This window comes from Rhinolophus sinicus, linkage group LG04 (assembly GCF_036562045.2).
Source record: "Rhinolophus sinicus isolate RSC01 linkage group LG04, ASM3656204v1, whole genome shotgun sequence".
Taxonomy (NCBI): domain Eukaryota; kingdom Metazoa; phylum Chordata; class Mammalia; order Chiroptera; family Rhinolophidae; genus Rhinolophus; species Rhinolophus sinicus.
Window position 1 is genome coordinate 88,159,852 of NC_133754.1, and position 72,089 is coordinate 88,231,940.

The window sequence follows — 72,089 nt, forward strand, 5'->3', positions numbered from 1 at the left end:
TTGATACATAACCAGTGGGTACCCAGTAAAACAACTGTGGAATTGAACTAAATTGTAGTTCTCTTATTTTGGAATTTCATTCCAAATAAAATTATGAAGCCTTTCCTTAAAAGTCTTGCTTGGGAAGAGATTAAATTATTTTCAATTTCTCTGTCTTGCAGCCAACAAAAGAAGCGGGGTGTAAACTGCGGGGGGGGGGGGGGGGTTAGAGAAACTGACCAGGCTACTGAGGTTGGCAAAGGAAGAGGCAGCAGGGGAGAAACTACCTTTGTCAGAACTACAAATCACTTGATACCAAGATATTCAAGCTTGCAGAGAGGACAAATCAGTGATAATGCAATCCTCAGAAAATCTGTTCCAACTCATTGGGATCCCTGGTTACTGGATGAGTGAAATCAGGCAGAATGGAGCTACCAAAAACAGAGTTTGGCAAAAGATAAGCAGAGCTTGGGATCTCAAAGAAATGGACTGGGATTCAGTCTGTGGTACTAAATGAATGAATCAAAAAACAAAAAGAAACAACAACAGCAAAAAATCTACATAGGTATCTAATCAAAGCCTGTTTGAAGGAGTAGCCAGATATACAAGGAAAACTAAGAGACTGTGATGTGATAAAGACCAAGAAAAAAGTTACAAGAGTAAGTGTTAGTTACAACTCTGTCTAATACAACAGAGATCATGGAAATTGAGGCTAAGGAAGAGACCATTAGATCTAACAACACGATGGCCATTGGTGACTTTGGCAAAGCTAGTTTGAGTACAATGTTGGAAACAGAAGCTGAATTGCAGGGGATTGAAAAGTGAATACAAGTAAGCATTCTTAGAAAATTGTAACACAGGTTTGTACCAAATTCATAACAAAATCCTAGAGCTAAACCTATTGCCTTTCTTACAAAAAACCTAAAGGCTTTAATTTCTGAAATTATGGAGATAGATATTACCTCAAATTCTGACCTGATAAAAATGATAGTCTTAATTTTTAAGTGCACTACAGAGTGCAGAATACGGGGAATCCAGAGTGGTCAAAACAGAATAAAAGTGTAAACTTTGAGAAATAAAGAAATGCCAAGAACCACTTTCACCCTGAGAGTATTTTCTAAACCCCAGGGAACTTTGTTGATGTTTTGATGACTTCATAGAATGAGGGAAATTGGCGTTAAAGCCTAGATTCCATCCAAAATGGAAAGTCTAACAGATGACCCCTTGTTGTGTAAAACAACCACCCCAAGATTTAGTGGCCTAAAATAACAATGTATTATTACACTCTATGGGTTGACAGTGCTCAGCTATGATGTTATCACTTGGGGAGTCTCCTGGGTTATAGCCAGATCAAGGTTTTAGTCATTTGAAGGCTTAGCTGTCCACCCAGAAGGGTTCACTCACATGGCTCACAGTTAATGCTCGCTGTTGGCGGGGAGCTCAGCTGGGGCTGTTAACCAAAATATCTGTACACTATCTCTCCAGGTATCTTGGTCTTCTCACAGAATGAAAGTTGAGTTCCAAGAGGAAGCATCTCAAGAGCAATGTTCCAAGAGATTCAAGCAGAAGCCACAAGGCTTGTTATGACTTAGTCTTGGAAGTCCCAGAAGGTCACCTCTGCTGTATCCTAGTAGCCAAACAAGTCATTAAGCCCAACCCAGATTCAAGAGGAGGGGAATTAGATTCCACATTTTAATATGATGAACAGCAAGCACTTACAGGTAGAGAAGGAGTCGATGGTGACTATTTTGGGGGAAGATCTTCTATATCCCTGAATAAAACTTGAATACTATAATCTGCATTCTCAGTCTAAGGACATATGAGAAACAAACTTATCATACAGAGGGGAATGGGAATGGACCTTGCTTGTTCAGACATCTCCCTTAGGTGAAGACGGAAAAATATCTCTCCTGAAAATTTTGAATCACAAGCTGATTATTGGGGAAGTTATGGCCAGAATTTTCACTATCTACGTGGTGTAAAAAAAAAAAAAAAATCAAATAGTGACTTAAATTTAATGTGGACCTAGGATTGTCTTGTATCCAAGAACCTGGAAGAAATAAATGTAAAACCTCTCTGGAGGAAAGTCAACATAAGCCTCAAAAAAAAAAGAAAAAAGAAAGAAAGAAAGAAAAGAAAGAAAGAAAGAAAGAAAGAAAGAAAGAAAGAAAGAAAGAAAGAAAGAAAGAAAGAAAAGGAAAGGAAAGGAAAGGAAAGGAAAGATCCCATTGATAAAGTTCCAAAGAACAGGGGTGCATAATCAAAAATCACAAAACATATCAAGTCACTATGGGTAAGGGGCAACATAAATGATACACAGCAGAATCAGACCATCAAAAACTTCACAATGAAATTATTAGCCACAGAGTATAAAATAAGTATATTTCAAGAAATAGAAGGCTGAAGAGATTAAGAAGAGCAATAAACTATAAATTATAACCATGCCACTTAGAAAAAATACATTTCTAGAACTGAAAAGTAGAAATAATTGAAATGAATAATGTAAAACATGGGTTTAGCAATGGATTAGGCACAGCTGAATCCAAATCAGAGTAATTAAAACAAATATCTCCCTCAATATATTATAGTAATATTTCAGAACACACTAAAAAAAGACAAAGATCTTAAGACTAACCAGATCTTAAGTCTCACAGCATAGTGCAATGCAGTAGCTGCTATTATAAGGTAGTAAAGTGGCATGTGTGGTTGGTAAGAACATAAGCTCTGCAATTGCCTGATTGGGTTTCAATACTCGTTCTGTCACTTGCAATTACATTTTGGCAAGTTACTTCACCTTACTATGACTCAGTTTCCTCATCTATAAAACACGAGTAACAACATATTTGTTCAGTTTCTTGTATTACATGAAAAATGCACACACATTTCCTAAAAGAACGGGTAGCATTAATAAATACTAGCTATTATTATAAAGGAACTGGCAAGGGGTTTATCATCCACAATAACAAAAAGCAGAAGGTAGTCAACCTAGCTATCAACCTAGAATTTTTTATTTATTAATATATTTACCTACATCTTTGTTCACTATTACTTCTTGCATTTCAGACTGTCCATTTGTTACCATTTTTCTTTTACCGAAAGTATAACCTTTAGAATATCCTTTTGTGAAAGTTTATTGGTAGTTAACTCCCTCAAGTTAAATAACATATGAAGTCACAGTGAAATATGAAAACCACAACGAAAGTCTCTTGAAACATACCAGGGTTCAACAGGTTAAAAGTCTGACTATCACAAATGCTTCTAAGGAGGTAGACGCATGGGAGTTCTCAGATGTTGCTGTCAGGGGTGTGAATTAGTAAAACCAGTTTGGAAGAGAGTTGGTATTACCTAGAAATGTTAATCAGGAACACATTCCAAAGCGTATAATCTGGAGAAGCTTTTACATGTGTGCATTGAAAGACGTGTATGAAAATATTCATAGGAGCATTGTTACTAATAGCCAAAATCTGACAATTATCTAAGTCTCCATTAACAGAAGTATAGATAATTAAATTGTGTTACACTCATATTAGCAGCAGTATCATGATTGACTCTGAAAAAGATAAAGCTGAATAGAAAAAATATTAATAGTTACTATATTATTCCATTTATAAAAAGTGAAAAAACATGCAAAAACTAAAGAATATTTTGATTATTTATATGGATATATTTATGTGCTAAAGAATTATTAACACAAAATTCACAATAATGATGCCCTCTAGGATCAGTGGTACATAAATGAGTACGGAAATGCTAATAATATTCTATTTCTCAGACTAGGGAGTAAGAACAGAGGTAACAATTTTATTACTAGTCTTTAATTCTCACATTTTTGTTTGTATGAAAGATCTTGGGAATAAAGAAAGCATCATGTTTAATTTTAAGAAAATTAATTTACCTTAGACTTAAAGCACGCATCTCACAAGGCTAACAGGAAATTCAGTTTTGGTCATTACAAGGGTTCTCCAATTTGAGAATTATAAAACTGTTTTCCCTAACTTAAGGGTATGCAAAAATCCCAAGGTCCTGCATGAGCCAGCACATCAAGGAAGCTCCTTTGCTCATCAACCACTGTCCACACTGGCCCACTGACCCAGGCTGCATGTTCCTTTTATGTCCAGCATGCCCTGGTATGTCTACTCCACACTTGGAATACAGGAACATTGGGGACAAGGGAGCAGGGGAGAAGCTGGAGGTCCCCAGGCCTAGAATTCAGACTCCTCATCATATCACACAGCTAACCCTTCTGAGACCTTTCCAACTCCCCAAGTAATTTAGTCTTTGTTATCAAGCTGTGTGTTTCTTTGATCTCTTTGTGGATTTTTATGACAGTGCCATACTCTTTTTTACTTATCAGAGCTTTGTAATATATATTAACTTTTAAATAAGTACTCTCTCATTATATTTTTCCTTGTGGCTTTTATTAGCTGTTAAGTAGCTGCCTCTATCTACTTTGGGATGAAATGTCCTCAGAGAAAGAGTCTCCCATCACCATATCCTCTAGATTGCCCCCTCCCTGGCCCCATTCTCCCCTGATAGGGTCTCTATTTTCAAGCTCCTTTCCAAGAAGAAAAATGTATTTTCTATTGGAAGCCATCTCCCTTGCTGATCTTCCTTCCTAAACTGTTTTTGGCCAGTTTGACATCATCTCTACTTCAAAATAAAATGCAAATTAGCCTAATTAAATTTAAAACAGAGAATTGGTCATTTAAAGTAGTTACAAAAATATGGTGGCATTTGCTTCTTAGGTTCCCCCTGAAAAAGCACAGTTCCAGTATCATAATTCTACTAAAGATTACACAACAAAAATCCTTTCTCCCAGTTGAACAATTTACGCATTTGCTTGAGGGGATATCTAATATCTCAAACAAAAAGAACTGTATCTAAAACTCCAGGGCACTCTTGACTTTCATTTTGTTAAATAAAGGGTCCCATTTTGTTTTCTTCCTCAAGGACAATATTCTTCACCAAGTGAGAAAATGAGATGTTTCACTCTCAGTAGAAAAAGGAAAAGTCTTAGACTTCCCATCAAGATGATGATGTTGGTAAATGCTATGCCAGCCTCCTCCCATGACCACATCAAAATTACAACTAAATTACAGAACAGCCATCATTGAGAATTGCCTGAATTCTAACTGAACATAAGTCCTATAACAAGGACATACAAGGAAGGCAATTCGAGACTGGTAGGAGGGACAGAGATGGAGATCAGGCAGGTCTCACACTTATGATGTGGTGGTTAAGAAAAGAGAGGATATCTTGGCTGTGGAGGACCCCCCACAGCCAGGGTTCTGAAGTGAGAAGCAAGGGATCTCAGCACCACACCAGGCTCCCTAGCCCAAGCTTACAATGCTGGGAGAAGAACTCCCCATAACTTCTGGTTGTGAAAACCAGCGAAGATTGTGGCTGAGTGAATGGAAGGCTCCTGAAGGCCCAGTCATTCCTCTTAAAGGTCCCATGCACGGACTTCTCTCTGATCTCCAGCACTGAGGCAGCAGGGACATAGGGGAGGAACTGAATTGTCTGGCATCAGGACGAGGGCTTAAGGGGCAACTTCTCAGACAGAAGTGCTGCCAGAAGCCATTGTGTCTTTATTGAGCCCTCCTCCCACCCAGTAGCCTGTCTGAGTCTTCATCAACCTTGCTGACACTGTTTGTCCCACACTGGTGATTCCCTGATACCCCAAAGTACCCAACTTGTAGGCCCACCCAAGCTGTTTCCAGTGGCTTTTCAACTGTCTTGGCTCATGCTACAGATTTTTCTAAAATCTCTTTTAAAGCCTCACAAATCCCAAACAAGTAGCATCTGGCCTTAGTGGGGCCCCATACATCTTGCTAAGTGGCCTGAAGCCTAGCACTAGTGACAGCCAGCCTTGGTTCACAGGTTAGCTGCTCCCAGGCACCTCCAAGCCCAGCACAAGCAGCAACCATCTGCAGATCACTTTCTAGCTCCTACCAGGTGACCCCTGGCAAAGCATAGGCAGCAGCTGACCTTGGACTTTACCAGAGACCCTCCCAAGAGGCACCAGAAACAACACACCTGGGGGCCAGCTTCAGATCACACCAGAGCACTACCCAACCACCTCCACAACTACTACACACCCAAAGGGCAGACTCAATAGGCATCAGAGCCCTACTAAAGTGAATCCTGCTCTGTCTGGTAAGTGTCTGCACAACAGCTCCTCCACTGTAGTCATGGCCAATCTTCATAGCCAATCAGCCTTAATTCCTCCCATTGAAATGCCAACAGCAACCAAGGCTCAACTATAAGAGGAAGGCACACACAACCCACACAAGGGACACACCTAGAGTGCCCAGCTCAGGTGACTAAGGAGACTGCACCACTGAGCCTAACAACACACCTACTACATAAGACCACTCTACCAAGACCAGGAGACATAACAGCTTTACCTAATACATAGTAACAAACACAGGGAGGTAGCCACAATGAGGAGACAAAGAAACACATCCAAATGAAAGAACAGAATAGAACTTCAGAAAATGAACTAAATGAAATGAAGGCAATCAAGCTACCAGATGCAGAGTGCTAAACACTTGTTATAAGGATGCTTAATGAACTTAGGGGCAGAGTTGATGAACTCAGTGAGAACTTTAACAAGGAGGTAGGAAATATAAAAACTGATATAGAAAACTTTAAAAAGGACCAGTCAAAAGTGAAGAATACAATAACTGAAAGAAAGAATACGCGAGAAGGAATCAATAGTAGAGTAAGTGAAAGAAAAGACTGAATCAATGATTTGGAAGATGAGATAGTAGAAAACACCCAATCAGAACAGCTAAAATAAATAAGAACCCCCCAAAATTATGAGAGTTTAAAAGGCCTCTGGGACAACATTAAGCATACCAGCATTTGCTTCACAGGGGTACCAAAAGGAGAAAAGAGAGCAAAAAGAGAGCAAATAGAATTGAAAGTCTATTTGCAAAAATAATGATGGAAAACTTCCTTAACCTGGTGAAAGAAATAGACATACAAGTCCAGGAAGAGCCGACTTTGGGACAACATGGATGGACCTAAAGTGTATTATGTTAAGTGAAACAAGAGAAAGAAAAATACCATATGATTTCACTTATATGTGGGATCTAAAAAACAAAATGAACAAACAAACAAACAAACAAAGCAGAAACAAACTCATAGATACAAAGAACATTTTGATGGTTGTCAGATGGGAAGGGGATGAGGGGGTGAAAAGGGGAAAGGGATTAAGATGTGCAAATTGCCAGTTATAAAAACAGTTATGGGATATAAAGTACAGCTTAGGGAATATAGTCAATAATATTGTAATAACTATATATGGTGTTGGATGGGTACTAGAATTATCAGGGTGATCACTTCATAAGTTATATAAATGTCTAATCACTATAGTGTATACATGAAACTAATGTAAAACTGTATGTCAACTGTAATTGAAAAATAAAAAATTATCTTTAAAAAAAATAAATAAAAAGGAAAAGTCATGGAAAAAGGAAAAATAAGTTCTCTCTCTCTCTCTCTCTCTCTCTTACACACACACACACCATAGACTTACAGACACTAATAACTCGCAACCCCTGTATTACTGCTCATTCCAAGAACCTTAGTTGCTCTCAGTTATTCCCAGCTTTATCTGGGATAGCTTACCCTTGGAGAGTTAAGATTTTTAGTTGCCATGTAAAAATCCCTATAACTCTACAATATAAATTTATATTTTAGCTGTCATCCTTCTTCCTTAAGTGTATCGTTCTTTCCACCCTCCTCAATTTCTGAGCCTGCTGCTAAGGAACAAGCCACGCCTGACATGGATGCCTAGCTGGCTGGCAGCTCTCTTTTCACCTCATTACAATGCAGAGTGTGGCTTCTGCAAGCCCCATTTCACTCCTCTCCCAGCTGAGATTTCAGTGGTTTAACTCCAATCCCAACTCTAGGTGTCGTCTGTGATCATCCTCACTCAATAAGAGCAATCCCTTCTTCCTTGGTTTAGTTCAGGAGCCATTGTGTAATCTGATGTTTGATCTGTTTGATCAAAAGGAAGCCTATGACTTTTGTTAGTTGACTTGTGCAGGGCTATCCTGTTTCTTCTCCTGGATACAAGAAGCATGTAGCCTCATGCTGCTTGCAGTCAGCCTGTTCCCATGAGGGGATTATGCCATGGAACCAAGCCAATACTTAGAGGGAGAGGCTCATAGGAAAGGGCGTCTCACAGAACATTGATTGAATAGAGCCTGAAGTCCAACTTCCTTTTGTATGTTCCAGTTATGTGAGATGATGATTGTTTAAGCCACTTGGAGTTGGTATTTTCTGTTACTTGCAACTAAAATATACCTTGACATACTAAATCACCTCTGACCCAGGAAGTGATGCTCCTTAGCCCAAGAGGCTATATAGGCATCCCTCAGGGTCCCAAATCCAAGTCTAGTCCTTTTCTGCCATTCTTTCTCCCGTCAGCATTCAATTTCCAATTCTGGTGGCTTTCTTTTTGTCATTTTTTAAAAAAACAGAGAATTTGAACTTTAAAATTTAATTTTAACTTATTTTTTAATTATATTTCAGCAACATATATTCACAAGTTAGGCAGTTAAATTGTTCTTAAAAGGAAAAGAGAAATCCTCACCCTATCTTTTCACCCTCAACTTCTCTCCAGAGGCAATCTCTGTCAGTTTTTTTCACTCTTTCTTCTGGACTTTAGCTCCTATTGCTAAACAACATTTTTATTCATTGTACTCTAGTTACATATTTTCTGTGATGGAAAATGGGGACCCAGATTTTTTACACCCCTCCTCCCCCACATACAAATCATCTCGCTTCATTTCTTGAAAAAAGAAAAATTATATAGTCTTTTGATATTTATGTTATTCTCTAGGTAAATATTATTCACAGCTAAACCATGTAGTGTACTATATCCTTTCTTAAACAAGTTTCTTTTTCCCTAGTATTTAATAATTGCTTTGTCTTTTCCCTTGCTTATTTTTCTATGTATTTTCACTAGTTCATCCTAAGCTGTCCAAGAAAAATATAAATCCCTCTAGTGTGGGCAAATCAATTAGTTTCTTGTTTTTCTGCTACATACTAAGCTCCTGGGAATTTTTTTCACCTTTTCCTGTGTTGGATTCCTTGTTTCCTAGATGTCATGTTTTCCTCTATCTTGGTTTAATCTATTATTTTGGAGGAGCACATCCTTCAGTAGGTTTCTGATAAAAATTGCAAGGGTGATAAAAATATTGAGACCTTTCATACTGAAGATGTTTTTATTCACCATTTCATTTATTTGTTGGTGCTTTCCTTATCTGGATGTTTTCCTCCAATGTGTAGTAGTCATTGACTGCTCATAATTAAGACTGAGTAGAAGAGATTAGTTGTAGTGTGGGCTTTCCTGTCAGGTAGATAATAGGGCAGGACCTGACTTTTATGTTGGGGAACCCCGAACAGTCTATTTCTGTTGGTATTTTTTCTTGGTTTAGCAATTTTTCCATAGGAGGATTCTCCAGGTTCCCCTCTTTACAGGATATAGTCTGTCACCATTCTGGCAGATCAATAAGGGGAAGGCTCTAGGGCTCTTGTTTACCATGAGGAATTTCACTTAATCCCTCTCAACCTGCAGAATATCACCTGCCTCCCACCCCTCACTCTGCCTGGGGTCAACAAATCCAAAGAGAAAAACGTTGGTCTTCAGTGCTCTCATTAGAGTGAGGAGGGGTAGGTACCTGGTGGGAAGAGAACTCTTGTTCTGACTTTCAACCAATATTCATGGAGGTTTGCAGGAGACACAGTTGAGGTTGTATCCAACCAACCCTTCTTCAGAGAGGTTCTTCAAACTCTCATGAACTCTGTGAACTTAACAGGTTTCCTAATTTCTTTGAGCTTCAGGTTCTTCATCTGTAAAATGGAAACACCAGGCTTTGGTGTGAGGGTTAAATGGGGTCAATGAGCGTGAAGTGCCTGGCACAGTCTGCCCAGCATGAAGAGGGCACTCAATTCTTGGCAATACAATGGTCTTGGTGGTAGTCTCCTTAGCCTTCTTTCAATGAACAGAGAGGAACCCTTCCTACTATCCAGTGCTTTCCTACAGTCTCTCAAAAGGAAAGCCACCCTTACTTATGTTCTGCCAAAATGTTAATAGAATTTCAGGGGTATAAAAGCCTTTTCAACTTGTCGTCTACCCTACTCTCTTTCTGAGAGCCCACCCAATCCCTTAGAGACACCACCTCTATTCTGGCTCCCATCTCAATGGATTAACGTGCAAGATTGAGAACTGCATTGAAGTCCGTCTAAACCCAAATCTCCAGAGTAAAATTGAGCCCCTTTCTCCCCTATTGTACACATAATCCTTTCAGTCCCCTATGGCAATGCCCCAGGTCATCCTCCTACTCTTCCTGTCCTCCTTAACCCCCTGGCAAGAAAGAGGCAAAAGGTTCCTTCTTGCCTTCCGTGTGCTAGAGCCCCTTTCCCAGTGCAAAATTAAATTCCTCCTTCCCCCTCCTCACCTACTCTTTCTTGCTCTAGTCCTTCTCCCTGTTCTTCTCTCACTGCTCTCATTTGGGATCTTGACCACACTTTGTTAGAGGACAGCCTTTCTCTTTATCATTAAGGTCTTTTCCCTGAATTCTTAGAATGCTTTTCTTATTTGCTCTGGGGCCTCCAGCAGCTTTGCTAATTGGCTATAGCTCAGGGGATTGAAGAGGAACAGAAGAAACTGGGGAAGTTGGGGTTATCTTAAAGTTAAGAATTTAGAATGCTATTGGGCCAGAGTAGCACCTATTCTATTCAGCATGAAAAGTAGCACCTATTCTGTTCAGCACTTTTCCCCAGTCTGATGCTTCAGGTTGCAAGACTCTAGTATGGAATTTTCCTGCTATGTTCCTGATTTAGACTTAATCATTGAAAATACATCTAATGAAATTTTTGAAGCAGATCTTATTAGCAAAATGTCATGGTCAAGTAAATGTTGGGACTAGACCTTTTTTGGGAATGGTGTAAATACATGGTCTTTTGGAGACTATGTGTGAATGACCGTAGACACAAGAATACAAGAACAGGCCTCACCTAATAATCCCTTACATTCTCGTTTCCTTTTTCAGTCACACACAGGCAGGAAAGCTGCACTCTGTCTTCTGTGGATTACCTTTTCTGAATGCAGACCTTAGTCTGTCCTTAAAATTCTCCCCAGCAAAGTAATAAAGCAAAGGGTTGAGGCAGCTGTTAGATGCTGCCAAGGCCAATGTGATGATCACAGCTTTATGCAGCGAGTCTCTGCATATACCCGCTTTCCACACAACCAGGTGGAAGGTTCTCAGTATGTGATAGGGCAGGAAGCACAGGAGGAAGATGATCAAGGTAATGATGATAGTAGTCAGTGCCTTCTTGTGAGCAACCCGCAGCCCCGATTCTGGGACCTCCACCTTTAACAGCGTGCGAATGATCAGCAGGTAACAGATGTTGAGCGTACAGAATGGCAGCAGGAAGCCTACCACCAAGGCGATGTGGTTCATGGTCTTCAGTTTAACAAGTTTATTGAATTTCAGATCTAAGCATGATGTGACATTACCCTCTTGCTCAGAACCATTGTTCAGAAGTGTTATTGAGGAAGCCATGATAAAGGTCCATATGATCCCACACAGAATCCAGGCAGTTCTGATGCTGGTGACATGGAGGAGCCGGAAAGGGTGAACAGTTGCCAGAAAGCGCATAACGCTCAGCACAGTCAGGAAATAAATGCTGCTGTACATGTTGACATATATGGAATAAGACATAATCCTGCAGGCTATGTCCCCAAATATCCAATTGGAGCCTCTCAGGTAATAGTCAGCCCTGAAGGGCAGTGTGGTTGTGAATAAGAGATCCGAAATGGCCAGGTTCAGCATGAAAACATTCACAGATGTGGACTTCTTATGAGGTTGCAGAAAAACATATATGGAAAAGCCATTTCCCAAGGCTCCACAGACAAATATTATCAGGTATACAATAGGATAAAAATCCCTCTTGAAGTTTTCAATTGTGCAGTTCCTATGGCTATTGTTATTGCTGAAGTTGCCGTTGGGTTCCATTTCTGATGTGAAGATGGATGGAGGCAAGGACAAAAGTTTTCTCTCCATGCTGGATTAAAAAGAAATAGACACAAAGAGTTACTTCCTGCTCATTGCTTACATCATTCCAGGGTTTAATGGAAAAGGAGAAATACTAGCTTTTCTTTGAAACTTGCATCAAAAAATATCAGCTAAGTCTTTACTACGTGCTGTATTACATTTCATGATAAATTTCTAGAAGGCAGAATAAACATTAATGTATTTGATTGAAGCTGAAGCCTCAAACGTAGGGGGCTTTTGGCCTAGTGCTCATGTTGAAACGAGTGCCCTGTAACACTGCAGTCTAAATCTACTGGACAGCAGATTTCTGATCAAAATCTATGAAGGCAGAAGGAAGTGGCACAACATTTTTCAAGTGCTGAAAGAAAAGATGAACCGAGAGTCCTATATCTAACAAAAATATCCTTCAACTATGAAGGAATAATCAAGGTATTCTCAGATAACAGAAAACTAAGAGAATTTATTGCCAAAAAATCTACTTTAGAAATTCTCTAAACAGAAAGGAATCAATAAGTAAAGGATCCTTGGAACATCATAAAAGAAGAAAGAACACAAAGAAAAATATGGGTAAATGTAATAGACTTTTCTTCTCTTTTTGAGTCTAAGTAATGTTTGATGGTTGAAACAAAAACTATAACACTGTCTGATGTGGTTCTAAATGGATGTAGAGGAATTTTTAAAGATAATTATATAAATTGGGGAGGGTAAAGGGACATAAAGGTAGTAAGGTTTCCACACTTCACTTGAACTAGTAAAACAATGATGCCAATAGACTGTGGTAACGTGGGTATAATGTACCTAAAGTAGTTACTAAAAAGCTATACAAAGAGATACACTCAAAACCACTGAAGATAAATCAAAATAGAATTCTGAAAAATATTCAGATAACCAAAAGAAAGGCAGGAAAAAGTAGATAATACAAACAGAAAAATAAAAGAAACTGTAAGACTTGTCCCTAATAAATAAATAAATAATTACATTAAATATATAAACAGTATAAACATACCAATTAAAAGACAGATTGGCAAACTAGAATACATATATTCACATGACTTACTTATATGTTGTCTATAAGACACTCACTTCAAATAACAATATTGGCAGTTTGAAAGTAAAAGAATAAAAAACACAAACATTAATCAAAGGAAATCAGGAGTGGCTATTAATATCAGATAAAGTAAACATCAGAACAAAGTAAATTACCAGAGACATGGGGGTATTATATAATAATAAAAGACTTTATTCACAAATCCATCAAGATGGCACAGTAGGTAAATGCTGTGCTTATCTCATCTCACCACCATATCAAAATTATAACAAAACTACAGAACAACCATCATTGAGAATTGCCTGAACTGAAGCCCTACAACTAAGGACATCAGAAGAAGCCACCTTGAGACTGGTAGGAGGGGCAGAGATGTGGAATGGGCTGGTCCCACACACGTGGGTGACCATTAAAAATCGGGATGAATATCTTGGCTGCAGAAGTCCCCTCCCCCTTGAGGAGCAAGGAGTCCTAGCCCCACACCAGACTCCCCAGCCCAGGATTCCAGGAGAGAAGTCCCCACAACTTCTGGCTATGAAAACTAGTGGAGATTGTGGCTGAGTGAAACAGAGGGCAGTTGAAGTTCTAAGCACTCCTCTTAAAGGGCACATGGACTTACTCACTGATGGACTCACTCACCCAGCATTGGGGCAGCAGCTCAAAAGTCACCAGGGACATACACAGAAGAACTGAATTGTCTGGCTAGAGGGGCAGCTTTCTCCTGGGTGGAGGAGCTGGCAGAAACCATTGTTTCTTCGTTGAGCCCTCCCCCTCATTCATGCAACTCATATCTGAGTCTCCATCAACCTAGCTAACTGTTCATTCGCCCTCATACCCAGGGACCTTGCTCAATCCGACTTCCAGGCCTGCCCAAGCTGCTTCTAGTGGCTTTTCTGTATAAACAGCTGTTTATACAGCTGTTTGTCTTGGTTCATGCTGTGAACTGTCCTAAAAATATCTTGAAGTTTCACAAAACCCAAACAAGCAGAATCTGGCTTCAGCATGTACCAAACATGTGGGTGAACAGCCATAATCCCAGCAGTAGTGAGGCATCCCAAAGCCCAGAGCAAGTGGAGGCCATCTGAAGATTGCTTTGTAACTCATGCCAGGTGGCCCCAGGCAGGGCACTGACTGCAGCTGAACTTGGCCTGCAGTGAGACCCCCCCCCCCCCCCGCAGAAAGACTATGGGCTGGCACACCCAGTCGCCAGCTTTGTACCCAGACAAATCATCACCCAGCAGCCTCTGGGGATGACACACCCAAAGGCCATGTTTGGCAGGCACTAGAGCCCTGCTAAAGCAAATCCTGCTCCACAGGATCAGCCCCTGCACCCTAGCTCCTCCACTATAATCACAACAAGTCTTCACAACCAATCAGCCCAAGAATCAATCCTTCGCATTAATGTGCAAACAGCAACCAAGGCTCAATTACAACAGGAGGGCACACACAACCCACACAAGGGATACACCTGGAGTACCTGGTTTAGGTGACCAGGAAGACTTCACCACTGAGCCCCACAGCACACCTACTACATAAGACCACTACACTAAGACTGGGAAGCATAGCAGCCCTACCTAATACATAGAAACAAACACAGGGAGGCAGCCAAAATGGGGAGCCAAAGAAACATATCCCAAATGAAAGAACATAACAAAGCTCCTATGTTCTAGGAAAAGAACTATGCAAAATGGAGACAGCAATCTACCAAATGCAGAGTTCAAAACACTGGTTATAAGGATGCTCAGTGATGTCAGGGAGAACTTCAACAAAGAGATAGGAATTATAAAAATGGAGATAGAAAACATAAAAAAAAAGGAAGTCAGGAATAAAGACTACAATAACTGAAATGAAGAATATATTAAAGGGAATCAAGAGTGGATTAGGTGAAGCAGAGGATCGAGTCACTTGTTTAGAAGATAAAGTAGCAGAAAACACCCAATTAGAACACTAAAAAGAAAAAGAATCCAAAAAAAAAAAAAAATGAAGATAGTTTAAGGGGCCTCTGGGACAACATCAAGCATACCAACCTTCGCATTATAAGGGTACCAGAAGGAAAAGAGAAAGAGCAAGAAATTGAAAACCTATTTGAAGAAATAATGATGGAAAACTTCCCTAACCTGGTGAAAGAAATCGATATATAAGCTCAGGAAGTGCAGAGTCCCAAACAAGGTGAACCCAAAGAGGCCCACACCAAGACACATTATAATTAAAATGCCAAAGGTTAAAGGTAAAGAAAGACTCTTAAAAGCAGCAAGAGAAAAGCAGTTATTTACCTATAAGGGAGCTCCCATAAGACTGTCAGGTTGATTTATCAACAGAAACTTTGCAGGCCCGAAGGGATTGGCACAAAATATTCAAATTGATGAAAAGTAAGTACATACAACCAAGATTACTCTACTCAGAGAAGCTATCATTTAGAATCCAAGGACAAATAAAGAGCTTCCCAGACAAGAAAAAGCTAAAGGGGTTCATTACCACTGAACCAGGATTACAAGGAATCTTAGAGGGACTACTTTAAAAGAAAAATGACAAAAAGACCAAAAATATGAATAATAAAATGGCAATAACTACACATCTACCAACAATTACTTTCAATGTAAATAAATTAAATGCTCCAATCAAAAGATAGGGTGGCCAAATTGATAAGAAAATAAGATCCATACATATGCTGCCTACAAGAGGTTCACATTAGCTCAAAAGGCTCTCACAGACTGAAAGTAAAGGAGTAGAAAAATATATTTCATGAAAATGGAAACAAATAAAAGCTGGCGTAGCAATACTTATACCAGACAAAACAGACTTTAAAACAAGGCTATAACACGAGACAAAGAAGGACCCAGTAATCCCACTTCTGGGTATTTATCCTCAAGAAACCTAAAACGCTACTTTGAGGGGATGTGTGCATCTATATGTTCATTGCAGCATTGTTTACAGTGGCCAAGAGGTGGAGGCAAGAAGGGAATGGATTCTTGCCATCTGCAGTAGCATCAATGGACCTGGAGGGTATTTTGCTGAGTGAAGTATGTCAGACAGAGAAAGACACATGCAATGTGATTTTGCTTATATGTGGAATCTAAAGAACAAAATAAACAAACCAAACAGAAACATACTCATAGATATTGAGAACATTTTGATGGTTGCCAGATGGGAGGGAAAAAGGGGATGGGTCAAAAAGGGGAAGGGATTAAGAAGTACAAATTGGTTGTTACACAGTAGTCATGGGGATGTAGGGTATAGCATAAGGAATATAATCAGTGATATTGTAATAACTATGTATGGTGTCAAATGGGCACTAGATACATTGGGGTGATAGATGGGAAGGGGTAGGAAGGCTGGGTGAAAAAGGTGAAGGGATTAAGAAGTACAAATTGGTAGTTACAAAATAGTCATGGGGATGTAAAGTAAAGCATAGGGAATACAGTCAATAACATGGTAATAACTATGTATAGTGCCAGGTGGGTACTAGATTAGTCAGGGAGATCACTTCTTAAATTATAAAATGTCTAACCATGATGATGTACACCTGAAATTAGTATAAAATAATATTGAATGTCAATTGTAAATGAAAAATTTAAAGGGGGAGAATGTGAAGGGGAATAAGAGGTTCGTATTTCCAGGTATGACTGTAAAACAAGTAAGTCATGTGATATAATGTACAGCACAGGGAATATAGTCAATATTGTGATAGTGTGGTCCAGTATCATATGGTTGCTGGACTTATGGTGATGACTTCTTTACATATATAAATGTTGAATAACTGTTGTGCATATCTGAAATTAACATAATATTGTATGTTAGCTATATTTTAATAAAAATCTTTTAAAAAAGAGTTTATCCACCAAGAAGACATACTAATTCTAAAAGTGTATGCAACAGAGTTACAAACTATGTGAAGCAAAAACTGATAGAACTGAAAGGAGAAATAGAAAAACCCACAATTATAGCAGTTGATAATTTCAAGACCCTCTCTCAACAGGGTCAAATGGACAAAATGGACAAATGGATAAAAACTCAGCAAGGATATAGAAAAAACTCAAAAACATCATAAACTAACAGGACCCAATTGACAGTTATAGGACATATCATCCAACAACAGCAGGATACACATTCTTTTTAAGTGTCCACAGAACATGTACCCAAATAAATCATATCTTGAACCTTAAAACAAATCTTGACAGATTTAAAAGAATTGAAATCAGAGTGTGCTCTATATCTATAATGGAGTCAAAGTAGAAATCAACAACAGAAAGGTAACAGAAAAGTCTCCAAACACTTTGAAACTAAAAACACACTTCTAAGTAATTCATGGCTCAAAGAGGAAGTTTCAAGGGAAACCAAATAATATATTGAACTGAATGAAAATGAAAATACAACATATCAAAGGGATATAGCGAAAGGGATGTAGCAAAAGCAGTGCTGATAGGGAACTGTATAACACTAATTATATACATTACAAAAGAAAAACTCTTAAATCAATCATCTAAGTTCCCATATCAAGAAGCTAAAAAAACACAAACAAACAAAAAAGAACAAGTGAAATAAACCCAAAACAAGAAAAAGGAAGGAAATAATACAGATAAGAGCAGAAATCAAGGAAATTGTAAACAGAAAAAAAAAAAAGGAGAAAAATCAATGAAACTTAGAACTAGTTCTCCAAAAAAAATCAATACAATTGACAAGCTAGAGCAAGATGGACAAAAGAAAAGACAGAGCAGACACAAATTACTGTTACCAGGAATGAAACAAGACATCATTATGGACACTGCAGACATCAAAAGGATAATAAGGGGATACTATGAATACTTCACAAACATAAACTTGACAACTGCAATGAAATGGATTAAAATTACAAACTATCCCAACTCACCAAGTATGAAACAGATAATCTGAACTATTAAGAAAAATAATTTATTTTTCAAATTTTTATTAAATGTATTGGGATGATATTGGTTATATAGGTGTCAAGTATATAAAATTATATAGGTGTCAAGTATATAATTCTATAATACATCATCTATATATTTCATTGTGTGTTCACCACCCACAGTCAGTTCTCCTTCTATCACCAAAACTCAATAAAGAAATCTCCAGATCCAGGTGGTTTCACTGGAGAATTCTACCAAATATTTAAATAAGAATTAACACCAATTCCATACAATATCATCCAGAATACACAAAAGGAGAATACACATCCCATTTATTTTGTGCAGTATTAACCTGATATCAAAACCAAAGATAATATAAAACAAACAAACAAATCCTCAAAAGAATACAGACCAATATTACTTATGAAAATAGATGTAAAATCTCTTAGCAAAGTATTAGCAAGTAGAATTTAGCAATATACAAAAAGAATTTTACACCATTACCAAGTAGGATTTATTCCATGAATTCAAGGCTGGTTCAATATTTTTAAAACAGTCAATGTAATTCATGTAAACAGGTGAAGGAAAAAAATCACATGATCATATGAATCGATGCAAACAAAACATTTGCCAAAATCCAATAGCTATGCATGATCAAAACTCTCAGAAACAGAGGAACAGAGGGCAGTTCCTCAACATGATAAAGATTATCTCAAAAAATCTATAGCTACCATACTTAATTGTGAAAAACGGAATGCCTTCTCCCTAAAATTGGGAACAATACAAGAATGTCCACTCTCACTGCTCTTATTCAACATAGTGCTATAAGTTTTAGCCAGTGAAATAAGGCAAGAAAGGAAATAAACATTATACAGATTAAAAGGAAAAAAGTAAAACACTTCCCACTTGCAGATGATTTGATTGTTTATATAAACACTCACAATTAATCTACACAAAAAATTGTAGAAGTAACAAGTGAATTCAGCAATGCTACAGGATGTAAGATAAACATACAAAAATCAATTTTGTTTGTAAATACTAGTAATGAACATATGGACACACTAAAACTAAAAATACAGTTTCATTTGCAATCATTCAAAAGTAAAATGAGACACTTATGTGTAAATCTAACAACACATTACAAGATTTGTATGCTGAAAACTACAAAATGCTGATGAAAAAAATCAAACTTCTAAATAAATGGAGATACATACCATGTCCGTGAATTTGAAGGTCAACAGAATAAAGATGTCAATCCCCCTCAATATGATACACAGGATTAAAGCAATTCCTAATAAAACCCTTTTAAGACTTTTTTGTATCTATAGACAAAATTTTTCTAAACTTTATGTAGAAAGGCCAAAGAACTAGAACATTTAAAAAAAGGAGAACATGGGGAAAAAAATCCATCTACCCAATTTCAAGACTTATTTTACAGCTAAAGTTATGAAGATTGTGTGGTAATAAAAGGATAGACACAAATCAATGGAACAAAATAGAGAACCTAGAAACAGATTCACACAAATATGCCTAACTAATTTCAACAAAGGTGCAGAAGTGATTCAACAGAGAAAAGAAAAACTGGAAACAAGTCAGATGTCCTTCAATGATTAAATAGCTGTGGTAAAAAATGCATACCATGGATACGCACTACTCAGCAATGGAAAGGAATGAAAAGGAGTGAACTATCGATACCTGCAATAACTTGGAAAAATCTCCCAGGAATTATGCTATGCGAAAATAAAAAGCCAATCTCAAAAGATTATATAAAGTAGAATACCATTTATATAAAATCTTTAAAATGACAAAATTATAGAAATGAACACAGATTAGTAGTTACCAGGAATTAAGGTCATGGGGATGGGAGGGAAGGGGATATGGCTATAAAAGAGCAATTTGAGGAATCCTTGTGATAGAAATGTTCTGTGTCATAACTATATCAATATCAGTAACTGGTTGTGACATTATCCTATAGCTTTGCAAGAGGTTACTACTGGGAAAAGAGTACAAACAAGTGATTTCTCTATTATTTTTTATAACTATGAGAAGTTATAATTATCTCAAAATGAAAATTTTAATTAAGAAAAAGTTAAATGTGGTTTGATCAGGATACCCTAAGACGACTGCAGAATTCCATCTGGAAAGAACTGCTCAGTAGTTCTTGTGTTTACAGCCTGTTTGTTGTTGTTGTGAAAGATCCCCTTCCCCCCACACAGCATTCTTCTCTAACCTCTGCACACTGTATGCCTGGAGAGGTCATCCCAAGGAAAATGGAAGAAGGCTCTCAGGAGCCTTTTTGGAATTAATAATAAAGCCACCTTGTTCACTATCAGGTGTGTTTCTGGTGGGCTTTGGCTGAAGGACACTGACAACTTGGAGTTTCACTGAGACTCCTGGGAAGTCCTTCCTGCCTTGAACAAGTACCTCATCTCAGTAATAGTGTGCACATCTGTGACCCCTGCTCGTGGCTGGAAATAAGTTCACACTGCATTGAGCTCTGATATTTTGTTGAGAACCTTCAGCAGTATGTATTTTGTTTTCCAAGGAATAAATCTTCTGAGACATTTTAGTTACTGATCAGATTTGTAAATCTGGTAAATTGTAATAATTGTTTTCTAGCCTTCTAACACCGTTCTATAGCCTGTCTATGGGCTTGAGTATTGTTTGTCTACCAGAGGAAAAGTCTATAAGGAAAAAACAAGCAAAGGTCCCAGCAGTCCATCTTCTAGCTGCCCCCAGGGCTGAGTTCAGAAGGCGTGGCATTCCTTGGACATAGTTTGTCCTTTGGATAAACTTTGTCAGGTCATTTCAAAACTTAAGACTTCCTCTGTCTTAACTTTGTGACCCTGAGAACTGTTTTCTTTAGTTTTTTAAGCACTAATTGGAGACAACTGACCATTACCCAAATTCCAGAGACAGAAATTCATAAAAATACCATCCTTTCATTACTGCAGTTCTCATGGAGCCTATTCAACCTAGAATTGCACCTCTTCCGGGCCCAAGAACTGTTTCCTTCAGCTTTTCTCCCTGTTAACACAAACATGTGTGCTTATCTCTACAACTGGCACAATTTCACCAGGGACAATTTGGAATTGCAATAGCCACTTTGGGGAACTTTGACATAAGACTGTTTACTTGAGAGGCACTTTAGAAACAATAAGAGAAACTTCAAGAGAAGATTGTATGTCTAAAAGAGATTCTTTTGTTTAATGTTGGCAATAACTCCCTCCTTTGCTTCCATACTTTGGGGATTAATAAGTGCTGGCTTTTTAATCAGAGTTACTGATAAAATTGTGAAGAACTTAAACTAATTTTAATGTCGCTCTTTTTTGTGTGTGTATTTCAAAATCTATTTTCTATATATAAACTTTATTTCCTTTCTTTTCAGAGGGAACATAATTATCTTTTTTCAGTGTTAATGTCATATTCATATGAAGCAGACTCCCTTCTCATTTTTTTTCAATTCCTCTTCCTCTCTTTTCCCGTTAACAAATTAATGATTACCTGATCAAAAAGTCATTCACTTTTTATGTGCACATTCAAGAAATATATAGTCCAGAAAAACAGTCAAAATGTCCAAATAAAGTAAGGAAAAGTTATTAAAATATGTTTCAGTTTGTGAACACTAAAACTATATTTACATAATGGGTTTTATTATTACGGTTGTGAGAAAAGAAGGGCATTATCTTCAAGTTAAAAGAAGATAATGTTTTTGGCATGATTTAGTTTTTAAAAATATGTTAGTTTTATATATAAAACTAGTGTTAACACAATATTTTGGTTTGTACAGGCCAGGGTTAATATTTTTTTTATTAAACTGAATTTTCTACATTGTTTTTATGAGATAAGCAAGATCCCACTATTTCCATACTTTGTTTAAAATTTAAAATTATACATATAAAATTGTATTCAACTGAAATGAGTGATAATAATGTATGTCTTTTTAAAAGTTTAATTTTATAAAATTCTTACATTGCTGTAAATCATAAGGATTTAATGTATTAACCAAAATTATAATTTCCTGATCCTTAACTAACTTTGAGACTTTTGACAGGTGGTTAATTAATAAATCTTTGGATGCCTAAACAATTTCTAAATAAGAAACATACAAAATACTGGTTACCTTATTTGTCAGAATGGCAACAGATGAACAAAATATGCAAATTGTTTTAATTGAATGAAATAAATGCTAGTAGACAGGAAAAAATCTAAATAATTCTTTATTTTATCTCCTCTAACATTTTTTATAGCTCAAGAAAAGGAAAATTACTTTGATTGAAGACAATAATTAAAATAAATGGTTAAAATAGAGAAATACAAATCTGTATATAAGACAGTGAATATGATTTTCTATTTGTTTATTAGGAAAGCTGAAACAGTATATTCAGAGGGTAAATTTAATATGATATACACAATATTTTATTTAGCAGATTGAATTTTAAAGCTATAATTAAACACTTTAAATTTATTATTTATATATTTGCATATTTTGAATGCCTAAATAGATACATATTAATGTAAAGTGCATATTAATAAATCTTTTACTGTGAATTGTTACATGAATAATGTACAAAAGAGTGAAATTAGAATTTGGGTCTTCTTAATATAAAATAATTAGGTTCTTTTATGCTCACATTAGTAAAGATTTCTTTTTTGTCAATAAAATATTCAGCTAACTTGTTTCTGATATACTTTTAAATCATTTAAAAAAGATTCCTTACTTTAAAAAAATTAAGTTCCTAAGTATAACAATATAAGTATTGTTAATTGCTGAGCATTTTTACAATGTTACCTATAATTATTTCTTGACTCTAGATACTTAAAACTTATATCTTGTCTCCTCAAATAACTATTCTTGATTCTTCCTTTCTTAAATCCAGATCCCAAATTCAGAATGAAGCTATTAATATGTCTTTTGTTCCTAAACTACCTTTGGGTTACTACAATGGCCAATAGGTAACAAAAGTTTTGTTCCTTCATCCTATGAAAGGAAGGACAATAGGAATAATTAGATTTCTAAAAATATTTTGAATTTTTATTAATTTAAAACCATTATGAGAATGGGTTTGTTTATCAAACTTAGTAATCAAAACTGATAAATTACAAAAAGGATGATTTTGCTAAGTTAATTATACTTAAGTAAAACATGCTAATATAAATATCTTTCAAGGATTACATACTTTCTAAGTTAAAAGCAGCATGCTCATGTTTAAATACAAAGATTGCTATAATAAACGAGTATCAAAAGAGTTATTTTCAGGATTGTAAATTCACAAACCCTTTTTCCTTTTCTGCCATGACAAGTCTGAACAAGCACTAGGGGTTCAATTACATGGGACCCATCAGAGACCGTTTATTTCAGTCTTTCATTACATGCAGGAGCCACTCATAACCATCTTGTTTAAGAGCTGTAATAGCTGCAGCAAGGCTTGTAGAAGCCTTAAATCAACTTAGTCAACTTAGTTCTAGGGTCTCCACTAAACTTAATAGTTTCTCTGCTGCACAGATGATTTTCATTGACAGAAATAACTCAGGACTTTTCAGCTAATTACCTAACCTATGCAATTTTGCTGGTTTCCCTTCAGACATCACCATTCATTGCTGTAACACTCTAAACTGAGCTACCCTTCTTCCCTTCTCTGTAGAAAAACACACTCATGATACCTTGCATGGACCTTCTAGATTCTCCCTTGGATAGCCTTAATTTAATTTTGTTTGTTGGTTGGTTCATACTTAAAAAGAAAAACTGAAAATTGTCAAGCAGGCTATGCTATCACCGACTTGAATTTACCCTTGAATTTAGCCTGAAATAAATTCAGATGGCTAAATGAATTACCTTTACCCAGACTTGCCAGTTGTCAAAATGATAAAAGGGCAAGCATTCACACTGACATATGGCATGTAATTTTGGATTCATCCATGAATTCAAAATGCTTCAGAAACTGCAATTTCCTGTCACTACAAGAACCCCTACAAAATGGATGATGAATGATAGAACCTTGAGATGCTTTACTATTACCTAAAGAGAGAGCCATATTATAAGTAGAGTTTAGCTAGGCTGCTTCATGACATTACCTACAATAGCAGGGATCAACTGGCAATGATATTAAACCAACAGTGGTGGGGTAACTTTAAGATTGTTGCTAAAGGATGTCTCGATGCTTGCCCTACCCTCCATCAACACAATGCTAGCGAGACTGCAGGTAGGACATGGACCACAGCCTTAAGGCTCCTTTGAACATCTCTAAAAGGTCTATGAATGTGTTCTGGTTATTGCTGATCCTCAGAGTATGTTAAAAGCTTTTCCTTGCTAAAGAGCGCTGGCCGTAGTAGTAGGGGAAAAAAATCACTTCATTTTGTAATCCCAACTTGTCTCTCCAGTAAAAAAGACACGCATTTCACTGATACAGTCAATAAAGAACTGTAAGCATTTCCCTTTTATTTAGAAACATCTCTGTCCTTATCCACAAACAAGAAAGTAACAAGAACTGATGGAATCTACAACACTCAAGCATCTAATATCTCAAGTATTTCTATTGATGGCAGGTAATAAGAGCAATCTCCTCTAGGACCCACAAATTATCTCCTTCTGAGTAAATAACAGGTTGTCTTATGCATGTGGGAATTATTTCCAATTTTTGATCCTACCTTATTGCAATCTAATGTGATATCTGCAGGAGAGTTGCATTTCCAAAATATCCTCCAAAATGGCCTCGGTGTGATGTGAAACCTAGATATTTGATATTCTGGAAAAGACATCAGAGAATAACTTCTCTTGAACCTTGATGGAAAGGACCTCATTGGTACTTTTAACAACTGGCACAGCATTAAGACTCCAATCTTTTAATCTTTGGATTCATGTTTCCCAACTAAAAAGACATACTACTTCCTGTCAACTACTGGAAGTTCATGCCTTTGAAAGACCTCAAACTGAAGATTTTTAGAAATTCTCCGGAAGCTGTTGATTTACAGATGTGCACAGCTTCTGCCCAAAACAGCAGAGAAAACTACTGACTGCAGAGGCAGACAGCTTTCCCACACGACAGTACAAAATTAATTTTCTGGTTCTTTAGCACCCTTTTTCTTTCCCTTCACTACTCATCTTGTCCATCACTGTACTTTCACTCCCTCTATTAAGTAAAATGATCTCCCTTCTCTTTATCCTGTGACCCATTATGGTCTTCTGCCACTTAAGAAAAAAATATATCTTTTGTGGTTTTCTCAGACCATAGCTACTGTTCTGAAGTCAACTGATTGCTGACAAAATTTAATAACTAAAAAAAAGAAGAAAAACCACTTCAAACGGTAAATTTTCTTCTACATATCCTTTCTGATATTTAAGTTTCCCTTGTATAATTAATCCCAAATTTCAGTCTTTTAAAAATTTTACAGTGATCCCCCATCAGCAAAATACTTCTGCTGAGGTCTTCACCAGAAGACCTAAGCCGTTAGGAGAGGGAATAAAGGTGGGGCCTGTCTTAGATTAAAAATAGTTTCTTTGTTTTCTTCAGAAGCATTCCAGCCTGATTTGCAGGACATGTTTGACTCCCCCAAGGAATCTGTCCACCTCAAGTGGCCCCCCCACTCATGCAACCCCTACAGAGGCTCAAATAAAGAGAAGGCCTGTTGTGATCAATTATTCTTAAATTCCCAATACCAACACAGTCCTTGCCTCACTTGGATACTTCTTATTTATTTGGGCACCATTTTTACACCCACCTGCCACACGCTAACTTAGCCTGTATATTCAGGATAATTGTTAGAGAATTTCAAAGGTTTGAATTATCACTCCCTCCAGCGAATCCTGTTTTCCTAAAAAGAAGACACAGAAACCTTTGAAAAAGGTAAGCACAGGCTAACTGAGAGAACTCTTGGGAAGAATAACTAACTCCCATGCATGCAGACTGTCATGCAGGAGACCCTGCTCGCTCCGCCATTTGTCGTGCGGGGGCGGCCTGCGGGGTCTCTGGTCCTGCTCCCCACATAAGAACGCAGGATATGGTGAGGCCAAAAAGAAACACCCACAGAGCCATAGGTAGGGGAGTCATACCACTATGGTCTCACTGGAGGCTCACACAACACGCAACCTGCCGTCCGCTTCTCTGCCTGCCAACCGATGGACTCACTAACCAACGCAGCCACAGCAGTTATATCAGTGGCCAATTGGCTAACTGGTTACAGCTGATGGCCAACTAGCCACAGCTGATGGCCATCTACTACCCGAGCCAGCACCTTTCCACGTGAGGCTGAGATCCTGGAAACTGCTCTCTGGGACTCTGTCCCCACACAGACTGTGCAAGCAACTACTACCAGAGCTGAGAAAGCAATGAGAAAGGACTATCCAAAACTTGTCTCCGACCCTGGCAAAAATCACAAAGTATACAACTTCTCTGGAAGCTGACAATATTCTCTCCATGATCAAACTCTAGCCAGGCTCCTGTGAGCCCTCTTCCCAACTAGGTTTCCACCTGGGCCTAATAAAACACTAACATAGTTCTTAATGGCTCAAGTCCACATCTCTAGGATGACCCTAACCTCCCCTTTTTAATATAGCCTGAGATAACTCAAGGCTGTCAAAAGAATTTACTCTTTGTTTGAACCAACACCTGAAGAAAGGGCCCCTGTCTTCCAGCCTCTGTAAGAAGGTAGGAGGCTAACCCTCTGTAAGTGCCAGTTAGCAAACCCAGATGCATTTCATACAGACCAAGCTTCCCTTCCAACTTTTTGGAATTTTCTACTGAGCACCTTTTCATCCCCTCTTTCTCCCTTGAAAATGTCCTGTTACCTCCATAAAAATTGAAGTTGAGTTCAGTTCATGTTGGATTCTTTTCTCTATTGCAATAGTATATTATTGATTAAAGTCTGTCCTTCTCACTTTAACTAGTGTCTGGCTTTATCTATGATAAAGCCCAGATTTAAATGTAAATTTATTAGGCACAGTTGTCATGCATAATGACATAATCCTTAATTTCTTCTTAGCTAGCCAAACAGAAATATATGCTGAAGTAAGCACTTCTTATAGAACCTGTACGAATACTACAGAACAGCTCGCAACCGGGGTGGGGGTGGGGGAAACTTCCTTGATGTCTAGAAAGAAACAGGTAAATTTTGGGGGACATCTTTTCATTGTTTGGGTGTGATAGTCTAGGTACCTGTTTTTCAGAGTCTGTTATGAGAACTAATAATCATTTTTGATCCTGGAAATTCCTGCTTCCTTGAATCTCACCCCAAAATTACTTAACACAAGCACAAATCCTCTAATAATTCCTAATATCTTCGTTCTGAGATATCCCAGTTTCCCAAGGTGTGCATCCTCCCTTGGTACAACAAATCAATAAACCCAACTTTGTTCAAATACAGGCATGTTTCTAACGGATGTGGACTAGAAGACACTGTGAGAATCCACACAATAATCTAAAGAATAAAAGGGGTATGGTGAAACATTAGTTACATTAACCTACCCAAAGAGATGGTTCATAAATATATTTCTGATGCAGTATGGATGCTTTTCAATTCTCCTTCAGAGATCTATGTGAAGATGTAACTCAGAAAACATGGTTGGCTTGTAAACGATGTCAAAAAAAGAAAAGAAAAGCTTTCTTTCTTTAATTCAGCGTTTCCCAAAGTGTCTTCCATAGAATGAGTTCCATAAGATGTCCTCTGTAAAAGAAAAGACTTCCATGTTCAAATCAGCCTGAGACACAGGAAGTTCTATTATCCCTCCCTTGGAGATTTATAATGCACGTTAAAGGCTCCATTAGGGATTCTGCAGGGAAAAAGAAAGGCTGATTTATACATAGGATGCCTCCCTTTTTTGACCCTAAAAACTTCTTTTGCACATTAACACATTCTACTATCCCACAGGATTAATGTTCTACACAACCTTACTTGGGAAATGCTGATGTCATTATATAATCCATTGGGAAGATGATTTTGATAGAGGAGAAAGAAAACCCCTACTTAATGGGTCAGATCAACAAGCAAGTGTTCAAGTGTTTGGAGTCAGGGAGTTCTAAGCACTTACTTTTGGGTGAATTTGCATTTTTGAGCACCCATTACTTCATTAGTGAAATGGAGACTGTATTAATTTCCTAGGCCTGCCTTAGAGAGTACTACAATTTGAGTGGCTTAAAACAACAGAAATTTATTCTCTCACAGTTCTGGAGGCTAGAAGTCTGAAATCAAGGTGTTAGAAGGGGCATGCTTCCTTCAAAGGCCCTAGGGAAGAATTTTCTTCTTGCCTCTTCTAACTTCTGGTGGTTACCAGCAATCTTCGTATTCCTTGGCTTGTGGAGGCATCACTCTAGTCTTGACTCTATCACATGGTGTTTTCCTTCTGTGTCTTCACATTGTCTTCCCAATATGTATTCAGTGTCACAGTGTCTTCTCTTCTTAAAAGAATACCAGTTATTCAGCTTAGGGCTCATCTTAATCCAGTGTGACCTCCTCTTAACTAATTACATCTGCCAAGATGCTATTTCCAAATAAGGTCACATTCACCTTATTAGTTACCTGGGGTTAGGACTTGGATGTATCTTTTTGGGGAACATAATTCAACCCACAACAGGGACATACAACACCTATGCACTGAGTTGTACGGATTAAATGAGAGAGAGAGAGAGAGAGTATGTGTGTGTTTCACAAGAGTACGTGGTACTGGGTAAGGGTCCCCTAGCTGCTTCACTCTCACGAATGAATGTAGGGATGCTCTAGCTTCAGCATCCATCATTCCACTGTCCATGGGGATGAGTTGATGACAATTCTCTCATTCATATGAAGTGTACAAAGTAGATTCCTCTTTGTATTTGTTGGAAAGCATACTCTGCAGAAGCATACTCTCAGGTTATTCTGATGTGTTTATGATGAAAATCTCTCAAGAGAACTCCACTCCTTGGTCTGAGTCTATCCCTACCAGGGAACCTTCTGATAACTCATCTTCTTAATCTCTGGAAGAGTGGACTGTGGATTGTGAACTGGAAGATTCCAACAAAGGGAAAGTAGAATCCCCCATTATAAAAGTACATATCAGAATTCTGGGTTGAAAATTCATCCCGTGTGAGTTTGGTTTGTGTAAATTGATTTCTTGAGGCCTATGAGCTGACTGACAAGATGAAATACCTCCTGTGCAGAACTGAGGGCCACATCCTATTTCTGAGATGGCCCCAGGACTTAGTGCTGACTATAAGGATCTGTCTTTTTGATCTGTCTCAACAGTAAATCTGAGGTTTCTAGCTTGGGTTATAGGAAGCATGGTGAGGCCATTAGTTGGGATGAAGAGCACAGAACTCAGAAGACAGCTCAAGGCTGCAGATACAGTTCAGGGAGATGGTCACGAAGAGATTGGAAGCCTGTAGGCCTGACTTGGGAAAGGGAAGATAGCAAAATAAGAGGCTTGGAGATAATGTTTTAACCAGTTTGATAGAGAGCTAAAGTTTCTATTCGTTGGCCAAGCGAGGACAGAAGGATCAAACCCCAAATCAGGAAGTATAGTGTTGAAGAGCTGGACATCAGACAGACAGCATGCACAAACCAGGTCCATGAAGCAAACATGGAGTTAGATCAGATGTCACGATTACGGGTCAGCTCTGGATGGGAAGAACACTGGAATCAGGGTTAACACCCAGAGCCTAGGGGATAGGAGACAAGGCAAGGAAACTAAGACTGGTATGTGACCAGCCAGAGGAATTTTCATGGAAGTGTTCCATTACAAACTGGTTTTTTGTAAAGGACAGAGACCTGTCCCTATGGCCATATAGAAACTCTTTAGTTTGAAAGATCCTGACTTTGGAGCCAGGATTCTGATAGCATCTTAAGGAAAACCTATATCTAAGAGGACAGGGAAGGGTCTGAGTTAGTACAAATAGACTTGAAAGCAATCAAGTCCTTAAACTTTTTGACCGTGATGAGTACCAATCCTCCCATCTCAAGACCAACAGGGCTTGTGAATTACAACGAGAAGGGCAGCCTAGGATGTGGCAAGCCTTCAGGGACACTGCCAGCTACAGATGCTGGGGCAAAGTCCCTTATCATAGGCAGAGCATGGACTCTAGCAGACAAGAAGCCAGCAAAGAGAGAAGGTAACAGGTGGTCCATCAGGGAGTTGAGGAGTGTGAGGAGGAACAAAAATAGACCCTAACAACAGGGACTCCTTGAGCAACTGGGGAGGAAGGCAGACCTCATCGGGGAGGTCAGTCTGCAGGAAACAAGACCCTTTGCTGCCAAGCCACAGTGCAAGAAGAGGACTTTGGACCTGAGAGGAGGCCTGGCCAGTTCAAGCAGGCCCTGCCTCCTAGAGGGCCCAAGTGCTGGAAAAATCCTTGGACACAGAGACTCAGACCCGGGGTGCCAAGATATGGGTCCATTTACCCCAGTGAGGCAAGGATTGAACCTCAGGAATAAGATATGTGTCCAATTTTAGAATCAAGGCACAAGATCAGGGTCAAATCAACCCCAAAGGTAACACTACGTCCCAGAGTTACTTCAGTTCCTCTACCTGAGACTGGGATTGGTTCTGGGCCCCATAAGGGGCTGCAGGGTAGTGGGAAGGGTTGATGACTATCAAACAGGTTGCAAGGAGAGGCTGGGGCTTTGATTCCAAACAACACCTCCAAGACCATCTTAATCCCTGGAAAGCTAAAGAAAGAAAACATACAAACACCCTCTCTGGAAGCCTCATTTAGCTAATAGCCACAGACTAAAAGCAGGACCAGCTCAGATACAAAATTCCATTTAGCTCAATATTTTCTCTTGAGAACCTTTAAAACATTTGGATTGTTCCTTCCTGCTAATATAAAATACATTTGACTACACCCCATTGTAATCTTTCACTAAACTGTAAAAAAAAAAAAAAAAAAAAGAAAAGAAAAGAAAAGAAAAGACAGAAAGAAAAGAAAAAGAAAAAAATTCCCTGCTGGATGTGGCTGTAAAAACCAGCCAGACCAATTAAATATGTGAAAGGAAGGTGAGAAATATATGAACAGGTAAATTCAAGGGAAATTGGGAAATCAATTGACAGCATAATTTCCACTGCTTTAGAGGGAGAGTGTGCATGGCTTTTTGTACGGAAAGGGGGCTTGGAACAATTAAGGCTTCGTCTCCTACAGCTTTACTGGTAATAAAGTAACAAATAAATAATGAGAAGTAGCAGCAGATGTAGATTCCATATTTCATTTAGGAAGAACACCAAAGAGAGGGAATAGCTCACATTGTTGCTTACACGATTTTCATGGTCATAGCAAAGCTTCAACTGTCCCACACCTCACAGAAGTTATTCTCCTTTATACTTAGGAAAATATACATTTGGATGCATGGACGGGGTGATGGTTAGCCCTCGTCACAGGGAGCCCCTCCCCCCTCCTTCCTACTCCCCCCGTCAGCACTGACAGGGACTGTGAGCCCACAGATGTGCTCACCTCCAGTTCTCAGATCTGGGCCTGGGACTTGTGCTCAGGACGTGAAGAGTGAGACACTCAGACACACTGACACAGACATACCCAAGAGCAGCGAACGACGTGCTGCTAGACAACCAGCTGCCGCGACGCTGTGGTAAACTGCTGAGGAACAGATAACCTTCTGGAGAATCAAGGTTGATACAGTCTGCACCATCGTTATAAGGCCTTAGTGCACAGCAGTCCTGCGGGCGACAGCAACAACACCAAACCTGCCAGTGCCTCGTCAGAAGGAGAACTGGTAGACCTGCCATGCTGCAGCTTCCCTGATTGCTATTCAGTGATGTTCTGAGTCTTCTGTTTGGCCACTGTTGCCAGGCCTTCTAACCTCCACACTGAAAATCCTTCTGATAAATTGACATCAGCACCCTTGTCTGTCTGATCTCATCAGCCACCCTCACTACCCCTCACTTCAAGCCCGCCAGCTTTGGCCAAAACTGCCTAAGGGCTCTGGGAAAGCATATTTCCTCTCTCAGCTCAGCTCCATCTCCACCTCAAGCCACAGATGCTTGTTCATTCAATTCGGAGCAACAGCCAACCTGTGCTGCATTTACTCTGTGGTAAGCACTCGGCAAAGCTCCTTTGTGTATTGTGTAAGGATTGACTCCATTAATCCTTAAATAGTCTTAGGTACTCTGAATTGCTCATTTCATAGATGAGAAAAGCCAAAGTACAGAGACATGGAATACTTCCTGTGCCTAAGTTTGCCTGTCAACTAGTGGTCGGATGGGCCTGAACCCAGTTGTCATCTCTCAACCACAAAGCTGTCCTGTCTCTCTCTGAGCCGAATATACAGTTGACCCTTGAACAATGTGGGGGTTGGGATACTAAGTCTTAACTGCCCCCCCCAAAAAAAACATCACTACTTTCATTTTCATTAAGAATAACTTACATTCACACTAAGGCATTTGGGTTTTATCCTGAGAGCAATGAGAGACCTTGGATTGTCTCTCAATGCAAAGCAGCTTTGCATTGTATAAGGGTGATTCTAGCAGCAGACAGAGAGCAGTTTGGAAAGACACAAGCCTCTGTTCCAAGGGACTCACAGGGATACTCTTGTGATTGTCCAGGGCAGAGGGGTGGACAGAGCTGGGTGGGATTGCGAGATATAAAGAAATGAGAGTTGCTGTTTGGAAGACAATGAGTTCAATTTGGAGACATTTTAAACTTGAGATATTTATGAAACATGCAAATGGAACAGTCCCATTGCAGTCTAGAGCTGGGGAGGAGGAGTGAGGGCAGCCTGATGCATTTTTGGGCCATCAGCACTTGATGGTAACCAAAGGAGTGAGTGAGCTCATGCAGGGGTGTGACAATAGAGAAGCAAAGAGTCAAGGACAGAACCTTGGGAAACATCAACAATTAAGGGACATGCAAAGAGAACAACAGCCTGGAAGGAAAGACTGTCCAAACAGTAAGAGATGATGAATCAAAAACACAATGTCCAGGAAGCCAGTAGAAAGACTGCTTTAAGCAGGGAGTAGTCAGTGGGGATAAAAACTATCAAGAGAGTTAGCAATATGATGGTTATCTGTGATCAAGGGGGTGGGGTGGAAGGCCAAGGGCAGGAAACTGATAAAGCAGCACAGTTTCGAAAGTGGCCACAATGAGGGGAGGGACCTCTCAAGCCCTGCAGCTATGAAGAGTTTGTTGCTGGAGGAAGATCAGAGAGGGGAGATGCATGTCTTCTTTTCTCTGGAGACACCTTGATTCTTACTCTCAGCCCATCTCCTTCGAGCGATTTCAACTTCTTCCTCTCTCTTCAAACCTCATACCCCTGAATCGCACTAGAGTAGAATGTACTCTGTACCTGAAGCCCAGTAAACCTGGTATGACCCCTGACCCACCCACTTTCTAGCTGTATAACCATTATTCTCTGAGGTTTAGCTTTCTCACCTTTAAAATGGGGCTAATTAAGACAATCCCTTCCGGTGGCTTTGAGTTATAAATGAAAGAATGTGCGTACTATGCATAGCATGTGATCAGCCAGACGTCCTGTCCTCTTCCACCTACCGTGATCTATTCAAATTTCTATTTTTCATTGTCCTTTTATGCCTAAAGTCCCTAAATCACTGGGCTCACTGTTGTCACTTCTTTCTCATCTTCCTCGTCTTAATCCACAGCAATAGCTGCCCTGCCCCATCCCCATCACCTCAGAGACCCTCCTCTGAATCATACATTAGTAGGAGAAGGTCATGTGTTATTGCTCAGCAGCTGGGTCTCCTGCTCATTCCTCAAGCTTCCTTCTTAGTCACTGCAGAATATTATCCTCGCATCTTGTTTGAAACCTCCACTCCTTCCCTGACTTTTGTGGCCCTGAGTACTTATGGTTTGCCGTTTCCTGACTGCTCAGCCCTTCCCAAGCCGCTGTCATTTCTTCTCCTTATTGTGGACACCCACTGGAGACCCACCATTGTCCTCAGCGCCTTCTCTCTATAATACCCCAAGAGCTCACCATGTAACTTTACCACCATGTCTCTGCCTCAGACTCCCAGATATGTTTTTTACATAAGAAAATACCGTATTTTCATCTTTTCATTTGTAAAGAATTTTCATCTTAGTTATCTCATTTGCTCCACTTGACTATCTTTTGAGATAGGCTTAGTTGGCATTAGTATCTCAATTTTACAAATAATGAAAAAAAACTGAGACCAACAGAATTTAAGTGTTTTTTTTTGTTTGTTTGTTTTTGTTTTTTCTGAATTATACCTGAGCTATATTTCCACATTTCTAGTTGTCTACAGGATAAACTTACTTGGAGAGACTGTCTCTACCTCAAACCTTACCTAAATTTATACTGCTCCTCAAACCAATCCCACTCAGCTGGTATGTTTGTGCCCTCCCCTACCCCAACTTATATGTTGAAGCCCCAATATCCATGTGACTCTATTTAGAGACAGGGCCTTTGGAGGTAATTAGGGTTAAATGAGGTCATAGGGAGGGACCCTGATACAATAGGATTGGTGTCCTTAGAAGAAAAAACACTCTCTGCCATGTGAAGACACAGCAAGAAGGTGGCCACCTACAAGCCAAGAGAAGAGGCCTCAGAATGAAACCTACCTTGCGGGCACCTTGACCTTAGACTTTCCAGCTTCCAGAACTATGAGAAATAGATTTCTGTTATTTAAGCCCCCCAGTCTGTGGTACTTTGTTATGGAAGCCCATACAGACTAATGCAGCTGCTGACCAATTTGGAGACATTTTCTTCAGTTTTTCTCCTTCTTTTAAATCTCACATCTGATCAACTGGCAGAGTTCTCTCCATTGTATTTATATGGTGTGCCTTGAATTCTATCCTTACTCTGCATGTGCAAAGTCACCATCCTCACCTTAGACTTCATTAGCTGATGCCTAGAAACTGTTAGGATCTCCTGACCTGTATATCATGGGGAGAGAAAACCAATTAAAACATCATTTTTGTTTCATCATGAACCTATAATTACCTATCAAACCAAATGCAAATTCCTTAACCAGAAATACAAGACTTTTTACCACTTGTCCCAGCTGTACCTGTATTCTTATATATGAGATTCAGCACCAACTAGCGGAGCCATGCAGTGAGGTGACAGATGGCAGAAAGAGCACAAAGATCTGGGTTCTGGTCTGCCGCTTCCTAAATACATGTGGCTTTGGCTAACACATCACTTAACTTCTCTGAGGAAGTGTATCTGTAAGATGAGGATAAGGATACCCCTCAACCCTATATCTGAAGAGGCCTCAGAGAGGAGCAAATGCCATAATAGATATCAAAGCACTTGGGAAGCTGTGTAGCTAGCATTATTGTTATTTTACTGCTCCTCAACACCAGGCAGCCCAGACCTGGATGTGTACTTCATCATGCATATTCCTCTGCCTTTCTCTCTGCTCTCTTCTGTCTCTGCCTTTCCTCTTCTTCCCAACCTACAAGGCGCCTAACTCATCAAGCCAAAACCTCTTCCTCAACATCTATGTTGCCTTCTGCACATCACCTCACCCAACTGACACTTCCCATGGGCCTCTCTCTTTTTCATCTTTCTGGCAGCAGTTGGGAATTAACCACTGCAGCCTAACATTAGTTCTTCATGCGCTTTGATAGATAGATTCGAGGCAGTCCCATCACCTTGGCCTCTCCAGATGATGAGCTTTGCAGGAGGAACGGACAGTCCTTTATTGATTTTGCATCCCCTATTTTGCTGAGCACATACTGGGAGAACCCGGTAAACTCTTAATCACTAGACAAATGAGGATTACTGTAGCAGGCGCATAAAGTGTGTGTTAGACATAGAATCACAGGATTTTACAGACTCATTAGGCCACTCCTTTTCCTCCTCACTTATGTCTGTCTGCCCGCTGTGTCCTGCTGTGGGGGGTTCCTATTCTCCACAGTAAGAGGCTTCTGCTTTAATAACCCACCCTGCAGTTCACAACTCCCCCACAACAGTGCTCTTTGTTTTACCTAACAACTTTTGAGCACAACTTGGATTTTAGCTCCCAGAGTTACTGCATGTTGTGGAATGGCAAATAGGACATTCTTTTTAAGGTTCATAGAAATGATCACAGATGGGAGTTGGTCTAAGGTCATAGACCCACTTACAAACTTGGGGGTCTTGGGCAAGTGACTTATCTTCTCTGGGCCTCAGTTTCCTTATCTGTAAATGGCATAATGAATGTATCTTACAACATGAGCAGTCAATGATGTGAACTGTTATGATTAAACCCCAAATGTTGGGATTAGAGAAATTATAGAGGTGAAAAGGATCTCAGGGCATCAGTAAAAATATAAAAGCAAGGGCTGAAAGATGATTCCATAACCAGAAAAAAAAAGTGGTGAGAGGCATGACAGTGACACAAGGAAGCAGCAGCAGAGCAGCAGGTAGGAGCACAGACTCTGGCTCTGAGCCTGGGTTCCTGCGCTCACTAGCTCTGTGACCTGGGCAGGTGACTTTTCCCCCCTGTGCCTCAGGTCCTTATCAGTAAAAGGTAGATAATGATGATAAGAGTCCCTACTTCACAGGTTGTTGTGAGGATTGAGTGAGATGACACCGGCATGGTACTGAGACCAGGGCAGGACCAGCAAAAGCACCCTGTATTAGCTGCTGTTTCTATTGCAAAGGCTCATTTAGCTCCTCAAAGTTGGCAGAGAGGATACGATCCTCTGGATTGGAAGCTTCTACATGTTTGACCCTCAAAATCCCCGAGGTCCCAGACTGTTGAGCTAATACGCCCCCTTCCACCCGATAACAAGCAAATATCATTGGAGGTCTATTTCTTGAAGTCCAACACTGCTAGCTCAGCCCTTAGCTCCAAATGTCATGGTAGAAACACACATCTTTGCAAACCTTTCTGGCCTCCTGGGAACAGTCTTACACTTTCAGAATTTTTTCAAAGGGATAAAGGGAATTAAGTTCTTGGAGATCAAAACAGAAATAAAGACGAAAAGAATTGACATCACAATATCTTTTGAATGAGGAACTGAGCTGCTCTCCAGCCTTCCCAAATTAATGGGGGAAGGGGAGTGAACCCCATAGGGCCCCATTTCCATGGACTCAGCACTTCAGATCATTCTGTGGCTTCAATCTCTCCTCCACGCTATCTCCCCCAAAGTTCCTCAAAGTGTCCCAAAGTCCAAGTCACTTTATGAACCACCAAGATAATGCCCTTCTGTCTTCTGAATATCATTTAATTTACCATGCCTCATAATTGTGAGGTCAGCAGCGCGGGCCCATTGGTGAAAGGGATACTTGGAGATGCCTTAAGCAACAGGCGTTGAATACCATGTATGGCTCTGGAAGTTCCCGGAGGAGGGAATTCTCCAATCCACTGTCTCTGTACTACCAAGATTCTTTTCAACAATACTGGGGCCCAGAGGGATTTCTGAGCCAGAGTGCTGGGGCCTGCTAACTTACCCTGCAGGATGACTGAAGTTTCCCCTCTGGGATCTATGCAGAGTTTTATTGTCTCATTTTTGTCTTCTGAGTAGGACTCCATGATTGGAAGCTGCAAAGTTCTTTGGGCCCTCTTCCCAGATCCCAGTTCCATGTTGCCTGATTTAATCTGGAGCTCAACAGACAGAAAATTCAGTGTGTTGCCCATATGATTACCACGGGATCCTGGAATAACTTGGAGCCCCTAAGGAACATCTTTGGAACCAGTCTGTTTTCCGTCAGGGGAAGATCTGTGTAAGATCTTACAGCAAGGGTGGGAAGGCTTTAACCAATTGTAACAACAGGCAGAGGATCCCTGTGGGAGACCAAGTGCACTGGGCAGTTTCTCCCTTGTAATGGCCTAATATAATTGGCATCTTTTACAAGCGAACTTTCCAGCCCCCCTTCACCATCTCTCCTCGGATTCCTCAGGAATCCACCATCATAGAGCCAATAGGAAGGGGGATATTGGTGATTGGTTTATCTCTCTGACCTGCCTCCTGACTAAATTCCAGAATGGTCAGAGAAAGTCCAGAAATCCCCAAAATAACTTCTGAATTTCATTAACTTGATTTTCTATTTTAGTTCTAAAGGCAAGACATGTCCTATGATATTAAGTTTTCTAATTAGAATATTTTCTTGAAATCACTGTAGTTGTGTTGTCAACTTTTCAGTAATTTCTCCCAGCTGCCAATCCACACATGCCCTTCAGCTTGTGTCTGCCTCTTTCTGCTTCTAGAACTCCCCCTATCTCCTGAGAGCCCATGGGAGCCAACAGAGCCTTCCTTGCCTGGACTCTGCTGAAGGCTCCTGGGTCTTCTTGAAATATCATCCAGTTTGAGGGTAAGGCTGACAGGCAGCACACACCAGCTGGGGCCTCCTTTCACTAAAAGGAGAACTTCGCTCAGACCACAGAACGTGTGGTAAAATGACATCCACCACCACAAACATGCATGGACAGATGGAAAAAGAGGCACCTCCACAAGATGTGTGTTGCTGGAGCTTCCATTAGGGGAAAGATCTGCTTGGGTAAAAAGTGACAATTTGGAAAGTTCTGGTGTGGCCAAAATGTCAGACCCATTAAGTATCAGTGTTGGACTGATGGTTTAGCAATAGTTGTCTTATTTCTATCCTTCTCTGACAAGATTTTCCCCTCTGTTTGCTTGATTGAGCAGTTGGCACATTCTTCTCTGAAGTTCCTTTCCTGAGAATTTCTCTGTGCAAAAAGGTGCCTATGGTTATGGACACATTTGGGAGTAACCACCCCTTAAAATTGGAGTCTTTTCACAATTTGATTCTTTCTTCTGCTATTTTGAGGAGACAAATGCTTCCAGAGAACAACATCCCCAGGGATGTCACAGAAGCTGAACCCTAAGAGGAGGTTAGCATCCGAGCACGTGAGGGAGACTCTCTGCCTCCAAGAGCAAGGCACATGGCATTGTCTCTTCCCACCTCAGTCTTTGCGAAATCCCCTTGTTTCATTCTCTAATACTCTCCAAAAGCTAGCTGTCCTTCCATGTTTATCCTAATCACTAACACTTAGCCACCACCATAAACAAACAAAGGCATAGTCAACACAAAGAAAATTTTTACTACTATGTAAGAAGAGCTCAGAGCTCCTAGAAGATATGATTTCATTTTAAAAAGTATTATTTTGACTAAGTGCTGTCTTCTCTCTGGCTCTCACAATTTTCCTCAGCTCTTCCTTATTAATAGGACATATGAGCCTATGATACTGATTATGAATTTAATTTTATAAAACTATCTCCACAAATTTTTGTCATTTTTCTAGTGCACTTTCTCAGTGTATTAAGGAAGATCAGCGGTATCTATTATTAGCCCAGTTGCTGATCTAAGGCCAGAGAATCATTCTGCATTTGAATCTCTGATTCTCAAGTCTCCTGATTTCAAAGGCAGAAAAAAGACAGGAGCTCAGCAAATGCTATCTCAGAGGCCGGTTGCACAAGTTCCAATAATGTCCTAGAGATTGTGTCAGCATAAGGATTCTCCCCATCCACAATCAAAGTGACTAAATGACATGATTCAGGGGCTCTCTTAAAGCCAACTTATTCAAATTAAAACTCCCTCTCTCTTCCCTCCCACCTAGGCATTTCCACCATTAAATACACTTCCTAGAACAAAGGAATTATTTACAAAGGTAGCTTGTTAAACATCATATGTTTCCTGGAAGGATATAGAAGCATTGTAGTACCATGGATCTAAAGAGGATCCAAATCCTGGCTCTACCTCTTGCCACTTGTGTGAGCATCAGCAAGTCCTCACCCTCTCGGAGGTATTGAGAGGACCAGAGGAGGCAACACATGTGAAAGCCTCCTGCACTGAGCCTGGCACATTACGCATCCAATGCATTATCATTCCTGTTGCAACCCTGTCGTTTGTCAAGAGAAGGAATGCCTAGGCACTGTTTAGAATGCTGGGTATAGAATCCCTGTATAAGATAGTAAGAAATAAACAGCTAAGGAGAGATGTTTTCATATGTCTGGAAATTTTGAAAATCAGGGGAATTGCCAGTAGCCTGGGGGCAGTGGGTATCTGTTCCTAAAGAAGAGAAGGCAAGGAACAAAAGCAAACTGCCAGCTTTCCTCTTCTCCCAGTCCATCCTGCTGCCCCGTGTCTCCTTTGAGGAAAACCTGGCCTCATTACCCATCTGTCTCCACCAGCCCCTCCTTCTGTCGCAGGGGCCAGCTTAGGGCCGTCCTAGCACAGGTGTCGTCTCTAACTTGGATGACAGAGGTTAGTTCCTTGAGTGGCTCTCAGCCTCCACTCTTGCTATTTGCAAGCCATTCTCCACACAGTGGCCAGAGTGACCTTTCCAAAATGCATGTCTTACCATGTTACTCTTCTGCTTAAAACCCATCAACACTTCAGAATGAAGTTCAGCTCCAGGCTTTTCACAATTTGGATCTTGTCATCAGCATTTTCTCTCCCTACCACTCCCTTCAGTAAAATCTACTTCAGCCCCACTGACCTTAACTTCAGGGCCTTAAACACACCTGGCTCTCTCTTGCCTATTCACTCTGAGCTCCAGCTCATCACCTGGCTATTGCTGACCAAACCTCAGGTTTCTGTCTAGATATCACTCTTAGAAAAAGGCTTTTCTGACCCCTCCAGTTTTGGCTGGCTGCTGCTCCACCTGCTCCTGCAGCCTCATGGGTTTCCTGTCCTCGCACTCACCCCGCATGGCAGAAACCAACTCCTGTCTATCCCCACCCAGCAGACTGTTCGTCCACTGACAGCAAGAATGGAGTCTCACTTGACCACTGCTATATCCCCAGGCCCTAGCACAACTTGTGGCTCAAATAAGTGACCAATAAGTGAGCTAATGAAGCTATTATCTACCTCTCTCATTAATGTCTCATAATAAATCTCCTCAGTGTGTGGGGGGGTGATTCCCAATGGTCTTTTTCAACAAAATGATGTTAGCGCATTTTCCCTCACAAAACTGTCTGTCTCTGAAATTCAAATCTAAGATCTGAGGACAGGAATACACAGAGGCAAGGGAGGAGTCACAAAAGGGACTCAAGCGGTGCTTTATCTTGACATTGTAGGAAGTGTCACTACTTATAGCTCTGAAGGTTGCAAATTGTCTTTTTGACTTCATGCCAACAAGTTCCTGGTGGGGATTTGTGTCTGCTACTGCTAACAAGAGGAGACGGCTTCAAATCTCTCAGAGAATTTATAAGAGAGCAAAGTTATTGTTAAGACTCAAAATAAAAAGAAATCAGCTTACCTCAGGGAATCTGTAATGCCTCCAAGTCTTCTGTAGATAATCGTGTTTTCTGCACTAGAGGTAAAAACAAGGTAAAATACTCTATAGCTTCATGGCACATTTATATGGGAAGTAGTTGTTTTGTTTTGGTTTTTAATTCATGGTAATGTACAGTAGAGGTAATAACCATGGACTGGATCCCTTTCAATTCTCCCAGTTTAAGTAATCTTTAAACTTCCAAAGCAAACAGGCTCCCCTCCTGCCCCCTCCCTCCTCTCTCTTCCTCTCCCTGTCCCTCCCCTAGTCTGTCTTCCCCTTCCCTCCCTCTCTTTCTTCTTGTTCTTCCACTGATCTGCTTCCCCTATTCTTGAAACCTCTCCTTTAAACACTAAAGATGCAAAAACCTTCGGGACGTGACCCTCACTTTTCCCAAGGAGACTTCCAACTTTGGGATTCTTTGGCTCCAACTCATTGCTCAGGACCCCATTACTTTCTTTGTCATCCCATACTGCCCCACATTATCAGTCCGATAGGAGACGTCTCCCTTTAGATATTGTCAAAGATGGTACCATTTTCTCCATGGGTCAATTAGTATAAAGAGGTTAACAGAGATAAACATAAGCTGTTAACTAAAGTAATTTATTTGCACCTATTTATTCTTTTTAAAATTATTTTTATTTTTTGATTACAGTTGACATTCAATATTATTTTATATTAATTTCAGGTGTACAGCATAGTGGTTAGACATTTATATAATTTAAGAAGTGATGCCCCTGACTAGTCTAGTACTCACCTTGCATTATACATAGTTATTACCATATTATTGACTGTATTCCCTTCGTGTACTTTACTTTCCCATTTATTTATTTATTTAGTTTTATTTTTTTATTTTTTTTATCGGGGAAGGAGAACAGGACTTTATAGGGGAACAGTGTGTACTTCCAGGCCTTTTTCCCAAGTCAAGTTGTTATCCTTTCAGTCTTAGTTGTGGAGGGTGCAGCTCAGCTCCAGGTCCAGGTGCCGTTGTTAGTTGCAGGGAGCGGAGCGCACCATCCCTTGGGGGACTCAAAGGAGTTGAACCGGAAACCTTGTGGTTAAGAGCCCACTGGCCCATGTGGGAATCGAACCGGCAGCCTTCAGAGTTAGGAGCACAGAGCTTCAATCGCCTGAGCCACTGGGCCGGTCCTTCCCATTTATTCTTAATGGACCCCATGTACTGGGTTTCCTGTGAGGACGCATCCTCAAGCATTCTTGGTCCGGTCGAAGGATAAGAACCTCACATAAGTAACTCCAGTACAAAGAAGGCAGTGGTCAGCACCCCGAGAAAAGCATAGAGACAGTGCTGAGTTCTGACAGGGATTTGATATGACTCTATAGCAAAGCTGAACAACCCAGGCAAATGCTTGCCTTTCTCTGCATTATCCAGCTTGTCTGCTGCATTAACCAGAGCTCACTGGGTAATTGCACAAGCCAAGCTCCTGTTAGGCTTTCATCTTCCAGGCTTAACCTCAGGGGGCCTAGCATGCCTCAGATGTCTGGTGTGCAAGACAAACTAGAAAAGCAAGAGGAGTCCCTGAGCCAGGAATACACATGAGATTCCAAATATGCCCAGTGTGCTCCTGACACAAAGCAGTGAGTACACTGCAAAAGCATAGCATCTTTCTTCCAGAATGGTTGTTGCTTAGATAGTGGGAGTACCCCATGGGACATTGGGTGGGTAGGAGGCAGAATACTAACAGATGCTGGGCTTAATTTTGATACATTTAGAACATTCTGAAGCCTCAATATCGCTCACTTTTAACCACCAATGCACTGAAAACAAATCCATTTGTTTAAAGCATTAGTAAATTGAAACTCTCAAGTATATTCTCATCTCAAGAGTTTATGTGGTTGAGGTGGATGATAGAAATTTCTAGAAGGCTTGTGTTTCCCACAAGTTACTTTTGCATTATTGATACAGTATTGAAAGGGAGATTTGGGTGGCTTGCCTGAAATTGAACCTCTTTCCCTTAATATGTATTATTCTCAGGTGTGTGTCAGAGACAGGAAAATATTTTAAATGACCTAGGTAAGCTGTTATTATGTTGGCTACCTGTTAGAACCACCTGAAATTTTCAGAAAAAAGAAAAGCAAAAAACTACTGCAGATGACTGACTGCCTTATCTTCACAAGTTAAGTTTCAAATTTCCGGGGGGGTAATTTTCTAATCTCCTCAGGATCAGGTAAAGTTGAGAACCACTGATGGAGATCCGAAAGGGGGAATAAACAGATTATAAACATATGCTCTCACACACTCTTCCCCTCCACCAACTGTACCTCTGAGTAAAACAAATGAAATCTACATTTTCAAATTTAACCTCCTCTTGCCCCCAAAATAAGACCCTGAATGGAAAAAATACATCTTACATAATAAAATGACCCAGTCTATGAAAAATAAGAAAGATGTTACATGGCTAAAAATAAAGGTATAGTAAATTACAGTAAATCTCTTCAATGCAATATTATCCAGCAATTTTTAATTACAATTATGAAGAATTTATAGCCATGTGAAAAAAAAATTATGCTCTAATGGAAAAAATAAGTATAAATTGATCCATACTATATGACAACAACTGTGAAAGTCAAACTAAAGTTATAGACAGATACACAAAAAAGAACGGAAAGAAATACCCCCAAAATGTCAATAGAGGCTATCTCAGTCATGGTTTTTTACCTCCTTCTACTTTTTTGTATTTTCCTAATATTTTTCTACTATGTATATGGTAGAAATAAATTTATAGTCAAATGAAAACAATTTACTTTTCAAAAACTATTCTTCTATGTATGAAGTGATAAAGGAGGCATAATTCTCAACAATGAATTAACAAAGCAAAGATAAAAATGTTCACCTGAAGTTTTCTTTCTTTGAGATGCCTTGGCTTCTGTTCTTCTAGCTCTCCTGCCTTCCTCCTCCAAGTATTCAGCTTGCTTATTTAAAAGAAAAGCGAAACAGCAAATTGTATTTTATGAACGCTGTCAGCCAATAGCAGGAAAATAAGGAAGTTTTGGTCACTGGGTCGTCTGTGCTTTATATAACTTGGTGTGGGTGTTGGTGTTGGCCTTCTTCTCAAGAAGGGGAAAGATTTCCAGTTAGGAGCTACATTTTAAAGAAGAAACCTGGATTAACCCTGATGCTCTAAATGACTTTTTATCAGCAACTTTCACAACAAATCAAAGGGATGGGATGGGCTAGACTCAGGGAGCTTAAATGGCTTTTAGTTCTCCTAACTGCTTTTTTGTTTCCATGACAACAATAACATCAACACTTTAGAGCCTTAAGCAACAGCCCTTTAGATCGGTTTAGAGCACTTCCCATCTCTCCCTTGCTTTTTCAATTTACTTGCACTCAGGCGGAGGCCTTACCCGTTCTGCTGAAATGCTGTCAAAGGTTACCAATGACCGCCTCATTGCTCATGTAAAAGGTTCTTTCTCAGTCCTCATCTGCCTTCCTCAAGTTGTTACACAGTTAACTAGTGTCACTTCCTTGAAACTTTCTCCTCCATGTTTCTCTGACTTTCCTGAATTTTTTCTACCCCTTGGGTTATTTCCCATTTGCCTCTTCTTCCATCCCTTTTCTAAATGGGAGCTTACCCCCAAAGTCTGTCTTCTAATCTCTTCTCACGGTTCTCTCTTACTTATATCTACATTATCTATATCCACAGCCAAATTTAATATGACCAAATCACAGCTTTTATCTCTCCCTGTCAAGCATATATTCCTCTATCTACACCATTTAATCAAATGGTACCACAATGACTTAGCCAATAAATCCATATATAAATCTAGAAGTCATCCTTAACTCCTCTTTTTCTCCCACAATTTAAGCCAACCTCCAAGCCAACCAATTCTGTTTATTTTACCTGCAAAATATGTCCCGAATCCAACCATTTCTCATCTCCCTCACCCCTATTAAAATCCTTGCTATTTCTAGGATAGAATGCTGCAGCAACAATTAAGCAAGAAATAAAGGAATCCAAGTTGGAAAGAAAGAAGTGAAATTATCTGTTTGCAGATGATGTACTCTCATATGTAGAACACCCTAAAGATTCCACACAAAAAACCTGTTAGAACTAATAAATGAATTCAGCAAAGTTGCAGAACACAAAATCAGTTGCATTTCTATACACTAACAATGAACAATCCAAAATGGAAATTAAGAAAACAACACCAATTACAATAGCATCAAAAAGAATAAAATACTTAACTAAAGAGGTGAAAGATTTGTACACTGAAAGCTACAAAACATTGCTGAAATTAAACAAGATAAATAAATGAAAAGACATTTCATGTTTATGGATTGGAATACTTAATATTAAGATATCAATACTACCTAAACTCATCTACAGATTCAACAAAATCTCCATCAAAATGCCAAGGATTATTTTTCAGAAGTAGAAAAATACATCTTAAAATTCATATGGAATCTAACAGGACCTCTGAATAGCCAAAATACTCTTGAAAAATTTTAATATGGCCAAAACAGAGCTTTTCTCTTCCCCTTTCAAGCATATATTCCTCCATCTACACCATTTCATCAAATGGTACCACAATGATTTAGCCAATAAATCCATATGTAAACCTTACTATAACTTACTATAAATCTTACCAAAACTTACTATAACATGACAGTAATCAAAACACTGTAGTTTTTGTATAAAGACGGATATATGTCCTAAATGAGTAGAATAGCCCAGAAATAAACCTTCATATATATATATATATATATATATATATATATATATATATATATATTTTCAAATGATTTTTGACAAGGGTGCTAAGACTATTTGTGGGAAAAGACAATGTTTTGAACAAATGGTTCTGGGAAAACTGGATATCCACATGCAAAAGAATGAAGTTGGATTCTTACCTAACACCATATACAAATTAACACAAAATGGATCAAAGACCTAAACATAAGAGCTAAAACTATAAAGAGCTAAAACTGTTTAGAAGAAAACAGAGGGAAACCTTCCTGGATTTGGCAATGATTTCTTAGATGTGACACCAAAGGCACAGGCTTTAAAAGAAAAAATAGAGAAATTGTACTTCACCAAAATTTAACACTTTTGTGCATCAAAGGACACTATCAGCAGAGTAAAAAGGCAATGCACAGAAAATATTTGCAGTATATCTGATTTGTACAAAGCTGCATAATATCTGATAAAGTATTAATGTCCAGAATACAAATAAAACTCCTATAACTCAACAACAACAACAAACATAAACAACCCAAAAGACTTGAAAAGACATTCTTCCAAAGATAATATACAAATGGCAAATAAGCACATAAAAAGATACTCAACATCACTAATTATTAGGGAAATGCAAATCAAAACCACAACAAGATACTACTTACTACTCATTAGGATGGCTATTACAAAAAACAACAGACAGTAACAAGTGTTGTCAAGGATGTGAAGAAATTGAACCTTTGTTCATTGCTGGAAGGAAAATAAAATGTTACAGCTACTATGGAAAACAGTACGATGGTTTATCAAAAAATTAAAAATAGAATTACCATATGATGCAGCAATCCCATTTCTGAATATACTCCAAAGAATGGAAAGCAGGGTCTTGAAGAGATATTAGTACACCCATGTTCATAGAAGCATTATTCACAATAGCCAAAAGGTGGAAGCAACCCAAGTGTTCACTGATGGATGAATGGATAAACTGTGGCATATACACACAATGGAATATTATTCAGCCTCAAAAAGGAAGGAAATTCTGACCAACATATACTACAACATGGATGATCCTTGAGAACATTACTGTAAGTGAAATAAACCAATTACAAAAAGACAAATATTATATGATTACACTTATAGAAGACATCTAGAGCAGTCAAATTCATAGAGATAGAAAGTAGAAGGGTGGTTGCCAGAGGCTGAAGGGAGAGAGGGAAATGAGGAATTATTGTTTAATGGGCACAGAGTTTTAGTCTTGTAAGATGAAAATCTGAGGATGGATATGGTTGCACAACAATGTAAATGTACTTAATGCCACTGAACTTTGCATTGAAAAATGGTTGAAATAGTAATTTTATGTTATGCATATTCTACCACAATTTTAAAAAACAGATTGGAAGAAGTTAAAAACAATGCTGTAGTAACATCCTTTCTAATTGTCTTCCTGTTTCCATCCTTGCTGTCTACTATCAGGCTGCTGAGGAGTAAATCAGATGTCAGTCCCCTAGTTGGAACTCTGCAGTGACTTCCCCTCATTCTTAGAATAAAAATGCTTTATCACGATATGCAAAGGCCTGACCTGATTAGTCCCTCCTACATATCTGCACAAGTTCATCTCTAGCCACAAAGACCTCCCTGCTGCCATTCCAGGCACTGATGATGGAATACCCTTCTCCCCTCACTCCCTCACTCATTCGGGTCTCTACTTAAACATTGCCACCTCAGAAGTGACTTCCCGGGCCTCCTTTTCTAAAAGAGCTCCCTCCCATACACCCCAACCCCTTAACCTGCTTTGTTTTGCTTTATAGTGCTCATCACCATCACTACTTCTTATAATGGCATATATTTGTTTCTAAATTGTTGGACTCCTACATGTTTGTATGGACTTCTCAGACTCCTTGGTGTTGTAGCTGGAACATGGCCACCTTAGAAGTCTGCAGCTGCCCTTGTTCTTGCCCCTCCCTTAGCTCCCTCATGTATTATCAGCAACCCCAACCCACTGTCCTGTGGACACTCCAGCCTTCATGGCTATATGCCCACCCGTGCAAACAGCTACCTTGGGTCACCCCTAGGACATAGAGCTACACAAACAGTATGCTCCAACACTTCTGGGGCAGAGGCCACACAGTCCTTGGCTGGGGAATTCTAAAATATTCTAAGCACATTATAGACAGCACATTGTGTGTGTGGCGGGGGTATCCTCCTAACCGTGGTGCCCAGGGCAGTGGGTCCTCATGCTTGAGTCTACAAGTGGTCTGCCTTCATGGTCCCACTCCAGCCTCCTTTTCAGGTCACACTTCCTGTTAGTGACTCTCTTGTTCCTTTCTCATGTTCCAGTCAAACTCAACCATTTGTTGATCTCCAAAAGTAAAAACCACTATTTTAGGACTTCAGAAGAGCACGCAATGGTAAGGAATTTAATTGCGTTGGATAGAAAATAGCAAATGCTTCCTTGAAAACAAACAAGGAAGGCTTTGTTTGTTTACTTATTTATAATTTGCTTGATGAAACTCACAGACTTAAAAAAAAAAAAAAAAAACGGGGGGGGGGGGGGGTTGGCCCAGTGACTCAGGCGTTTGGGGCTCTGTGCTCCTAACGCCGAAGGCTGCCAGTTCAATTCACGTTGAGACTCTCAACCACAAGGTGGGCTCTCAACCACAAGGTTGCTGGTTTGACTCCTAGACTCCCGTAAGGGATGGTGGGCTGCGCCCCCTGCAACTAACAACAGCAATTGGACCTGGAGCTGAGCTGCACCCTCCACAACTAAGATTGAAAGGACAACAACTTGACTTGGAAAAAGTCCTGGAAGTACACACTGTTCCCCAATAAAGTCCTGTTCCCCTTCTGCAATAAAATCTTTTTTAAAGGGGGGGGGGGGGATTATCATGATACACACAAACAAATGGAGGCTCAGGCCTACTGAGCAATGTAGTGCCTGCATACAGCTAGTTATGTCACACCAGGCCTCGAACCCAAGGCAGGGGCCTGAAAGGCTGTTAATGATCCACAACACCTGGCCATCCTACCTCACTCCACTAGTGTCCTCTGCTGGCCTAAAGGTTCTAGGAAAGACATCCTGGCTCTGCACACACCCTAGGTCTCCTCCACCCTTGGAAACCACTGATTCTAGTTCCCTGCCCCAGCCCTTCCCAGCCCTGACCCTGGCCTTGTGCCAGAGGGCCAAACCTGTGTGTCCTTCCTCATCCTGTCTGTAGCTCCCACAGGTGACACAAATCCTGAAAGCTGGAGAAACGAAAAGTATGTCTCACTTGAAAGCTCTGGGATGCTGTGAAGAAGAAGAGGAAGGAGGACCCTGGAACCACTGGATGAATGCCCTGTAGTTATGTGGCAATGACCATGGCCAGGACAGTGCGGTGATCTGACCTCCACAACACAGAACTGGGGCTGCGGGCGGGAGGCAATCTGTGCTGCTTCTTTGTGGACCTGTGGGGCCAAGGCTGTTGCTCTGAGAACTGGTTCTTTCCAGACCTGGGACTCTGTTTCTAAGATTCGATTAGCCAAAAAGGATGAAGAAAACTAATCTGCAGTGGCTATATCCTATTTCTATTAAAATAAAAATCATTTCAAAGTTTTGATTTTCAATCACTCATGTTTAATTGCCCTTCAAAGGGAACAATTTGGCAGTGTCACCTCTCTGGAGAGATGCTGAGACTAGAGTGAGCATTAATGGCGACTCAGGTCCATTGTGTGGGGTTGGGAGGAGAAGAAGGAAAACTGTGCTGTGTGTTGGTCACATGACCACTCCGTCCCACCCAGCACACACACCGATCCCTTTGCAAAGTGCCTTTTAAATACATTGAGTAAATGAGTGATGAGTTGCCAAGTTAGGAATTCTGACAGGAGGTGAGTTTTCCTGGCAGAGTAGTGCATGAGAATGAGAGTCAGGCGACTCCAGGTCTAGACCTTGACAGCCTTTGGGAAGAACAGGTCCATTTTTCACAGTCGGGTCTACGCAGAGCTCTCTTTGTGGAGGGTATCCACGTGGAGCGACAAGCCACATTCCGCTCATCAGGCCTTCCCTCCCTTTTCAGACCCCCTCTCTGAGACCCCTAAAACCTCTTGTTGCCCATCCTCTAGGCCTTTTAGAGGAAATCAACTGTTGTCACTGAGGGCAAATTAGTGCCTAAGAATGCAGCGTTCTGGAAAAGGACTGCAGAACTAGAGCCTTAATAAGGAAGCGCCTTCTTCACTCCGACCTTTGAAGGAGTTGGCAAGTTGCCAAGTAAAAACCCAAAATGGAGTCAAGAGATGGTCTCACCCTATCTAAGCACACAAGTTGTATGGTCTTGGAAATACACTGGGGACCTTCTCTATGGGAGGACGGGAAGGAAGGAGGAATCAATAAGTAACACAAGGAATTTCTGGGCTAAACTTAGTTTCTTTGCGCAAAAATCAATCATAGTATCATCCTTCAAAACACAACATTTTAGTTCCTTCCCTTCTAGACATGTTTCTATGCTGTTGTTTGCTCATTTATTTCCCTTTTTTTGACATAAATATTTGCCTCTTGCTTTTTACCCACTAACATATCTAAAATATTTTCCCATGTCAGCATAAGTATTGTAATGAATGAATTCTATTCCATCAATAAGGATACACTGTAGTTGGGAGAATAAACTGCTTTCATTGTTATTTTTTTCCCCTGATGCATGAAGCTTTTTCCAAATTTGAGGTGATAGACTCTTGTGCGAATGGCTCTGAGTTAATTTTAGTAATAGAATGTAGGGAAGGATTTGTAAACATGAAGTTTAACATGGCAGATGTTGGATAAGAAATATGTAGTAAATAAGCTACCAAAAAATCCTAAAGAATGTTTTCCATTTCCTGGGTCGAGTAGGAATTTGAGGGCAGCGCTTTAAGACCTGGTTCAGGGAGAAGGAGCTCCCTGGTCTCACGCTCTGTCCACACTCAGGGCCAGAGCTCCCGGGCTCCCCAAGAGAGACTTCGAGTGATTTACACCCAGTTCTGGGCAGAGCACGTACACCACAGGAGTAGTGGTGTTACCCTGACTTTCCCCCGGGCTTGGCCAGCCTGGGCACTGCCTGTGCATGGACATTGAGACAGCAGTCACAATGGCCGTGGGTGACGGTCTGATGATGCGTGGACCTGCTGCCTCTCCTCCTTTCCCATCTGTAGAATGACCTAACTTGAGCAGAAAATCTCAGGGACATTTGGGAAATAGAGGCCTGGGGAAGGCTGGGTACAAGGACAGGCGATAAGTAGATAGGTTGGAAACAAACTGTCACCCCCGAGCTACACCATTGCATTTGGTCCCTCTACCACTGAGTCTCCAAAGCCCACTAGGCATCCAGGGGCCTGGGCCTATCTACCCTTGGTCCCTGCCTCTCCCCTGCTCTGCTATCTGTGGGGTGGCTCACCCCCAAGGCTGCATAGCTCAGACTCCTAGGTCCACCCAGCTTCTGGCGCTAGTGGAAGGTGGCATGTAGAGGAAAGGGAGAAAGAAGCCAGGGTATTTCTTCCCATCCACTTTACAGGTGGCATTTCTGATGACAGCTGTGTCTCCTCTGTGACTCCAGCTCCTGTCCCCCTGGCCTGCCATGGCCACAGATTTTTCTGGGTGACCCCCAAACTTGGGGAAAGCCATGTATTCCCTCTGTCCCTGCAGCCCTCTGTGGTGACAGCTTCCTGCTGTGCTAATCTGTTACCTCAGTCCCCCACCCCCCACATTAGCTCCTCAGCATTCCATCTTCCTGTGCAAACCTCCCCTGTTTGAAACATGCAGAGTGGGTTCTGTGTTCCTGGCTGGTCTCAGGCAACTGTACCACCAAGGCCTGAGTGAGTGCAGGTATGGGCGGCTCTGTCAGGCTCTTCCATCCATGAGGGGCACATGTTCACTACTCTTATGCTCCAACAGTCAGCTACTGGGTGCCCTTCATGTGCCAGGTCTGTGACAGGCACTGCTTCATATACAGCTGGTGCAGTTACTGCAGTCACCCTGTGGATGTTGTCAGATAGGACGATACGTGAATGATGAGGATCCTACCTTTCAGAGCTGCTGAGTGATTATGCATCCTCCTACCATTAGCAGATGCCAGGGATACAAACTGTAGATCCCTTTGCTCTTATAAACCCATTATCGCCCATAGTAGGGAATTTCTACTAACAGAGGACAGGCATTGCCAAACCTTTACATGACCCTCCCATTCATTTGGCACCACTGTTTCCTCAGCCTGTCAGGCTTCTCTCCATCTCATCAACCCTGAAGAGGGGAGTGGCAGATGTCTCTTAAAGTAGGCATGCTCAGTAGAATGGGCACAAGCTGATGGCCGAAGAAAAGAGTAACAAAATGTATCGTGCATTTAAGTATCTAAAGAGTACTTTGCTGTTGCTCTAATAGCTGGAGACTTCAGTATTCCACAGAACCCAGGAAATTGCATTATTTCATCCAAGTCATTAGGGTGGCCCCAAGCACCAAGCCACTTAGGAACTGCCCAGATGGGCCAATTCACTTCTCTTTTCCCAGATGAGCTATGAGTCTCCTGTTGATAACAGCCCAGGACACAATTAGCACCACCCTCTCCTCTGGAGGGGCAGAGGGAGATGCTGTAGAAGGAAAGGAGCTCTGCGTGGGAAAGCAGCTGGGCTCTGTCCTGGAGGAGAGGCATGAGGAGGGTTTGGCAAAGGAGTGGATGCTACAGAAAAACAAGCAGATGGGTGACGTGCAGGGAAGAAGACTCTGAAGTCTGAATTTTCCACACTCCAGGGATGTCAGTATTTATAAATTCCTTCATCTGGTGAACATAAAAAGACGCTTCTGTTTTGAACATGTTAAGCAATTAGGAGCCTGGAAGGAGGAAACCCCAGGAAACATAGTAGAGTACATTAAGGAACCAGCTTGCTGTAAGGCTGCTCTTTTTCCTCTCTGTGCAGAGTGGTAGAAAAGAATAAATGAGTTTCTCCTATGGGCCCAAATCAGAACATCTTACCTGTCTTTGTAGCCCCATTGTCTACATTGCAACTGACACATAGTAGGTGCTCAATAAATAAATGTATGTCTATGGATGAAGAAAGGAATGAAATAATCTCTCCAACTTCAAGAAATACATCTAGGCTGCTCCCTTCTTTCACTCTTCCTCCTCTCTACTCCTGTCTTCCTCCTATTGATAGGAGGATTGATTCCTCCCATCAATCGTTAAGCAGAGGGCTGCCAGTCCCTGTACTGCACGAGGGTGTACAATGACATCTTAGATGTAGGTCCTGCCCTCAAGAGGGTCACTACCTAGTAGAGAGAGGCAGGAGATGAACGTTCCTGAGCACTCACGCTGGTGGAGACCTGCAGGAAGAAACGGTCGGGACCGGGGCCCAGATAAGCCTACAGGCACCGCTGTGTGCAGAGCAACCCTTCTGGTTTTGAGAATTACAACAAGGTGTCGCTTTCTCGGTCAGCTGCAGCCCTGGGCTAGGGCTCGCCAGTGGCCAGGGAGCAGAGGCTGAATTTCCATCCCACCCGCCTCGTTCCAGGGCACCGCTGTTCTGACTGGCCTGGTCAGTGATTCTTCCTGAGAGAGAACACATCAGACAAGGCTTCTTAGAGGCACTGGGGCAGGAACTGGCTCTGGGAGAGAGCCGGTGCCCCAGGGGCAGGGAGGGCCCTCCTGGCAGATAGAATCTCAGGAGAAACGCAGGGAGCAACAGATCAACCTGGGCTCTAATCCCATATTGCCATTTCCAGCGCTGTGTGCATGTGCACATGACTGGCCCTCTCTGAGCCTCTTTGTTCCCTGTGAAATAATAACAAAAATGTAGCAGGCTCATCATCAATAAGTCAATAAAAAACAACAAGTGCTGGCAAGGATGTGGAGAAAAGGGATCCCTCGTGCACTGCTGATGGGATTGCAGATTGGTGCAGCCACTATAGAAATCCGTATGGAGGTATCTCAAAAAACTGGAAATGGAACAACCTTATGACCCAGCAATTCCACTCCTAGATATCTATCCAAAGAAATCCAAAACACTAATTTGAAAAACTGTTTGCACCCCTATGTTTATTGCAGCACTGTTCACGATAGCCAAGACATGGAAACTACTGAAATGCCCATCGATAGAAGACTGGATTAAGAAACTATGGTACATTTATACAATGGAGTATTACTTGGCCATAAAGAAGAATGAAATCTTACCATCTGCAACAATATGGATGGACCTGGACAACATTACGCTAAGTGAAATAAGTCAGACAGAGAAAGACAAATACCATATGATCTCACTTATATGTGGAATCTAAAGAATAGTATAAATGAATAGGCTAATCAGACACAGTTTCAGAGATGCAGAGAAAAAACTGAGGGTTGCTAGATGGGTGGGGGGTGGGGATGAGGGAGAAGGTGAGGGCATTAGAAAGCACAAATTGATAACCACAGTACTGCCATGCGGATACAAAAGACAGTTTGGGGAATATAATCAATATTGTTGTAAAGATTTGGTAAGGTACCTGATGGACACTTGTCTTATTAGGGAGACCACGTCAGGGATGGTGTAGATGCCTGACCACTGCAGTGTACACCTGAAGCTGAAGCTGAATAATGAGTGTCAAATATATATGTATGTACAGTCACAGGAAGTGGAGTACAGCACTAGGAATAGAGACAGTGAGAACGTAACGGCTACATGTGACGTCAGACGGGTAGTGGATTGGGGGAGGGGGTTATCACCTTGTGAGGGGTATAAATGTCTAACTATTACATTATACACCTGAAACTAATAATAATTTTTTTAAATGTAGCAGCCTAGCGGCATTGTTTTGAAGATTATCTGAGTCAATGCACATGAAGTGCTCTGCATAGGGCCTGATAACATACATACAGTATTACGCTATATTTGGGGCGAGGATAGAAAGGTGAATTAAAAGTAGAGCTTACCAGCAAGAAGCTTAATGTCTAGTAGTTCAGATAAAACACATAAAAATTATAATCCAGGTAGAATGTGACCATTCCACAGAGGAAATGGATGAATTTAGACTCCTGTAATGTTGCTTATCTACTAGGCAGGTGTGATGGTTAATTTTATGTATCAACTTGGCTAGATTATGGTGACCAGTTGTTTGGTCAAACACCAGTCTAGAAGTTGCTGGGAAGGTATTTTTTAGAGGAGATTAACACTTAAATCAGTAGACTTTGAGGAAAGCAGATTATTGTCCACCCTGTGCATGGGCCTCATCGAATCAGATGAAAGCCTTAAGAGAAACATTGAGGTTCCCCAAAGTAGAAGAAATTCTCAGGACTGTAACGTAGAAACTCGGACTGAGTGTCCAGCCTGCTGTCCTGCAGAATTTGCACTCAAGACTATACCATCCACTCTTACCAGAACTTCCAGGGTACCAGTCTGTCCTATGGTTTTCAAACTCGCCAGCCTCCACATTCACATGAGACAATCTGTTAAAGTAAATTTCTGTGTGTAGATGTGCACGTATATTCTACTGGCTCTGCTTCTCTGGAAAACCCTGACTAATATGGAAGGATTTGGGGGCAGGTTTTTGGAAATTGTAACATGTGACATAAATTTATGAGGAATGCTATACCCAAGGGGAAAGATTAGGTTGATAACTGTTCTCTCTGGGAACACAGATTCATAGCATTTTTGAACGGACGTGCAGGATGGATAATTACCAAACAAACAATCCTCACAATTTACAAGTTTCTGATTTGTGGTCCTCTCAGACTCAGTTCCACATTGCATTAAAGCAGGACTTCCTGAGACTCTACAATTTCACGCAAACCTCTCGAGGAATTCACTTCACTGACAAGAGTAGGCAAAGTTATTTATTGCTGTTTGGCACTTGGCAGAAGCTGTGTGACATTCTTATGCATGATTTATGACCTCTTTCCAACTAGATTATAAGCTTTCCTAGGCACTCTCAGCACGTAGCCTGCCATTCTAATCATAATAGGTGCTCAATAAACGTTGGTCAAATTGAATTGAGTTGAATATGTCTTCCCATAGAGCTAAGGTTGCTCCATTAGAACATACAGTCAGCTCTCCATATTCACAGGTTCTATATCTTCAAATTCAACCAACTGCAGGTCAAAATTATTCCCCAAAAAGTTGCATTGTTGTTGATATGTACTATGTAGTTAGGCCTATGACGTTGTATCTGTACTGAACATGTACAAACCCTTTTGTTCTTGTCATTATTCCCTAAACAATACAGTATAACAACTATATGCACAGCACTTACATTGTATCGGGTATTATAAGTAATCTAGACATGATTTAAAATATATCGGAGGATGTGTAGGTTATATGCAAATACCATTTCATTTTATGTAAGGAACTTGAGTATCCATGGATTTTGGTATTTGCAGAGGTCCTGGAACCAATCTCCCATGGATACCAAGGGATGACTGTATTAAACTTCCACAAATGGCAGCATTCTGGGCAGATCCAAGGGGATGAGAGATAATTTAGAAATTTCTCTTACCTCTCTTTCTTCCCCTTTCTCCATCTTCCACACACATTACTAAATCCCATTCCTGTTCCCTGTTCCCTTCTGTACTTGGCCTCATGCCCAGCATTTAATCAACAATTACCAAGGACCAGTGGGACATGGAGCTTGATGTCTGGTGGAAGAGGAAAGGAGGAGAACCCCAGCCTCTTGGTTCTTTGGCCTCTAACTCTCATGGTCACTTTCTCCACCCTACCTCTGCTTTCTGCCACCAGAGGCATAACCTCAACTCTGTCTTCACCACTAACCATGTCATCTCCAAATTCTCAGACATGCTGCTCATTATCGGCCATCACCTTCTCACCTCCTGATTCACTCAGTAAACACCCTTTTTCAGTAAGTAAATAAATGTATCATAATGCAATACTTTATAATTTTGAGGTAAATATTGTGTCCTATTGTGAGAAAATAGATATCTTGTGTTAAAATCACACAGTGAAGGAGATTTATTTTGTCTGAAGCAGTCATGAGCGCAGTAACTCCTGCCACGACTTTGAGGAATGGGTAGTGTTAGAGAAATGAGTGACGGTGATGCCTCAACACGGGCTGGGAAAGTCACAGCAGGAACTAGGTGAGGAGAGGACTCTGGGGGCCCATGGTGCTTAGAGATGGAAGGTACTTAGAGCTCATCTGGTAGACAGTTGTCATCATTTTCAGCTGAAGAAAAAGAAATTTAGATTGGCTCAGTGACCGACGCAAGGGGCAGAATTGAGACCTGAACCTGAGTCTACATTTTCACTCAAGTTGCTCTTTTATTTGCAAAATGCCTTTTAGATTATTGAACTTGATTTTACACACCTGGCTCTAATGGGTCTAAAAGTAATTCCATGCTCATTGCCAGAGATTGGTTCAAAAAGTTAGGCCCAAGCCAATCAGCACGAGGCACTCAACCAGTCACAGGTGTTAGTATACACATAGGCATGTAATGAAACCTCAGGTCTGTGAGATGTGAGAAGTTTATCAAGGGATTCTGGGGAAATTTCCTCATTCTTCACAAAGGACCTCAGGAACAGATACTAGATACTGTGCTATGTGGCTGTCAGGTCCACAATTCTTGTTCCCATTATGACACCAGCCTGAGAATGAATCTGACATATTGGAGGAGGGCAAAGCCAAGAGAATCTCAGAGAAATGGATTGAGAGCCCTGAATGACTCATGCCTGGTCTTGCCAACCTGTGGTCTTTTTCAATAACATGAGTTAGTTAATCTCTATATTTTTCAAGCCACTTTGAGTTGGGCATTCTACTACTTGGAGCTGAAAATACTCTCTGAGGCTCAGTTGCCTCACCAGCAAAATGGGTATAATAATAATTATTTCATGAAATTGATATAAGCATTAAATTAAATAAAGTATATAGTGTTTAGTACAATGTCTATTACACCATAAACTCAAATCAAATGTTATTATCACTCCTATTGCCAGAAATTATAGCAAAATAAAACAAATCAATAATGGAGTTAAATAAACTTGACAATCTAACATAGAATGTCTACTTTCCCAAATATAAAATTGTATGGAGGCATCAGGAGGGAAATGCCCATAATTCCTAAAGAAAATGTAAATTATTACTTTTACTCTCTCTTTCTCTCCCTCCCTCGCTCTCGCTCCCTCCCTCGCTCTCGCTCCCTCCCTCGCTCTCACTCCCTCCCTCGCTCTTGCTCTCACTCTTTCTTAGTACTTTTTTTTTTTAATCAACCTCTTCTATTTCTCCCACCCTCCAGCCCCTGGCCACCACTTTCCTACTCTCTGTTTCTATGCATTCAACTTTTTTTTTTTTTTTAAGTGCCTGCTAAATTAAAAGACTGGCAGCAGCTTTTAAAGTATGCAGATAAACCTATTTCATGGAAAACCTCAGGAGATGGTGATTTTGCCTGCTCTCTCTGCACTGAGCCCTGACGGGAGAGGTGCAATGAGTGTTCATGCTCTTTTAACTGCTGCTTCTTTGTTTGCTGCAGTCTTCTGGGTCTTGCGGACACCAGACCCCCTGCGTTTCAGAGCTGGCTTTTTTGGGAGCCTGTCCCTCTGATGCTAGTCTGAAAAGTTGGGGCTCCAGATATGGGGTCCAAACCGTTCGCTCCTCAGGGTTCTGAGTTCCCTCCCGATTGTATGACGCTGTGTTGGGGGTAGACTGTGTCTCAGCCTTTCCTGTCTGTTTTAGTGTGGGTATTTTCTCATTTGTCCACTGAGTAGGGGTTGCTCAGCTAGTTTCTGGATCTCTTTCAGAGGGAATTGTTCCATGTGTAGTTGTATATTTGGTGCATCCATGGAAGGAGGGGAGCTCGAAGCCTCCTGTGTTTCCATCTTGGTCACCCCAGATTCCCCTTACAGGCTTTCTTTGACTTTTTAGTAACGTAGGAGGCTGGGTATCCTGTTTGCAGATGGAGATGGATGAGCGAAAGCTTCACTTTAATTTCTTTTAATTGAGTTATATATTGAGGAAGAAGACTAGAAAATTGGATGGGGGTTAAAAAAAAAAAAAATCCCTGCCCAATTCCATTAAGACCTGAAATATTACATCTTGCCAATCAACATTGAAACTGCCCCTTTCAGCTGTGCCCTTTCCTAGCTCCTTTTCCCTCCCAACCCTCCTTACCTCCAATATTGCTGTAAAATCCTCTAGGTTTATTTATTAATGGTGCACAGCATATGTAGGCTTCTCTTATAGGAAACTTAACATCTTAAATCACAGATTTGACTCAATTTGAGGACCAAAGCTTGAGTATATGTGTGCTAAGGGGTTTATCTAAACACTAAGGCAACAAAAATTATCATGATTATAGAAAGTTTAGATAGAAGGAAAAGTACAGGTTATATCACCTTCCTCAGCATCTCTATTTCCTTTAATACATCCTCACATTTGTTGATAAATCTAGTGGTAAATGCTTTAAACATGGCATTTTGGTCTTTTCTAGGAGCCTCAGAATAGCACTTACACCCACACTTACAAATATTTTTCCAACATTCAATCTTACTTTCTTTTCTTAATTTTACCTCCTTAATCCAGAAGTTCTTAGACCTTTTGAGTTATTCCAAGGTCTCTGAAGGCCTCACAGGGTCTCTGGCTCCACCTTCAAACAAATAAGCCATTATAAAAGTTCATGCTGTCAAGCTAGCTGCCCATCACACATGGCTCTGGCATTCCCCAGGGCTCATTGGTTGGCTTGCAGCATAGGACACGGAGGGCAATGCCTTAACCTTCTAGCACCCTTCATGGTCTCTGACCTGAAGACTTCCTCCCCCAGTTCATTAAGATAGAAACAAGAGTCTGAGGGCAATTTCCAATATTTCCAAAAAGCTAATGGAAACTATAATGCTCACTTGGGCCTCACCAGAGAAAACGTCAGTGTCGTGCGGGAGACTCTGCTCGCTGCGCTATGTGTTGTGCGGGGCAGCCTGCGGGGTCTCTGGTCCCGCTCCCCACATAAGAATGCAGGATATGGTGAGGCCAAAAAGGAACATCCATGGAGCCATAGGTAGGGGAGTCATACCACTATGGTCTCACTGGAGGCTGGGCCCACCAGACGTGCGACCTGCTGTCCGCCTTTCCGCCAACCGTCCATCGACTCTCCTCTACTCTCCTCTACTCTCCTCGGCAATCCTCGGCTCTCCTCCATAGCCGCAGCAGTTATATTAGCGGCCAATCGGCTAACTGGCCACAGCCGACAGCCAATCAGCCACAGCCGACGGCCATCTACTACCCGAGCCAGCACCCTTCCACGTGAGACCGAGAGCCTGTAAACTACTTTCTGGGGCTCTGTCCCCACAGTCAGTCATCTCATTAAACAAGTGAGGTTAAGGGTAAATCGCGATCTCTGTGAATATTCTGTGGGCTGGTAGCTTCCAAAAGTTGAGCACCAAGTCAAAGTTTTTCTGTGTTGCTCCTATTTCTTATGTGATCCAGTTTCCTACCTATTAATGCAGGACCACAATCCTGAGTAAAGCACCCCCTAAATATTTCCAGGAGTCCCAAGTGGTGTCTCACAGCAGTTCAAGTCCCATTAGCCATTTCTAGTCTCACCATCTTCTCTGAAGGACTAACTCAGTAGAAAAGTTCCTTTAGATGAAATCCTGTAGTTGCCAAGTGTAATCAAACAGGTACCGTAGGCCGTTGCTTCTCAGTCCAGTGGGCCAGCAACAGCTGCACCACCTGGGAGCTTGTCAGAATGGGACCCACCCTGCCCCACTGAGCCAGCACCTGCACTGCCATTGTGCCCCAGGTGATTCTCTGGCACATTCTAGTTGGAAACACCATGCTCCAGTCCCTACTTCAAGTAAGGTTTGCTTGCTGCAGATGAGAGGGGGAGGGTCCCTGTGCCTCAGTGGCTCCACCTGAATCCTGAGGTAGAAAACTGACCATCCCCACTGGCCTTCTACCCGAGGACATGGCCGCTGGCTGGAGCAGGCCCAGAAAAGCCTCATTCAGGGCCAGTGACAAGGGTGGCGGGGACCCTCTCAACTCTGTTTCCTGGTTTAGGAGGGTACATATTATAATATTTTGATACTTATTTTAAAATTTGTGTAGGGCTCTGAACAACTCACTGGGTTTTCCACCACTTCCTTGGGCAAGTTTCTGATCAAAGGAATTACTGGCGCAGTTTTATCATCTTAAAAAAAGGAGAATGGGGTCTGTCTCCTGAGGCTGTGTGAGGATTGAATGGATTAATCTTGTAGAGGCTGAGAACAATGTCTGGCATATAGTGAGTGTTAGCTATTATTGTTTTTATTTCAGGAAGGACAAAAGAGGTTCCATAACCTCCTTTTGGGCTTTATTTTGTCCCTAGAAAGAGTTAACATTTAGAAGAGAACTTGCGTCCTCTGATCCATCTGCATACCTAAAATTTTTGCCAGAATTGAAATTATTCGCATAAATATTTCAATCTGTACAAACTTCTCTGGCTTTCGGGCCAGTGTCTGAAGCTGTTACAATTTAGCTGATGAATAAACTAATAAGTGAAAGTTGAGTTACTGGAATCAAATAGTCAACTCATAGCCTGAGGGAAAGGAGAAGACAGATCATTGCTCTTTCCAGAGAGGAGAGCACAAAAGGAACCCACTCTGATTGGAGGGAAACAATACGAAGCGTTTTGTACTTTCCTCGAAGAGAGATGTTTGTATCTTCCTTGACAGAGAGAGAGATTGGGGGGTGGGGGGTGAAGTGAGGTGAGCGGGGAGACCCTTAGAGCAGGGGACCAAAGGAAAAAGACACATTTTTACAACATAGACATACCAGAGTGGCAAATATTTATCCCACTTTGGTGAGCATGGAAGCTGTCAGTTAGCTTTCCGAGACAAGGAAACCTAAAACTACAAAATACAAAGCTGCTTGAAGAGAGACTGGCACATCCTGCCTGAAGCCTAGTCAGTGAGGAGAAATCGTCAAGTCCTGGTACCCTGGTCTCTACCAGATGGTGGGAAGAACTGTGTACATTCAAATCTGGGCTGCACTAGAAAGGGAAAGTGTGTTTGGTTTGGTTCAGTTTGGTTTTACTTAAGCTCTAAAACCTTAATAGAATGGAGTAAGGTAAATCCATGATCAGATATGTCCTAAGCCAGAGCTCTGGAAATTGGGGAATGTGACACCAAGGCCAGGGTAAAGAGCCTTCCCACTCTCTCTGAGGATGGGTCTGGATCTGGGGCACTCCTCACTGTGAGAACAGGCTCTGCCTTTTCTCAAACAGGCTGGATTCCTACCTGATACTAGTCCAAAAGTATACGTGCCCAACACTTCAAAAGGCCAAAACTCAACACATCAGAGTTTGGAGTAAAGACAGGCTTTTTGATTGAGAAGGTGCCAAATTGATAAGATAAGAGCTCTACTAGTTCCTCAAATCCATCTTAAGAAAGTACCAAGTTCAAGTTTCTTTTATGTCCAGGGAAGGGAAAATGGGAGGGACAAGAGATGACTGACGGCCAGACATCTGGGTCCCAGCAGCGGTCCAAGGGGCAAAGTCCTTTGCTCCCAGTCTGTTGACTCTGGCTGATCTGAGTCCAGTCTTGATGCTCTTGTACATTTTTTATAAATAATTATTATTTTTATATACATTTCCCTGGAGAGAGTTGCTTTCCAGCAAGGAGCCGTTCTTTTTAAAAGCCTCAAGGAGAATCGCGTAATGATTAATGTCTGTGGTAGGAGCTATTAGCCTGAAGGCCATGGGAACAGTGCAGACTGGAATAAGATGGAGTCAGAGACAGTAACACAGTAAGCATTTCAGTCTGATATATGACTGTCAAGTATAATCTGTAATTTTAGAATTCCAGGGACATAACTAAGAGAATTCAAGATCTCAACCATCTTCTCTGGAACTTTGGATTTTTTTTTTTCCATTGCTTTCCTTGGAAACCTGTGTTGGTGTCCAGCTTGGGAAGTGGACAAAACTCCGGACTTTGGAATCTTGCTGATTAGCTTTCAAAGAGAAAAGGGATTGACCCTGTATCACTCAGTGCCACAACTCTGGTTCCACCAAAGCACCAGCTGTTACTCCCCTTTTGTTATTTACACCTTGAGGGCAGGTGATAGAAGAAAGAAAAATCCCACTCAAGAGAAGGGGACACTGAGGCCAATATCCTCTGCCTGGAATGTTCTTCTCCCTGCTCTTTGCAAGTCTGACTTCTTCTCATCTTTTAGCTCTCAGTTTAAATATCACCTGCCCAGAGTAGCCTTCCCCATCACCTGTATACTGTAGATACCCCTATGACACGTGACGGCTGGGCCATGGTCCCCAGATGTGGTCAAACACTATTCTAGATGTTTCTCTGAGTGTGTTTTTGGATGAGAGTTCCATTTAAATCATGAGCTTTGAGTAAAGCAGACTGCCTTCCCTCATGTGGGTGGGCCTCAGCCAATCAGTTAAGATCTGAATAGAACAAAAGGCTATCCTCCACTGAGCGCATGGCCTTCAGATTCCTCTGCAATATTGGCTCTTCCTGGTTCCACAGCAGACTGCCTTTACACTCAAACTGCGACTCTTCCCTGAGTCTCCAAACTTCTGGCCTGTGTGTATACATACATACATACACACATACACATATCCCATCGGTTCTGTTTCTCTGGAGAAACACACACACACACACACACACACACACACACACACACACACACACCATTATTCTCTTCCTCAGCCCTAGTTCACGTCCTTCAGAGGCTCATTCCAATGTGCAGACATTTTATTCATTGTTTCATCTGTTTCTTTAGTGTCTTTACTGAACGTTAATTCCATGAGGGCCAGACAAGACTGCCTGTTTTCTCTCTGCCTTGTTTTTTTCTGAAATGCTGGGCACATAGCATATGCTAATAAATCTTGGTTGAATGATCAAATGGCTAATGTTCTGCAGTGGACTATGGACTCGAGGAACTCCTATGATACAAACCACAGTTCTAATGTGTGAGAATATTGTGTTGAAAATGCTCACAACAACACAATGAGGTACAGCTTCACATCCACTAGGTTGACTAGATTCACCAAAAACAAAACAAAACAAAACAAAACAAAAACAGACAATAACAAGTTGTGGTCAGGATGTAGAAAAATCAGAACTCTCATATATTGCTGGTAGGAATGTAAACTGGTTGCAGCTACTATCAAAAACAATTTGGTTATCCCTCAAAAAATTAAATATAGAGTCATCGTATGACCCAGCAATTCCACTCTCAGACATATATCCAAGAGAAATGAAAACATGTCCCCACAAAAACTTGTATACAAATGTTCACAGCAGTATTATTTATAATGACCAAAAGCTGGGGGAAAAAACAAAAACAAAAGAAAAACAAAACAAATATCTGTTAACTGATGAATGGATAAACAAAATGTGACATATCCATACAATAGGATACTATCTGGCAATTCAAAGGAATGAAGTACTTGTACATGTCACAGCATAGATGAACCTGGAAAACATTATGCTAGTGAAAGAAGCCAGACACACAAAGTCACATATTACATGGTTCCATTTAGATGAAATGCCTAGAATAAGCAAATCCATAAACACAGAAAGTAGACTAGTGGTTTCCAGAGACTAGGAGTATGTGCTAATTGGGTACAGAGTGTGTTTTGGGGGTGATGAAAATGTTCTAGAATTGGTGGTAATGATCACACAACTTTGGAAATATATTAAAGCCACTAAATTGTACTCTTTTATATGGTGAGTTTTATGGTATGTGAATTGTATCTCAATTTTTAAAAATAATAACATACCAAAAAAACCCAAATGCTCTCAAGAGGTGAGTTGTCATGGGCTGGCGATGGAGCAGAATGCAGCCTGGAGCTAATTGGAGCAACAGAATCCCAACCACTCCCTTGGAGAACCTCCACCACATGAGCAAGGGCATCTAAATGAGGGTTATAATTATAATTATTATCCTAAGGATACTAATATTAATACAGTACTCTGTTTTTCTTTTTGGCATATAAATGTACTTACAGGTGGTTTATCATTCTTAAAACTCACTTAGCCATTATTGAAGAACCTATAGCTCTCGCCCCGTTGATAACCATGTGTCAAAAGCCACTAGTAAGCACACACAATACTTAATAATCCCGCAGGGGTAGTAGGAAATGGCACTTTTGGCTGCCACAATAAATAAAACTCTCCAGAGGTCAGCTTGGAGGAGTACTATAGACAGCCATTCATCACGAGTCCAAACTCAACCACAAAAGCCAAGTTTCCTCCTTGTCACCACTCTCTCTCAGCCACATTCTCTGGTTACTTCTGGTTTCACTTCTGGTTGCTGAAACCAGTAGTAGCAGCTGAGGATACACTGAGTGAGAGGAATTCTCCTGGGAGCCTGGCAACCCACAAAAAAACCGTCAGCACCTCACATTCCCACGGTCACCCCTGTGGTCTTGGGGAGACCATGGTGAAGGGTGAGAGAGATTCTGCTGTGAGGATGTGCTAGACCACATCTCACACCCACACAGAAGACCTCGTTTGTGTGGAGTGTCTGCTCCTTTCTTTGGGAATTTCAGAAGAAAGGAAAGGACACATTACGACAAGCTGTCATATCCCAGAATTCTGCGTGCGTATAGTAGAGCATGTGGGAGTCCCTTCCTCACCTAGAAAGGCCACGCGCACAGAAGGTGGTGTTAGGAAATTTCCTTCTCAAGAGGAGCAAGGAGGGTCAGCCAAGGAAGGCTGCAGCCCACTTCTGAGCACACGCTCCTAAAGCCCGTTTTTGCCAGATCTAGGATGAAAAGTACCTGGTCAGAAGGACAAGATGGTCTTTAAAAATAAAAAATCAACTCTGACCACAGCTTTTTACTTCCTAAGGATGAAAGGTAGGCACTAAAGTCCCATTTTGAATGTTATTCAGGAGCAATCACCGGAAGCCTGGAGTTCAGCCGGCACACTAATCCTGGGTCCTCTTCTGAACTGTGAGCAGGACTGTGGGCCACCAGGAATAGTGAGTGTGAGGGCTGACCAGGTTTGCAGGAAGTTCCTGCCAAAGTAAATGAGTAGAGTAGATCTAGTTTTACTAGATGGGTCCCTAGTTTGATGCTGATTAACAGCTGATTAAGGGGATGGGAGGGAAAGGACCTTCGGGGTAGTCAGTACAAAAGGGTGAGTATGGGGCACTCTGAGTGTGGTAACAAAGTGTCAGAGGCAAGGGGCTGGGGAATCAGCAGTGTCCCTGTTAGAAACAGAATTCTTTGCTGCTAGGCCCAACCAACAGGTGACTCCTGGTATGAAGTACTGAGAAGAACTCAGCTTCATGCAGAGCAATGTGCACAGCCTGAAGCTGGTCACCAGGGAACATCAGCCCAACTCAGACGGGGGGACAGTCTACAAACTCTCTGCCCTGTTCTCCTAAAAAAGGTGAATGTCATGAAATACAAAGACTCAGGAACAATTGTAGATTAAAGGAGATTGTAGACTAAAGAGACATAACAACTGAACACCTCGCAGTTTCTTTTGCTATAAAGTATATTACTGGGCTAACTGACAGAATATATTAAGGTTTATAGGTTAGGGAATAATATTATATCAATGTTAATTTCCTGGTTTTGATCGTTGTATTGTGGTTATGTGAGAAAATTCCTTGTGTTTAAAAAATATACACTGAAATATTTAGGAATGAAAGGGTACCATGTCTATCTTACACTTAAATGATCCAGAAAAATTAGGGGGGGGGGAGAGAGAGAGAGAGAGAGAGAGAGAGAGAGAGGAAAGAGGTGGCTTTCTTCATGAATAAAATCACAATTCTGCTAGCAATCAGGAAGGGAAGAATGGATGTTGTACTTCACAACAAGCACACAGATCTTAATAAGGTGGTCTTTTATTGTTGAAAAACAACTTGGGTAAATTCTACCCTCAACTATTAAAACATGCAATTATATGTAACAGAACATCAAGTGAGATTTTTCCTGTGGTCCCAGAATTAACTAGAAGCTTTAAGCACCCCATATTCAGAGAGCTGCCCTCAGCTGGGATTAGCTATTCACCACAGGGCCTGCAAGTGGCACCAGTTCAGAGCTAATCCTACTTTCCTTCCCCATACCACCCTGCACCCAGTGACTGTAACAAGAAGCTTGAGAGGTAAGGGAGTCCTTGGCTTTTTGACTAATGCAATGTTCCTGAAAAGAAGCTATTTCCTCCATTCTCCAAAACCAAGGGAAAGTAGAAGAACCCAAGAGAATCAGCTATAAAGGTTTGGGGAGACTACAAGAAGAGAAGAATTGCATTTTGTTCCTTGGTTGAACATCAGCTTATCTAGTAGAGATCTAGTATGTTACTACTACTTGAACAAGGGAAAGAGAAACTTAGAAAGACAGAAAGATGGAGCGGGCTCCACAGTGAAACAAACTGTATGCCCACCATTTGATAAGACAAAGATGCATACATTTACAACAGGTCAAATGGACTCATTAACTAGGTTTAGCTCACATTGCTGATACAGATCAAAGATAGTTAACCAACAGGAAACTAGAATCCCAGGAGTAAGAGGCCATGGGATGGGCCATCTTTGGTATAGACAGGGACAACTGGGGGGGGGGGGGAAGGAGCCAGTATGATTTACACAGCCACGTGGTCTGGAATGTTGTCTATTAAATCAAATCTGATCTTGATGGGTTCTTGAACCTGCTCTCAACCATATGTGTACAAACCACATTTGACCTCAGAAACCCCAAGAACCTAGACAGGTCTACTTGGTGCTAGGGGAGGTGAGGAAAAAAGAGTTTGGGATGACTTTTGAGAAGGAAGTTTTGAAATGAACAGGAATGAGTCTCAAATACCAAAATGAGACTGTTCTAAAATAAGAATGCCTAAAGAATTATAAAATTTGACCAAGATATCAATGAAGAACGAGCTACCCATTGGTAAAGTTTGACAAGGTCAACTAGAAAAAATTATTAGAAAAAAAAAAACATTTTATGTTTTAGACACATGAGTTTAGACTCCTGAATAAACTGGCTATGTATAGAAATTAAAATGGATAAAATGCTGCCTTGAATCATAATACATCCAAATGTAACTCACACCTTCTCCATTTAATCAGTCCTGTCCTTGTGGTTGACCAACCAGCATAGAAATGTCAAGGGACCCCTCCAATCACTATGCTGACAGGACAACCAACTTTTTCCAGGAAGTTCTAAGAGAGTGAAGTCAGAAAAATCATCATCAAATGACGTCTGAGGATGTGTTCCGTACGGTCTTCCACTGCCAGGTCACCCTGGTCAGGAGTAGTTGGTCAGTGAGCAGATGCCAAAGCTGAGCTTCTGTCCACTGTGTGACACAATCCCCATGACCCCACTTTCATGGGGCTGCCATCTTGTTCCAAGTCTACTATTTGGAAGGAAGGAAGGGAGGGAGGGAGGGAGGGAGGGAGGGAGGGAGGGAGGGAGGGAGGGAGGGAAAGAAAGAAAGGAGGAAGGAAAGGAGGAGGAGATTCTATCCAGGAATAGTCAGAATGTGGTTTAATTTGCCTTGGGCCTCCTTATCTAAATTTGAGTGAGGTGGTTGACACAAGTATTGACATATTTCCTGGTTGCAATTATAACAGCAATGAAGACATTGAGTGGGATGGGGGATGGAATGTACATGGTAAAATCTAGTCATATTGGCTGCCTGAGTCCTGGAGGGAGAGTGCGTGTGCTCAAGTCCCAGAAATCTCATCTATTAGCTATACGTACATGGCCTTGGGAAAATTATGTTCTTTCTCTATGCTTCAATTTCCTTATCATTGAGTTTTGTAAGGCTTAGAAAAGTAATTACACGTAAATCCCTTAGCACATCATAAACACTTAATAAATGTTGGATGTTGTTATCATAATAATTATAATAATTATCACCTTTAAAAGTATAGAAGCACTGAGTGGGGGTGAAAATGAGAGTGGAGGCAAAGGAGGAGCTGGCTGCGGTTAGCATTAAGTAAACAACAAATACTGAGAGTCGAATGAAGATAAACCAACAGCTGAAGTCAGACTAAAAAACTCAAGTGAGTCCTCCTCCCACAAGAGGTCCTAGAGTTGATGGAGGGCAAAGGTATTGTCTAGCATGACCCAGGACTGAGATATCAGTAGATAGACCAGGAAGTGCCTGGTGAACACTTGCAGCTGAATTTTCATTGACTCCAAAGAACATAGAGACATACCCTGTTTCCCCGAAAATAAGACCTAGCCCTACAATCAGCTCTAATGCGTCTTTTGGAACAAAAATTAATATAAGACCCGATATTATATTATATTGCATTATATTATATAGCCATGGTCTTATATTACAGTAAAATAAGACTGGGTCTTACGTTAATTTTTGCTCCAAAAAACGCATTAGAGCTGATTGTCCGGCTAGGTCTTATTTTCAGGGAAACACAGTATATACAATAGAATATTACTTAGCCACAAAAAAGAATGAAATCCTACCATTTGTGACAATATGGACGGATCTAGAGGGTATTATGATAAGTAAAATAAGTCAGACAGAGAAAGACAAATACCATATAATTTTACTTATATGTGGAATCTAAAAACAAAATAAGTAAATGAAGAAAACAAACTCATAGGTACAGTGAACATTTTGATGGTTGTCAGATGGGCTAGAGTTTGGGGGAATGGTTGAAAAAAGGGAAGGGACTAAGAAGCACAAATTCATAGTTACAAAATAGTCATAGGGATATAAAGTACAGGATAGCTGGAACTCCAGAAGCACTTCACAAGTCCCTCTCTATCAGTGGCCCCTTCCAAAGACTTTGGAATGGAGATTAGATTTACCTGTTTTTGAAATTTATACAGAGTCACAAAGTGTTACAATTACTACTGCTATTTTAATGATGTTTTATCATAATATTAAAAAGTAATTTTGATATTGTAATTTTGAGGATGTGCTCGTGGTTAAACCCGACAATTTTCCATTTATAACCTCTTTTTCCTATTAGAAGAGTTAGTTTATATCCATTAGATCAGATTTATTTTCTTGTATTCTTTATACTTACTTTCATTCTACTTAATTTGGCATTAGTTGACAAAGGATAGTTAAATATTACCATTTCTGATGTGTTACCATTAACTACCTTATCCTTTTCACTGCTATGCATGCATTATGAGTTAAAAGCTGTGTTATTTGGTGCATACGTATTTGTATTCCTTTCTTATTGTGGATTGTAAATGTCATCTTATTAAAATTACCTTTGTTAACGCCTTAATATCATTTGTCTAATTTGGGAAACGATGATCTCTTAATTGTTTTTATACTTGTTTATATTTTCAAGTGTTTTTCTAGTTATCATATTTTATTTTTAATTCAAACAGATACCACAAACCTGTAATTAAAATCCATTTTTTATAATAAAAATTCAGTCAATAAAAAAATAAAAAGTACAGTATAGGGAATATTGTCCATAATATTATAATAACTATGTATGGAGTCAGATGGGTACATGCCTTATTGGGGTGATCACTTCTTAAGTTATATAAATGTCTAACCACTATGAGTACACCTGAAACTAATACACTATTGAATGTCAACTGTAATTGAAAAATAAAACAATTTAAATGAGTAACAAAAAATAAATAAAATATGGTACATCCATACAATGGAATATTATTTGCCAATAAAAAGAAATGAAATACTAATATGTGCTATACAACATGGTGGAACTTCAAAAACATTGTGTTAAGTGAAACAAAGCTGTCACAAAGAACTATATATTGCATGATTCCATTTATCTGAAATGTCTAGAATAGACAAATCTATAGAGACAGAAAATATATTGGTGGTTGCCTAGAGCTGGGGAAAATGAGGAGCTTGGGGGGACGATGGCTAAGGGATGTGGAGTTCCTTTTTAGGGTAATAATATGATTCTAAAATTGATTGTGGTGATGGATGCATAATTTTGTTAATATACTAAATGCCATTAAATTGTGGCATTTATAAATGGATAGATTGCATGGTATGTGATTATATCTCAAAAATATTTGTTAAAGCTGTTTTTTGAAAAAGAATAAAGATTGAGAAAATTTTCTGAAAAGCAATGATTAGTGCAAAAAGTCACTAGGGTAATCCCTCCCCATATTTCCCAGTACTTGTGCATCTCGCTGGTGCCAGGTAGTTCTTGTTCAGTCTCTGCTGAGATCATACAACCGCTGAAATGTTATACTGTTCTTCTTTACCCTAGCCCTCCCCAAAGCAACCTTTGGCCTTCACCAGTGTGACCATGCACTGGGTAAAAGGACACTAACTCTGAACTGACATTAATTCCAAGAGTCCCAAAACATCACTGTAGTCCACCAGTCAGAGTGGGGCTTATAGAGATCAGGTGATCAACGGTGTTTTAGCTCAGTCCATCTCACAGTGGGTTCAGTGGGTCCCCTAACCCATCTTGTAGTTATTTCCACACTTCCAGGATGCATAATTGGGACAGTCATACAGGATTCCCACACGGGTGGGATTCAGGACTACAATCTAGGTCTGTCTGACTCCAGAGCCTGTGTTCTCTCTACTATGCCAAATGTCATGTGGGCAAAAGATCAAATTACTAATAACAGGCCCCAGCAGCCCTGGAATTTATTCCTACTTTTCACATAATGAAGTTATGACTAGTGATCTGGTTTCTCAGTACAGCGCCGATTAGAAGCAGCAAATTAGAAGTGGATACAAATTAGACAGAGACATACTGATGACAGCTGTGAGGAATAAACACTGACAACCCTCCGTGAGAAAATCTACAGAAAGGAAGCAGGAGCCCCTCCTGCAAAAAGTGAAGCAGCCTGTGGGGATGGGGCAAAGATGCTTCCCACATCCCTTTATCAGTCATTTCTCAAAGTTGGGGTCTTCAGAATCATCTGGAGAGCATGTTACAGCACAGATTTCTGGGCTCTGCCCTTAGAGTTTCAGATTCTGTGGGTCTGGGGTGGGGCCTGAAAATGTACATTTCTAACAAGTTCCAGAGGTGCTGATGCCGCTGGTCCAGAGACACACTTTGAGAATTGCTGGCCTATATTCTACCCCAGGGCATTACCATGTGTGTTCACTAATGACCATGAATCTTTAAGAAAATCTTTAAGGAAAGAGTGATTATGTTGGGTTCCTGCGTTATAAAGCAGAGGTATACAATGCATTTAAAATAGTGTTGGTCAAAACAAGTTAGAATATAAGCTTTTTCATCATTTAAAGAAGTAATGTTTGGAAATTGAAAAAATTAATCCATAAGGAACCCTGCTTACAGATCTCCTGAGGAGGGGAAAGGCCTTCCTTGATTTCCGTATCTAGCCTCCCCCCACAATATCTATTCCCTATTCCCCAAACCTTGCTTTCTTTCTCTTCCTAGCATTTACAACCAGATATTTTATTATACATTTTACATTTATATGTATTTGTTTACATGTTCCTGGTCTTTCT

At 40.6% G+C, this 72,089-nt stretch overlaps 1 protein-coding gene across 7 annotated transcripts; it reads right to left on the reverse strand.

Moving 5' to 3' along the window:
* Nucleotides 1-7,610: 7,610 nt before the first annotated feature.
* On the reverse strand, nt 7,611-44,103 carry CYSLTR2 (cysteinyl leukotriene receptor 2). 7 transcript variants are annotated; one of them, XM_019748035.2, is made up of 5 exons: nt 43,932-44,102; nt 41,065-41,118; nt 27,425-27,623; nt 11,014-12,063; nt 7,611-9,846 (listed from the first exon to the last, which is right to left on the reverse strand). In XM_019748035.2, exons 3-4 carry the CDS (start codon nt 27,439-27,441, stop codon nt 11,049-11,051), a joined length of 1,032 nt encoding a protein of 343 aa, XP_019603594.2. In that variant the 5' UTR covers nt 27,442-27,623; nt 41,065-41,118; nt 43,932-44,102; the 3' UTR covers nt 7,611-9,846; nt 11,014-11,048. The 7 variants fall into 7 exon arrangements, with proteins under 7 accessions (XP_019603594.2, XP_074186046.1, XP_074186047.1 ...); XM_074329945.1 differs by lacking the exon at nt 7,611-9,846 and adding an exon at nt 31,457-31,596 and having other exon boundaries at nt 10,867-12,063; nt 43,932-44,101; XM_074329946.1 differs by lacking the exon at nt 7,611-9,846 and having other exon boundaries at nt 10,867-12,063; nt 41,065-41,113; nt 43,932-44,101.
* Nucleotides 44,104-72,089: the final 27,986 nt, after the last annotated feature.